At 35.8% G+C, this 72,089-nt stretch overlaps 3 protein-coding genes across 3 annotated transcripts in view; 1 reads left to right on the top strand and 2 right to left on the bottom strand.

The window, feature by feature from the left end:
• LOC149804754 (ras-related protein Rab-1A) overlaps positions 1-11,062 on the bottom strand; it is a 25,256-nt gene extending 14,194 nt beyond the window's left edge. Inside the window, exons 1-4 of the mRNA XM_089943991.1 lie at positions 10,888-11,062; positions 7,450-7,522; positions 1,178-1,225; positions 666-713 (exon numbers count right to left, since the gene is read on the bottom strand). Coding sequence (XP_089800117.1) covers positions 666-713; positions 1,178-1,225; positions 7,450-7,522; positions 10,888-10,901 — 183 coding nt within the window. The 5' untranslated portion in view covers positions 10,902-11,062. The remainder of the gene's footprint in view (positions 1-665; positions 714-1,177; positions 1,226-7,449; positions 7,523-10,887) is intronic.
• A 15,560-nt stretch (positions 11,063-26,622) lies between these two features.
• LOC149804753 (uncharacterized) lies at positions 26,623-58,667 on the top strand. The gene is made up of 9 exons (XM_089943956.1): positions 26,623-26,721; positions 31,324-31,462; positions 31,867-31,948; positions 34,744-34,875; positions 35,379-35,484; positions 38,618-38,675; positions 39,625-39,800; positions 45,571-45,710; positions 56,857-58,667. Exons 2-9 carry the CDS (start codon positions 31,326-31,328, stop codon positions 57,664-57,666), a joined length of 1,641 nt encoding a protein of 546 aa, XP_089800082.1. The 5' UTR covers positions 26,623-26,721; positions 31,324-31,325; the 3' UTR covers positions 57,667-58,667.
• A 2,467-nt stretch (positions 58,668-61,134) lies between these two features.
• Positions 61,135-70,477, bottom strand: LOC149804752 (ADP-ribosylation factor-like protein 11). Its single transcript, XM_089943967.1, has 4 exons — positions 70,298-70,477; positions 66,632-66,814; positions 66,151-66,285; positions 61,135-64,580 (listed from the first exon to the last, which is right to left on the bottom strand). The coding sequence occupies exons 1-4, from the start codon at positions 70,374-70,376 to the stop codon at positions 64,408-64,410; spliced, it is 570 nt and encodes a 189-aa protein (XP_089800093.1). The 5' UTR covers positions 70,377-70,477; the 3' UTR covers positions 61,135-64,407.
• Positions 70,478-72,089: the final 1,612 nt, after the last annotated feature.

Genomic DNA, 72,089 nt, shown 5'->3' with positions numbered 1-72,089 from the left:
AACTTCAAAAACTCTTTAGTGCTGTGGCCCAAATATTAAATTCAAATCTTAGACCGTGCAGAGTTTTTGGAAGTTGCAGACAAGAAGACTACTTTTCAGATGAAGATATTCGATCCTTTAAGTGGTGCCAAATATGTGACTAACTTGTATCTGAACTATCAACGTTTTACAGTATGTAGTCCATGGTTATTGATCTCATTCATTTTCAGTCACAAAATTTCAAATCCACACAAAATACATTGTTTTAGAACTTAAATTACATGCACCATTTGGAGAGAGATTCAAAAGACGATTTTGTTCAGAGATGCCTACTTTGAACACAGACAGAAAAGATATGAAACAAAATGCAACAAGAAAAACCCATTGATAATTTTAACTCTCTGTGAAAATTCAAATGTACATGATCTAAGCACTAAGAAGTCAATAGTGCCAAGTAATATTCATATTGCAATAAAAAAAATGGGGGGGGGAGTTGGTCTCTTTAGAATTTATAAGTATTAAGATTGGTTCCATGCTAAGAGATCAAATAAGCCAAATTTCTCCCAAATATGCCAAGTACAAAAGAAGTATGCATGTGAAACTTTCTCAAAAGCAACCTCAACTAGTTTATGACATTTACATTTTTTTTATATGATAACAACATAATTTTAAAGAAATATACTTACTATCTGTAGTTTTATTGTTTTCCCATCTAGTTCTATTGTTCTTATTTTCTGAAAAGGAAGAATGTTGTACATATTCTTGTGAAAATATAAGAATAACATCTATAAAGTTTAACAGTGGTTGTAATTTTAGCGCAAACCATATTTCTCACTCATGCCCAAAAAGTTGTATCCATTTTGTATCTGACATGAAAACATTTTAATACTGATAACAAAGCCACCACCACAGTCACTGTGACACCAATGTATCTCCTTTCTTTACACAGGTGAGACAATTAGGATTTAAAACAATGAAATCAATACTTAAATATTATCATTTCAAAATTAACTGTCAAAGAGTGGTTGATAATTCATTTTGGGGTTAAATTTGTGTTATCATTTTTTAAAACAAACTGACTGTAAAAGGTCATGTTAGCAACATCTGAAGACACTATTCTATAACTAAGAAATTAAATTATAAATACAAGTAAAAACATTCATGACTTGGCATCAGTTTTCCATTATCAGATACTTACAAAATCTACACCAATAGTACTGATATAGCTTTCTGTATAGGTGTCATCCTGAAAAGGAGAAAATAAAGCATAAACTTCTAGAAACTTGGAACATTTCTTTTTCCAATACTTCCAAACATAGTATAATCAAAACAAAGAAAAAGAAACCCAAGCAGGCATGGTATTACTCGTCTAATATAATTGAACAGCTGACCACTTGACAAAGCAGACTTATTTAGTATTCTAAGAACATATACCTATGCAAAACTATCCCCATGCTTTATATTGCATCATGTAGATCATACCCATTTTACTAAAGTCTAATAAAAGAAAGTCGGAAGATAAAGGCACAATTAATATGCAGTCTAGAACCCATGCAAGATTTTATAACATAAACCTAGTTGCCATGTTTCATCAAGATTGGATGACAAGCATAGTCTCTAATCCTGATATTAGCATGCCCATCCAATCAGCTGTAGAATCATCTCATTAATACAAGCAGATATCACTTATTATAGAACCAGTCAAAGACAATGGAGACGTAAACTTGCTTATCACAGTGAACAGAATCTAACTGAAAGTCTCCAGCATGGTAACAAGCTTAACCAATCAGATACAAGATTACCTCATAAAATGACACAAATTTTCTTCATAATCAAATTCATCCTGTATCTTTACAATCAAAAGCAGGAACATATCATTAATACTAATGAATTTCGCTCTATTTATGATATAAACATACATACTATGTTTTGTAAAAAGTTCATAATGCAAGTCCCTTAACTCTTTACCTTCTGCTGACATATGCAACCATAAAAATAACCTTGTAACCACAGAGACGCATAACAAGCTGCTAATAATATTCTCTCCGTCCCAGCTGGCTCATATATGCGTTTCCGGCCAAGGGTTGGGAAACCACAGATACGCATATACACATTTCATATAAAAGCTTTGTATTGGAGAAATTACAAACAGCCGTTCTTTTTTAAAACACTTAGCCAATGAAAATAGTCCTTACAAAAAATGATGAACATATTTTATTAGCAGTTTTACAGCATATAATCAGGAAATTCTATTGAAAACAATGAATTCAAAATAAGTCATATAAACATTCTGACAAAGGCTGATGCTACAGCCATACTGGATGTGCGAGCTGTACCATTTTTATTTAGGATCAAGTCTGCATATAAAAGGAGGTCTTCTGGTAAAAATCCCATATCAATTAGACTTTTCATTCAGGAGAATAGCCATAACAAACTATTCAAGATAGCTTTTGTGGCAGCTTTTTGGACATCAGATCAGCACCATTTTCCTTTATGATCAACTAGACTCCACAGCCTTTGTCAGAATCTTTATATCACTTCTTTTGAATTCATAGCAGTATCAACATGGACTTCTTTTACTGAAAGACTTGCACTATTTACTTCACCCTCAGTGAAAATGGTTATGTTTAGAAATCCGTTATGGCTGCCACAATGGCTATCTTGAAAATCTTGTCACTACTTTTAGATGACAGGCTATATTGACAATGTGTTTGCACCAAGGACAACCAAAATGGCTTCTCCCAAGTTCTTGAAAAGTCAGCATGAATTAGAGATGAGTATTGCCAGGAAGAAAAAAAAAGCACACTGCAAAATATTGCAATACAGCAGGTTTGTGTTGCAAAACTTATCAATACACATTAGTTACTGACAGCATCTATGCTTCTAATGTTAATTCTGCTTATTTATAACTGTAATAATGAATAATTTATTGCAGGTAATATAATCTGAACAAAAAAATAAAATGTTGCTTTCTATTTTATCAAAACACTTAATAAATATAATAACTAGATAAATGATTTTGAAAATTTGTAGAGGAGTTGCAGTATTCTTTTGCTTATTCAAAAAGGTCTTTTGGTCAACAAACATGATTAAAAGTTACATATACTGTAATCCAATCAAGACAAGCAACAAAAAAGTATGTAAAAAAACATGTAATCAGATTTTCTCATCGACAAACGTTTTGCTTCAATTTGAAAATGAACAAATAATACAGGAGATTAGTAATATCATTAATTCCAAACCAATGTTGGTTCAACCCATGAGACTAACAACTGTTGGTTGTTAATGTAACTTTACTAGCATGATTTTATGTCCTCTCTGACTTAAATACATATCTGGGATAATTTTCTTGGAGAACTTTTCAAGATGATACATCTCACTGATCAAGCACAAATCCAACGTTTAAAATTCCCTTTTCTTGACACAACAATGTCTGGACAGAAGCCATAAATAATGAAACTGGCAATGTTATAAGTGGTAACTGTGACTCTTTGTGATGAATATTTATATTCAGTCTGTGTGACGAAGATTTGTGTTTAGTCTGTGCATCTAACATACCTGCAATTGTTTTTTTGCGAACCTGAAACGTTCTTTATTGGACCATTCACCGGTTGTGTCTGGAATTGTCTCATGTTGTAGCATACTAATGATGGACTGTAAATGAATTTTGAGGTTTGTCTTCCATCTACGTTTGATTCTGGTTTTGACGTATTAAGCACAGTGAGTTTTGTAAACTGTAATAGTACCAAACTCTTTTTTTTAGGAAAAAATTATTGAATGTTTGCTTTTGGGTTCTACATAAACTCATATTCTGATGCTGCCATGTTGGTAATGGTGCTATGCCTAATGGAGGACAATGGTCTGCTCTCTCTAAGTTAGTTCTGGATGGTCTAGTGTAGGTGAACAACAAAAATAGGGTACACGGGTATTTCTATACTCGTATCTTGATATATTGTATTAGGCATTTTGTACTGCAATTTACCAGTATATATATTACACCCTTAGCCTGAATTAGTGTAAAGTATGCTATCTTAAGCTGTTATTTAAAGTACACTATCTTTAGCTGTTATTAAAATAGGGAAAACAAATTTTGCCAGACTATAATCTGAATAAACCTCCCCGTTCATATGTACAATCAAAAAGCACAAATGAGACAAAAGATGCACAGAACTTAGTTCATTTATTGATTTATCATTTCAAACCTGATTATGCCCAGGTGTGACCTTAACACAGTTATCCTCTGCGCATTTCAGTCCAAACGGAAGTTTCAGTGTAAAAGACGACATTTTTTGCCAGTCATTTCCAGTTCTTGGAAAAGTCTATTTTCAATGAAGGGGTATATGCATGACTACACATGTAGGTACATAGAAAGAAAATACTATGTAATCTGCTTCCGATATTAACAATGTGGAATTGAGCATAGGAAAATAAAGACAACTACAAATTCGCCTTTCACGTGGATTTAACAAGCAGCGTAATTTCTATGTATATGTGCAAAGAGATATAGCTCTAAACTCTCCCATAGTGTACACAACATGGTGCAGAATTAGTATGGAAAATCTGTTAAGCATGAAAGGAGCAGAGAATACCAATGTTAGGGTGCTTCAGAGACCCCCAGATTTTTTATTTCACCCCCAGTTTTGATATCAAAGTTTGTTTTTTTACTCATTCTCAACACCACAGGGAATTTTGACCCCCAGCCTTGCACTCCTAGGGGATACACTGGCATAAGAAATACAAGGACTTTGGTAAATAGCCATTATAACCAGTGAGGAAAACCTTGTGTGTCATCTTGGTGAAAATACAATAATGAGATCACCATCCACTATGGAGATGTCGCAATAACAAGATTTTCAAGATAGCCAAGCTGCTGTTGTTGTTATAGGATTTAACGCCATTTTTCAGCACACGATAGGCTATATATGGCGGCCAGTATTAATGGTGAAGGAAGAACCCGGGAAAACCCCAGAAAGAACCACCGACCCACGAGAAGCTACTCCGAGCTGCTGTGGTGGCCATATTGGGCACCAGATTAGCACCATTTTTATAGAAGATGAAAAAAATCATAAAAAGTCTTCCAATGAAAACCAGATGACAATATTACTTTCTGTTGAGAGGTAGCAATATGCATCTGAGCAGCACCATTTTCATTCCAAGCCAACTACATCATGGGCGGAATGTGCATATAAAGCTTCAAAGCAATCCTCAAAATAGTTTCTTTTCTCTACTACTGATATATTTATCCACTGCACACGTTCCTTGGCTCTGCAGTGACCAATAAATCCGCTTGTAAATAAGCACAGCTATCCGCTTGCCTGTTATGTGCTTTAGACCTCAACGATGGATAGATCCACTGTGTATGTTCATTTTACAAATGATGCAATTCATCAACAATTGGCAGTAAAAGAACATTCATCCAATCAAAATGTACAAATGATGTTCTTGCTGAGTAAGTCTTCATACTAAATATGGCTGTTGACATGGGAAATGGGTTTTTGTTAAGGAATCTAAATAGTAATTTTTAGGTTTCAGAGGACAAGATTCATATTATTGACTAAAGAGGCTCTAGCAGTGACATATAATTATCATCTCTGTCCAGTCTGTTGGAAATCAAGACAAAATCAGACAATAAAAACAATGAATGGTGGATAAGAGGAAAACAATGAAAGACTTGTTTTATTTAAATATTTTGCCCTGGTATTAAATCCAAGATCATGGATGACACCACAAGCTAATGAGCAAAATGTAAGAAGAAGCATGACAAGGAGATTTGAAAATAAATATGCATGGTGTCTATAATGTGCAACCAGTGTGATGTTTGTGTTTGTGTACAACAAAACTGCTTTTACAAAAAATATCACCAACAGCAAATTAAGAACTAATAGAAAACAATGACCATTTAAACAATTGTAAATAATTATGTGTACGGATCTCGCACATCACTGTATAAAATGATGACAGGCAAATTATAGTGTAACAAATAGTTATGTTCAATGCTCAATTGATGGAGTTTTTTCATCAATCTTGTGGAAGTCAGTGGGATAAGTGTGTTGTGGATTTTTAGTGTAGCTTTAACAATTTTTCAGTCATATCACTTCAATGTCTGCAGTGTGGCAGTTTATAGTGATGTCTAGCACTGAGGCATCATGCTGCAGCCATGTAGCACGAGTCCCAGTCAGTCACATCCTGACACCAGGCCAACCAGTCCTAACATCTTAATGCTACGCACCTAGCGAGGCAGCTGTTAGTACCATTTTTACAAGTCTTTGTATGACTCGGTCAGGGTTTGAACCAGTTCCCTCCCACATTCGAGGTGGATGCTCTAACCACTATGCCACCAGATCGGTCATTGGGACAAAAGAATCACAAGACAAAAAAGTGGTTATAGCTTTTATGTATGCATGGTTTTAGTATATGAAAGTCAATTATAAATAAAATAACTACAAACATTTGGCCCATATCACCAAATTATCAACTGAAAGCTATCATTTGGCTGCAGCAGCATCAGGTTCTGGTAGTCAGCCCCCAAATGAGCTACAGTAGTGACCTCAGCAGCCAGGATGAGCAGTGAGCCACTACAGCAGCACTCGTAGTTAAAAGAGTTGAGAGTAATGATAACAAACTTGTGCGAACAGCCAGTTGAAGAAGAAAAAGGTTATCCCATACGCTTCTGGAAAATATCCAGTATAGCTAAAAATTACCAAGCTAAAATATTATTTCAGAATAAACAAAGATAAAGTTAATGTTAAACATGATATGCACCAAGTACTGTAGGCCTATTTGAAGCCCTATATATCCACATTAAGAAAACAACAAAAAATTGAGTGTTTCCAATTGGCTGTCCATCCCCATTTCTCACTGTGGAAATCTGCACCCTCATCCCCCCCACATATCCATCTCTCTCTCTCTCTCTCTGTATATATATATATATATATATATATATATATATATATATATATATATATATATATATATGTATGTTATATATGTGTGTGTGTGTGTGTGTTTAAATTTCTTAAATGACCACTTTATGCTGACTTCTCACTCTCTCCCCACCTCAAAGCTCTATTCTGGTAAATAGGTCAGATATAATTTTGTGATATTAATTAGGGCTGCTCCCCGTTGCTCCAAAATTTAAATATTAAAATATCCCAATCAAAAATTTCTAAATCTTGTTTGCCAGAACCCTTCCTTCATTCCATTCCTATCCATTACATGTGATAGGAATGGAAGCCATACTTTTACCTTTTTTCTTCAGCAGAAGTCATCTTTGCCATACAAGATTGCTAAATGCATTTAATCATAATCAAGTCATGGTCCAAGCTTGAACTGTCTAAACTGTCACAATGAGGATAATACAAAATTGCAGGTGACATCCTTCTTCCTTTGAAGTGTACTTTAGTACACATATACCATGAGCAGCCATACTCAACACCTATATGAAACGTATCAATCCAACATTCAACTTACTGCAAACCGTAGGAGTAAACATGACTTTCCAACGCCTGAGTCACCAATCAGCAACAACTTGAACAAATAATCACTGAAAATAGAAAATAAGAATTAAGATGTTGAACTTGTTAACTCTTCAGTACACGAATCATACACTAATCTGAGAGGAACTCATCAGCATGATGCTCACTACAGCTGTGGTATACTGTACATCATCTGATTGAAATTAAAACATTATTTCTTTGACATATTTCAATCACCTTAGATCAGTAAAATATGTTATCCCTTTTATACAGGATGTGATTACAGTCATACTTTACCTTTTAATACAGGATACAATTTCAGTCCAATTTTCATTATAATCCATCTACCATTTCACAGAAGAATGCATTAAACTATGTCATTATTTTATGTGTTCTGTTTTGAAAAGGAGAAAATAAAGGTAAACGGTACACAAATGCTATATTATATGCAGTGCCAATGCAAATTTAAAAATAAAAATAAAATAAGAACTGACAAAAACTCGATTTAAAAACATAGTTTTAACATGCGGATATCAGAATGATCGACAGTATTCAAGACCTGAGTGATGTCAGTGTATGCCAAATTAGTAAAAATAAAATATAAACAATTTCATGTGGAAAACTGTCATTTTAAGCAGTGGGGATTGTTATCTTTACTTCATCAAACTGAACTACCCTTACGACAAGTTGTTACTGAAAGTTTAATTTCAAACATGAGTTTTAACATGCAGGGATGTCTCTGAGGCGCAATTATGGGTAAAGGGAAATTCTGGAGATCTATTAATGTATGCTAACTTGAAATTATTATTCATAATACAAGATGGTCCTTTAAGTTAATGTTAATTTATTTTAAATGATATTAAATGATCTGAGATTACATATAGCATTCTTACTACATAAACGTTCAGATACTTCTCTCAAATATAATCATCCTCTGAACCACACCACACCTCATATAAGGTCACTTTATGGTGCCAAATGGGTGGACTCATAATATGTGGACTAGTGTATGGTAGAAATAACTGACCCTAAATGTTCTATTCCAAAAGACAGATCAGAGTTTTAAATAGATTTCAAAACTTAAAGTCATTTGACCCTTGACACCCAAATCTCATGAGTCAAAAATGGAATCACAAAAGTAATTGCTTTTGGTCATGATCTTGTAACTGGGATTATTTGTTATTCATGGAGAAAACTCATTTCTTCTCTAATGTTCAATAAAGGGTACATTTGAACAGTATTCTGTTACTGTTAATTAAGATTTCGTACAACTTCAGATTTATTCTCCTTCTCCTCACAATTCTGATATGTACTCATCTTTTTGTCTCGGAGTATAAGGGTCAGAATGTTCATTGACGACAGGTCATTCCCTGACAAAGACAGGAATGAATATATACTTCTTGAGCCAACGTGATTACTTAATAACAAGCCAGAACATGACAATTTAATGAAGAAGGAAAAGATGAATCATGTTAGATCCCTTTATTAGAAACAGAAGTGGCTTCCATTTGATTTTAGCAGCTGCAGTGAGATCTTGACTGGATCATTATACACAGAGTTTCATCTGACCCTTGTCACCACATTTTTGATATCTGGACATTTATGTTGGGGTGTAGGGTCAGAGTCCATTCCTAATCGAAAAGTTGGAATTCACCGACAACATATGGTGTCAGCATGGGGTAGCTGTTATTAGCAGGCCCAGCAAACTTTAACAATCTTTCATCGAGATATACCTGCATAAAAGCTGTAGCAATGATTTATTTTCCCTAATATCGTGAACATAGCATTTGTCATGTCTTTAATCCACTGACAGACGAGATGAAAGTACATCGTTGCTGAAATTTGACCTGGATCTGGCCATTTGCATACAGAGTCACATAACTATACAAATCTTGCAAGCTATATGTGAATGACATCAGAGGTCATATAGTCATGTGATATCAACAACAAACAAATTTCCAAAGTTGTTATACATAGAATTTGGACATATTAAATAGAAGTTACTTAATGTTTGCAAAAAAATATAATGCACACTTAATTCTCAACATATTTATTCTAAGAACAATGACCAGAAACCTGTCAGTATCACAGCAGGGTGGAGAAAACCATTTTCAAGAAGTATCGAGCATGTGTCAGTGATGTTTTTGTTGGTGTCACATGAATACCACACTGACATGTGCTCCGTGTATTGACTCTGGTTTTCTTCAAAATGCTTCAACAATTACAGATTTTCTGTTGTTGTTTTCACAATAAATATTCTGAACAGTTTGTTTTTTCATTTTTCAATAAATATTAAGTGACTATCATTTATATGTTTGATTTGTTCTCCTACAGCAACATCAGAAAAGGTTTATTGTTGATATCACGTGACTGTATGACCTCTGATGTCACTGACATGTAGGTTGCGAGAGTTGTGTAGTCACATGACTAGGAATGCAAATGGCCAGCACCAGGTCAAATTTCAGCAACGATGTACTTTCATCTTGCCTGTCAGAGGATTACAGATGTAACGAATGCTATGATCGCAATTTCTGAGAAAATAATTCATATCTCCTATTGATTTGATGCAGGCATATCTCGATGAGTGTGTGAGATTTAGATTTTTAACATAGTTTTAACTCTTTTTCAGTCCTATCTCGATGAAAGGTCATTTGCTGGGCCAGCTAGTAAGCGGCTACCTTATGACAAAAACCAAATGGTGTCAGCAAATTCCAACTTTTTTTATAGGGAACAGACACCCTAACAAAAATGTCCAAATATCATAAATGGGTGGCAATGGTCAGAGAAAACTTGGACTACAGCATACACTGTAATATGGTTATCCTTTGGGTCAGTGAAAACAAAAATAAAAAAATTTCAAGCTCTGAAAATCTAGTTATCATAGATGGGTTATTACCTCATCCATACATGTGACGTGGATTGTTGAAAATAAGATCTGAGATGCCAAGCTTATTATTGATTTGGTTCATGATAACACTGGATCAAGTGCTTGTGTTGTAAATGGGGAGGAGTCGGACAAGGTAACAAAAATACTCTACTGCATCACGATTATACACATTGTTAAATGTGCACGCATTATGCTTTATTTCATTTTCTCACATTGGCGAAATTTAATTCCATGAAGTGCTCTATCAGGCTGCCAGGTGGCAGCTTCCTGACAATTCGCTTTCTTGTTATGATTGACGACACCTCCCCTTTCTGATGTCGCTTTACGCGACACCCTTGGCCCATTATATGAAACATACAAACTTTCAACGTTGATCAATTTCATTGCTGAATTTTCAAAATCTATCAAGAATCCATGTAAACGAAACTTAACAATATCTATATATACTCGTATGATTCGCCAGCTGATTGGTACAGATCATTGTACAATGATCCAATGATGACGTTGTCAACAACTTCTTTTCACAAATAAACCCTTCATACTTACTATTCTGGATTCATCCTTGGTTAAGTCTCTGTATATACAAAATATGTCTATACCGGAATATAAGTTTAAATATTTGTCTTTGATTAAGTTAGTCAATCCCACAGACGTAGTTAGTGCCTTAGCACTCCAAGATGGCTTCCTTCTTCCGATTTTCAATCACTAGTAGAGGGGTATGTTAATTTAGGCGAATGACGTCATTCACAACGTGGCATCACGCGATCGGGATTTCCGATTCCGGTACATATGGCGTATGTTGCAGACGATATTATAAATAATTTGGCCATTTTCAAAATTAAAATATTTCATTGTTAAATTAAAAACATAAACGATACGTAAAATATGATGGCACCTTATTTTGCTTAGTTAAAGCAAATGAAATATTTATTACAAATTTATCGAATTTGCATATAATAAATAAGCAACAATCCAGAGGGGTCAGTAGACACGTGCAGACGATCCGTTTTGTTGAACGTCCACTAACTCGTGACAAATCAACAAACAGCACAATAAGGAACAGCATTTTTTCTTCTGATTCTATGGGGGTTTTGGGGAGGTGAGGAGTCTGTGTGGGCAGTGATGTAACTTTTTATTAAGTTTTACTTTTTCCTTTAAGCAAGACAGACGTAGCCATTGACAAATTTTATTCGAAGTCGGAGTTACGACACATGATAAGAAACTGCTCGCTGGAGTTATTTTACCTACTAAACAATAATATAATAATTAGTTCAACAATTAGTCATATAGTACTGACGATTATAAGTTTGTTTGGGGTTTGTTTTGTTTTTAAAAGTGTTAAAATACACCTGCATTTTGACAGACCAAAAACACACTTAAGTTCTTCCCATCCCCCAAATTGATAATTTCTGCTTAAGAATTCAATGCAAGGACGCCGATTTACATGAATATAATATACTTTACGCTTAGATGAAGGTTTAAAATATTATGGTTAAAAAATTTCTTTTCAATAACATCCTTAAGATCTCATTTACATGCATGCCTTAATAAATATACGTTTTGTTTGCTAATTTTGGGTTTAACACCAATTTATCAGCGCAAGATAGGCTATACATGGTAGACAGTATAACTGGTGGAGGAAAAACCCGGGAAGGCTCCGATAAGAACCACCGATTCGCGAGAAGCTACTGGCTGCTTTTTCGCATACCCACACTGGCCGAGCCCGGGATTCGAACCCTCACGAACAGAGGTAAGATAGCAATGCTCGGTAAAGATGATAGCTTTAGACCACTTTGCCATCCGGGGCCCCTTCAAATATACAAGGACAAAGACTATGCAAAACATACCAAGTACACATATACGATATAAAATATATGTATAACTATGTGTCAGGAGCACAAGCCAGAACTGTGGCAATCACTAGCGACCATCATATTTACAACTTTCAGGGAAATCAGAGCGCTACAAGCGTTATGAAAAAAGTAAAAATCTAAATTGGGAACCATGCGACCGATTTAGGTAGTAGCGGGAACTTATTTGCTTGTGTTTAGATATGGAGAATTTACACAATAGGATCAGATAATTGACCTTCGCGAAGGATTTAAAACTGTTAAGGTCTGAGGGTGTTCGAAAATTATTAGGGAAATAATTCAATAATTTGCTACTGCATACCTAAAAGATTGTAGCCCATACCATGATGTTCTTAAGTTTGGGATCTCCATCAGTGGTTGCATATCTAAATGAGTAAGATTGTTTTTAAACAGTACCAGATCATCTAAGTTCGCCGGACAATTCTTGTTTAAAAATTTAAATACATCAATTTTAATGATCTTCACTCTTCGGATGAGGAGAGTTGATACATTTGCCAAATGCAAGAGTTCCGAGTAGGGTTTCTTGAAATCACTGAATACAAATCTCAGGGCTCTTTCAGAGTTTTTCAAGCATTTTCATGCTAGTGAGGCTGAGGAAATGCCAGGGGACAGAAGTTCAGGTTTACCATGATGAAAGAATGGTACACAGCCTATCTTCCTTCGGTTGTATGGTAGTTCTCCTGTTCGTTTGAGCATATCTAGTTGTCAGAAGCTTTCTTACAAATTTCATTGAATTGCTTAAGTCCAAAGCGACCGAGAAATTTTACCGAATCTTCGCAATATATGTTAGTCTCGTTGGAGGAGAAAGTCTCAAATTGTTCGTTGTTGTTCTTTCCATGTGTAATAGTTTGGAACTTATTAGGGTTTACTTTCATTTCATTGTTGGTAAACCACCTAATCTAAATATTGCACTCGTTTCCACAGTAGATTTCATACTATTAAAGTCATGGAGAGCGCAGGCAAGTGTGTTTTCATCTGCATAATTGTAAGAATCGGAATTATTTATATAAAAAAAGATGTTATTAATAAAGATATTAAAAAGTATGGAACTAAGAATTGACCCTGGGGTACTTTTTATAGATATTTTCCCATGAACTAGTTGAATTTCTTATTCTGTCACAATATCTTCTGTCTGAAAGGTAATCTGCCATAGTATTTAGAGCCGAATCTGAAAGTCCATATCCTGCCAATTTCCGGAGATCTTGATGGGGTAAACAGTCGAATGTTTTTGATAATCCAGCATAATAGCTGTATCATCCTTGTTTTGATATAGGGCTAGTCGCAAGTCTTCTAGCAGTCGCATTAGCGTTGTTTGACAGCTGAAACCCATTCTGAAAGCAGAAAGGTATGGGTGTAAGATATCGTCAAAGTAATTAGCGATCTGGTCACAGATGTCTCGTTCAAAGATTTGCGATATCGTATGAAGAGTACCGACAGGACGATAATTTCGTTTATCAAAATAATCGTTTTTCGTAAAGATGGGGACCACCTGGGCTGTCTTGAATCTTGCTGGGAAATATTTTTTTGCTATATTTTATGAGTTTGACTATAGGTCCTGTCAATGATTGAGTTCTAAGGCTTAATAGTTTTCGTGAAATAAAATCTAGCCTAGTTCCTTTTCTGACACTGATGTTTGTTATGGATTTTAGCTGTAGAGTCATCAGTGACGTGATAGTTTTCATATTTCGTGGACATATAAGTTCTTTTTGATATCCTGTATGCTTGGGTGATCGTCGTATGTTTGGTGGTTCTTGTGTTTGTCCTTAGCAACATTAATGAAACAATGATTGAGGAACTCTGCTACGCCGGCCTGATCAGAAATAATCTCATTTTGCTGGAGTATAATTGAGTTCAGTGATAAAACACCTATGTTTATCAGGAAGGGCCTAATGGTTGGACAGAAATCCTTACTTTTTGTGCCGCAAGAGCACAAAGAAAAAGAAGAATTGTATGACTTCATGTCTGAATCTGGTCACCAGATTCCTTTGTTGTTTAAATTTTTTGATGTTCTAGATATCTGGTATTCATGGAGTAGTTGATCTTTCCTGTGTGTTGTTTTTCTAAGGTTGAGATCGATAAAAGGAGCTGATTACTTTTGTTCTTTTCGTTTGTTTGCTTAAGAGGAACTTAGTCATCAATCATGTTAGCAGTTGCTCAAAGAACCAATATCTTCCTCATTCAAATCATTACAATTGAGGTAAGTTAGTTGACTGCTGGATATTGTTGGTTCTATTACTTTGGTCATTGTGATAATCATAGTATGAAAGTCACTGATATCGGTGTTAACATTTCCAGAATTGCATAGATACTGTTTTTTAATTACTAAAATGAAATGTTAATGTGAGGGTTTGTACTCAAGATAATTTATTTGTTTCAAATAATATAATTGATATATTCTTTTATTTTTTTTTTAAAATATAAATCAGTATAAGGCTATTTTTTTTAAAGCTATGGAGGGCCTGGTTTTCGGGGGGGGGGGTGTCTTAGAAAAACATTCTCTTACCCCAAATGAAAATGAAATTGGCAGTCTCATGTACTTATATCTGGATCCTTTTTTTATTAAAAAAAAAATAAATACACACACAGACATACACACACTTAAAATTAATGAATGGATTTGGTCTTTGAATATCATATGAGGTGACTTATTTTTATTTATCAAATATAAATAGCCCAACCAAAACAGAAATGGGTCTCAACGAAGTGCTATGACTCTAGGTTTTAGGTTAAGTAACAGAAAGTGAGAAAAAAAACTTAAGTAAAATCAACAAACAATTTATTTATACCTTGCTACAAAGTGAAAATTTAAAAGACACTTACAGTATTGTGAATTAAATCGCAAATAATCCTTATTAACTCCAGTAGTCTTGAATGTCCTGATGTGCCACAATGATGCAATATAGAATGTCTTTCGATGAGTTCACAATAATTACAAAATAATGTGTTAATCCAAAGGCAAATGAAAACTTTGTAATTTTAGTGAAGTCCTTGAATATGTAATTCCTATCTAATCACCATACAGTTGATAAAGCATTCCAACAGACAGATCTTAAAACAAGAATGAAACATTTCTTTATCAAGTCCTTATTTATACACATTGTCACTTGACTTAGGCGTGAGTTATTCCAATTTGAACATTCCAGTCTGTCTGTTTCTAGAGTATTCTGAACTTAAAAGCTATGTCAACATCTTCTTTACAACTTACACTCAAGAACAAAAGTTACATTTGCAACGACTATGAATTTAAACTATGAAACAGAAAGAAGCAAACAAAACAAGATTTTGTAAAATTTAACAAATATGTTATTTTCCTAAAATATAAAGTAAAAATTTAGAGAGGAACTTACAGTAAAATCTCAATAATCCAAAAAGTTCTATCACAAGTCGGAAAGAATAGTGTTCCAAATTAATTCCAATCTTGAATATGCTCATATGCAAATAGCCTCGAATGCGTTGATGTACCACCATTCTTGATGTATCACAATGACATAATCCATAATGTCTTTGAATGAATAAATCATAAACCAGCAGGTCCCTGAGTGCTTTGTAATTCCAATGAACAATTCAAATTATAACTGAACACAGCTATAAATGATCCCAGAGTGATATTAAAAAATGGAATAAATAATTTCTTGACAAAGATCTTTTTTATACAATCTCTTTTGACCTATGTCGCAACTGAATTCTGTGAAGAAAAAAAATCTCAATCATCTAACTGGAAAATTATACCAAAATGTAAGCAAGTTCTCTTCCAGAACATTCTAAGCTCATATTCAAGCTAGGTTTTAAACTCAAATTCAAGTAAACATCTTTATTAAAAAAAAGAGAATTAGTCAGATAGGCCAGAATTAAATAACCTCATTTAGGGACAAATGTCAAGCACACAATACAAATTAAATATGCATAACAGTTATGTAAAAATGTTCTTTACAAATGGCTTTTATCTAATAAAAGTACAATCTACAACCATGGCCAAAAGTTAAGCACACAATAGTTGTACATAACATAAGATTAAAAAAATAACAGTGACCGAAGCAAAGCTATCAATAATAGTAGCTATGCAATACAGAGCTGCGTTGAAGAATAATACAAGCTGGAATAAAAATTAGTATCGCACATAGATCAGACAAGGAAAGAACCGGAAAACTTTTAACGGATGAGGAATTGAAAAAATATTTAGAAAACAAATTAAGGAAAACATACGAAAATGTTGCGAGTGCTAGATCAGCTAACATATCAAAGTCATTGTCAGATGTGGTAATATTAGGAGTAACATATTTGGCTTGTAAAATTCTTTCAACTGACAATGTAAGCAAAGTACAGACATACTTAGAAAAAGAATACATACCAAAAAATAGAATAAGATATTTCATTGGGTTTACCTTCCAGCATCGGGTGTACGTTTACTAAGATTGAAACGGGTCAACGACAGCAAGTTCGTGAATGCAAAACAACCCAAACAGATGAAAAATATATCATCCAAGCGCGTCAGCTACAACAAGTTTGTGAAAACATATATAAAAAAAAACACAACGAAAACAATCTCACAGAAAATGAAAAGTAAAAGTGTACGGCTTGCTATGTAATCGATGCATTTTTTACTGTAGCAATTCCTATGAAAACTGTAGATATAAGTCTTATATATGTTTCCACTTTGTTCAGGTTTAGAAAAAGGATTAAAACATACTAAGTAATTAATTATTCTATTAGTATTTTCAAACGCTTCTACCTTTCTCTTGCGTTATCCTGTTTGCATTTGTCATGGCATGGTATAATTTATAGATCTGTTTTCAATAGTTCTTATATAGCTTGTGTTTGACCAAAGATTAATTTTCTTCGGCTATTCTGGATCAAAAAATTTAAAACATGAGCAAGAAATAACATGATCTACGTCTAGATTTGCTCATATCAACATATTCAGGTTTTGTAAACTTTAACCAACGTTGGTAAATTTCAATTAATAGAACACAAGACATTGCTTAATTGCAAGAAGATGGCGAAACAACAACTTACTCTGAAGCTACACTATCGTCTCCCGTAGACGGACGGATGCCAAGAACATATATATATATATATATATATATATATATATATATATATATATATATATATATATATATATATATGGATTTAGTCGTGATACATTTATATCATTAATTCAAGTATATTGTTGTTATTATTTCTTATACAATCGCTTGCAATTGCAATTTTTTAAATTCCTGTAATGACCTGTTCGTGTTGCATTTTGGACGTAACTTGGATTTCATCTACTTTAGTATACTGTTTTCACTTGACTTATTCTGCTTCTGAACTTGTTCCACTTTTACATTTTAACATGTTCTTACGTTAAGTTGAAACAGGTTAATTTAAACAATGGCCGTGAATAACTTAAACCTAGTCCTAATAATAACATTTACGTTCGTTGTTAAACTTGCAAGAATAAAAATGGGGACATTTCTAAAGTGTAGAATAAGCAGGAAAGGTAACTTTAGAAAGAAGAAAAATCCACTTAGAGTTAAAGTTGGAAGAAGAAAAAAACAACTTGGAAAACGTTCGCATAAATAAAAACAACACAGATGTTAAAACAATACCGAGATAAATCCAAGATAACTCAACATGAAACAGCTCATTCAAAGAAAATGACTTACTTGATATGTGGTGTAGTTGTTGCCTTATGTTTGAACTGATGTAGTCAAAAAAAAAATACTGTTTTAAATGCAGGTGTATATGATAAGCAATTTGACAGCAGTGGTCGGAACCCATTTAAAAAGAGAGAGAAAAAGAGAAGAAAAAAATCCAACAGAATAATTCTTCACAAGAATTGACAAATCATCTCTGAATGTTTCGTCAAATAAATGACATGCGAGAAAAATGTCATTCTTAAAACTACTTACCATCAGCATTAATCTGAACTCTTACATTTGGTTATGATATACTTTTGAAACTGTAGACCGCGATATACTATCTGGACCGCCGCAAAAACATACTTGTGCAATGGTTTTGGACAATTTCACCGATCACAAGAAGCTAACAAATTAGTGACATAACTGAAATTGTCATTTGAAATAACTGAAATCGGCAAGTGAAAATTCGTTTTAATTGCTTGACATACTCTCTTTAATTTTGTTTTCCGCTTAAATATAATGCACATTAATAACCTCGCAGAGAGAGGAGGGGGATTTTACCTTGACACTGCATTTTACAAATATTTACATATATATTTTAAAGCTATATATTTAATGTTTTCAATAACTTAATAAACTTAAGGATGCTTGGATTCTGCCAGCAATGAAACATCTATAATCTACAAGAATTGACTGAATCAGAAAAAGCAATAACAGAAATAAACAAAAAGACAAAAGAACCTTACATAACTCTTGTCTTTACGAGCTCTATCATAAGTCTTATCTATCTACTTCTTACGTCTAATTAGAAGAGAAAATACCACGTGCACCACCATTGTATCTAATATTGCCACCTTAAGTCACCGGAATAAATTTTAGGTTAGAAAAGAAATCGACGAAAGTAAAAGTGTTTTGATAACAGAGAAGTTTAAAGTAAGTGTCAACAACTCTCTTACCTGGGTATACATTGACAAGGCAGCAGCTACAGGTGGGATGGGTACAGCAACTGCGAGTTTAGGAATTTCAGGAATAGCAACATGATTTATGATACCTCTAGCTTTTAGTGGCTTTGGTGTAACGATGAATTTAATATGATAGGTAGATAGTATTACAGGTAAAAAGAGATAAATAATTTACGTCAGGACAAAAAGTAGGCACGTATAAACACCAAGGAATATAAAATATAAATTAGAAGAAGAAAAGAAAAGAAAAGTAAAAGTGATTTTGGAAAGGTTTAAAGACAAGAGTAAATCTATTATAATAACTGAGATAATGCTGTAAGTGGAAAGCCTATTAAAGGGGACGAAGTATATGAAAATACTTAAACTATCGGTTGTTTGAATATTAATTTGCTTTTATTTTCATTTTCGCTGATCAGTTCTATTACCAACAGTAGATTTTGTCGTCTGCAATTGCAATATTTCAAACTAACTCAAAAACAATAGACGATTATGTTTGGTGATTTTTGTCAACTTATAAGATGCAAGGAAGAAAACAAACTTGCATATATAAGTGTTCTGTTCTGAGTCAGCGGAAAGTATAAGTCTGATATGGCGTATGGATAAGTCGATGCAATCAGGCCGGTAAGTGTTTATATGCTATATCAAACGAGTTCTTTCCCTCGACTCAGTACAAAAGAATAACGTGGGTTTGTTTTCACCAATACCCTCTTTTTACGCTTTCTAAATATATAATTCGCTCTACTATATGAATGAAATTCAAAACTAACTGAAATTCATACAACTTTGACTCAATGCGTCTAAACATATTTTTGTGAAGACGTCAAAGATGGCACCTAAGTAGTTAGAATCTGGGTGTGCGATAAGACAATACGGAGTTAACACCCGAATTAAGCGCCATGTGAAGCATGTAAGATTAAATGGATATGTAATAATAAAAAAAACATGACTGTAAAGGTGTTTTTTTATGATTCGGCGGAACGAACCAGTTTGATATGGGGTAGGGGTTCGTCGAGGCCGTCAGGCTGAGATGCATACATAAATCATAACAAACGAGCACTTTTTTTCCGACGACTTAGAACAAAATACGAATGCGATTTTGTATTTATTAGGCAAAAAGGTTACATAATAAAGTTTTAAACGGAACAAAAGAAACAAGTTTCATAGTTGTCTTAAACCTCCTCCATTACACTACACGATGGTATAATAACCACACTGAATTGTGATTATGTTATCCACTAAATGTCTATTGCCATCGTATGCAGACAATTCAGCCGTTGTTTACCATCATGTTGTATAATATCGCAATCCATATTTGCCCTACTGTTGTAAAATATCACAACCCTTATTTACCATAATTTTGTATAATATCAGCATATGATCATCTCTAATTTTTTTAATTAAACATATCTTAATGTTGGGATTTTGAACCAAGACAAGGAAATTCCAGTCAAGGGGTTATATTATTTGTCTCTCCGCGAGGCTATGAATTGTGTAGGCCTAGTCTATGTGCATGGATCAGTGTTTTCTGTCATAGTTCATTCCACACAGCATTGAGAATTGTATACTATCTATAGCACAATCAATTTTCAGGTCATTGTCATTAAATGTAGCTAACATTATATAATTTATTTCACACAAAGTATTTAAATTTAGTTATGTGGCTTTAACTACATTTAATGACGCTGGCCTGAAAATGTAACAGAGTTAGGCCTGCATATAGGATAAAATTTACCATGCTGTGTAAAACTAACTAGCAAAATACCAGATGGCTCGACATCATGTGCGTGTGTGTGTCTCTCTCTCGAAATGTTTTGCATGGTGTGTTCTCATAGATGGATTAACCTCTTGTTACTATGTTTTTTGTTATATATGTGTTGTTCGTGTTGTTTGTTTTTAGAACAACTACGCCAGGCACAGCAGAAGACAACAACGTTTTCTTTTTTTTAAAATTAGTTATGAGCGCATAGACATCTTGACTAAGACGACTGGTTTGAGATGACTAGACTGAGATTAGTAAAGCAAGTTAACAAAACAGCTAGATTTCTCTGTCGCATGGGTAAGAAATAGCAAATCTTAGCCTGTCTCTCCTCAAATACATAGCAAATCATAATCTATTTCTACGCCAATACATAGCAAATCTTATCCTGTCTCTACGCTAATACATAGCAAATCTAAATCTGTCTCTACGCCAATACACAGCAAATCTCAATCCACATATACGCCAGTACATAACAAATCTCAATCTCTCTCTACGCCAATACATAGGAAATCTCAATCTGTCTCTACGCCAATACATAACAAATATTAGCCTGTCTCTATGCTAGTACATAGCAAATCTTAATCTGTCTCTACGCTAATACATAGCAAATCTTAGCCTGCCTCTACGCTAATACATAGGAAATCTCAATCTGTCTCTACGACAATGCATCACAAATCTCGATCTGTCTCTCCGCCAATACATAGCAAATATTGATCTTTATATACACCAATACATAATAAATCTTAACATGTTTCGACGCAATCATACAGGAAATCTCAATCTGTCTCTACGCCAAGACATAGCAACTCATTGCCTGTCTCTACGCTAATACAGAGCAAGTCTCAATCTATCTCTACGCCAATACATAACAAATCTTGAATTCTACCCAAATACATAACAAATCTCAATCTATGTCCACGCCAGTACATAGCAAATCTCGATCAAATCTACGCCACTACATAGTAAATCTCGATCTATACGCCAATACATAACAAATCTCAATCTGTCTCGATTCCAATACATAGCAAATCGTAGCCTGTCTCTACGCTAATACATATCAAATCTCAAGCTTTCTCTACGCCAATCCATAGCAAATCTCGATCTCTACGCTAATACATAGCAAATCTCAATCTATCTCTACGCTAATACATAGCAAATCTCAGTCTATCTCTGCGCTAATACATAGAAAATCTCAATCTAACTCTACGCCAAAACAAAACAAAAAGATGTGGGCACCAACAATATTATTACGGTATATGCTTGATGTAAAAATACTATTATTGTTAATTCTGAGAATTAAATCGCAAATGATCTTGGCAGAAAAATATTCGGTAAATTCACCCAAAGAGGATCATATGATCATGAACGACATTGTACAATACTGATTATAGATGATGATGAGCTAGATTTTATAATTGCTGATACAACAAATAGAAATACGTTTATAAGTCGAAGTAATATTAATTTATCAGACTGAACTAAATTAGGTACAGTTGTGGGTTATATTTATGGTGAGTCACCGCAGTTTACTCATTTAAGATCTTCAATGCTGCGTACGTTTCGATAACTCTATTATTATCAATGATAAACAGAGTTTCTGAGTTTGCTGTCAGAGTCGTTACGGATTCATTTTATAGCAATAATAAAAATACAGGATTGCTAGAACAACTACATATCTGCACTTATGCATCACTGGGCGAATGGAGAATAAAACAGGAAAATATACTTAATGATTCTGAATCCGCCGACGTTGAAATTAGGGATATTTATTGCCCAAAAAATCAAATATCAAAATGTCATCTGCACCATCTGTATTTGATACTGTAGCTAGACACAAAACAGTTTATCTCAATGGACCGGGAGGTGGTGCTAAAACAAATTGTGATCGAATTATTCTTGAACAGTTGTTCAGAAATAGTTGTATCAACACCTACACATAGACTCGCAAGAGAAATGAAAGAAAGAAATATTAAATCATGCACTTATCATAAATTCTTTTGATGGAAAGGGAGATAAATGGACTCCTGAACGAATGGGAGAGAAATATATTCCAAGGATTATCGTTTGGGATTAAATATGCACTGTTTCATTAGAAGCGTTACAAATATTTCTTGACTGGTTATTGAAAAAAATACTGCTGTAATAATGTGTGGCGATCATGGTCAACCACCACCTTTTGTTGGATTGTCTCCACATGGATGGCTGAAAAAACGTGTAATTTTGAAGAAATAACTAATGATCATAGAGCACTTGATCCAGAATTAAGAGAAGTTAAGAAATTAATCAGACTTCAACCGAATTAAATTCAGTGTGAAATAATGCGTGAAATAATTTCAGAAACTCCTATAAACAATTTTTGGAATTTATGGAGACCAGCTGATTTGATAGTTGCAAGTAGAAAGATAGTTCGTGATACACTTCAACAACAATTATATATGTTACATAAAGAAAGGTTTTCAAATCTACCCGTACCATTGTGTTATCGACCGGTAGATTCGCGACGACAGATATACCAGGATCGTCAGAAAAACAAAATCTTGTATTAAATGATATTGTTTTAGTCCCCTGTCGGTGTTGTTGAGAGCGCGTTATATATGGACAAAACTCCATGGACACTAGGATATGCAATGACAATTCATTCATCGCAAGGATTAACCATCTCTGATACAAATGTTTGGATCGTCGATGATTATATCGAACGGTCAAATTTAGTTTATCTCGCAGTGTCTCGAGTCAGAAGAATATCTCATTTGTGGAGAATTGTCATAGACTTCACAGAAACTACTGGCAATAGCGATGTTATTGACAATGATATAGTAAGAAGCAAATTAGTTATAAATAGTGTGATAAAAAAATAAAATAAACGCGACTTTGATCTCGTTGCTGAATTTATCATGACATTGAAAGAACAGCAAAATGATCATTGTGCGAGCTGTAACACAGCAATGTTATTGGCAGTATTCAAATAATATTCCAAATAATATTCCAAATAATATTCCAAGACAATTTACCGTAGATATAATTAATAGTAATTTGGGTCATACACGCGAAAATGTAATGCTGACCTGTCGAATGTAATCGACGTCGAGGTGCTAGTTTACAAAAGTGAATGCGGTGGTAATTGTGTGTCTTCGTGAATTATTTGTAACTGTTCACGTACAAATCCACGTTGAGGAGCAGTTGAATCTGGTCTGTATATTGCAGTTCTACCCGTGGATCTTACCATGCTAGAAATTGTATGTGTCGTGATATTCCAAATAGGATTAGTCGCTCTTTTTTTTACCGCCTTCAAGTTCACCGGGTTCGTATGAATACCTGACAGTAACATTACCTAATACTATATTAAGATATGCCGCACGAGTTTCGATCCACAAAACATGCCACCCACCTGGAAAATTATCCAACAAAGTAATATGCCTTTCATTAAAAAACTGAAACCACATCCACCCGGTGCAAAAAAAATAAAATAATCATGACCTGACTAAAGATCGTATCCTACCAACTCTACAAGCTGAACAATGCAGTTACCCCGACCCAACACCATGGACAGGAGGTAATCCTAACTGTAACATAATAGCTTTTACTTATGGCAACAAACAAGACCAGGTACATGATACAAGGGCAAAACTATTAGCCGAACTAGAAGAAAAATACATAGGGTACACCAAGATATACACCGATGGCTCAAACATTACAAAACCGTACAAAACTGCTGCGGCAATAGTAATCCCTGAAACCAACACATAATTTGGAGCTAGATTACCCGACACCTGCTCCATTTACACAGCCGAATTATGGGCCATTATTGAAGCCCTAAAATGGATCCAACTAACAAACACTAGACAAGCAGTTATCATTACCGACTCCCTTAGTGTCATCAACTCGATTAAATCAAGCCACTCTATTACAAGAAGCAACTTCCTGAAGGAAGCTAACCACTTAATTAAACAACTGCTAAATAACAAACATATAATAGAGTTCATGTGGGTGCCCTCCCATATCGGACTAGCAGGTAACGATAAAGCAGACCAAGTAAATAAGCAATATCTCCATGAACCTGACTCCACAGCATTATACTACAGCGTCCACTAATTGTATAGCATCATCAGAATTAAAATCGACAATAAGTGGCAACAACAATGGGATAGCAGCAGAAAGGGACGCAAGCTATACTCCATACTATATAAGGTCGCAAGACATACCAACCCACCACAACTCATTAGAGGTCAAGATCAAACACGTATCACTAGGATGCTAACAGGCAAAACTAAATTAGCCAACAGCTTTGGGAAATATTTGACAATCAACATAAACTCAAATGGCAAATGCCCACACTGTGTACTTCTAGAAGATTTAGAACATGTTTTTAATACCTGCCGTAAGTGTGGAATCCAAAGAACTTGGTTTAGAACTAAATAACATAAAATAGGGTCCCGACCGACCTATCCAGATTTCCTTAAAGAATAAAACTTAAATAAGGACAATACTTAGCAAAAATATTATAAACTTCCTCACCGACATTTTTGAAAAAAGGGGGGGGGGATTTAAACAAAAGTGTATGACCCACTAAACAATAAATAAATACCATTCAATTAATTACAACTAGGGGACAGACTAACAAACTAAATGTAAGGAACAACAAGACCAGATGTCTTTGACATGTCTTAGCGACCCGAGTATTCGGCAAAGATATCTGTCTTATCAAACTAGATTTAGCCTGAAAATAACATCACATAAATAACTCTATCCACAAGCTATGATACTAATCAAAACAAAATAAGTCCAAGCCTACTAAAACTAGTAGACAGGCGAACAAAACTTAAAATTAGGGAATAAATAAATAGACTGTCTTTGAAAAGTCTTAGCGACCCGAGTATTCGGCAAAGATATGTCTTATCAAAATAGATTTAGCCTGAAAATAAAATAACATCACATAAATAAATAAAAATAGGAACAATTAGCATAACTAGTAGACAGGCTAATAAACTTAAAATTGGGCGGGGGGGGGGGAATGATCAGATGTCTTTGACATGTCTTAGCGACCCAAGTATTTGGCAAAGATATGTCTTAATCAAACAGACTTAGCCTGAAAATAAAATAACAACATAATAAAAGCTTCATCCAAAAAAATAGGAAAATAAATCAAACATAAAGATAGATTAGCAAGTACTTATTCCAACCCTAAAACCACACATATAGAAACAAATAAACTGCAATAACCCTTAATCTAAATTTTAAAAAATTCTTTTCTTGTATTTGTTTTTCTTTCTTTAAAAAAAATATTATTTTTCTAAGGCACCACAATGATACAACATGAAATTAAGGACACTAACATCTTTTCTACCGCAAGGTGACTGCAGATTATCTGTAGTACGACAAACGTAACTGCGCTACGGCACAGCCTCTCCTCGAGGCACTAAAAACAATTAGAACACCTAGATAAGACCCCAAGAACTAGAATATATAAGGTGTTCTAAAAAGCCCAAGATCATCAGGCCCCACTGCACAAGGCGGCAAAGTCTATCAAGATAGGAAAACTTACTTTGACCCCAAAACTAGTACCTATAAGGTGGTCCATTCCCCAAGGACCATCAGGCCCAGCTGTGCAAAGAGGAGCACCATTAAGCCTAGGAAAGTTTAAATAACCATACACAAAAGGTATTCTTGCAACCCATTCGCGGGATCTCATATTTTTCTGAATTATTTCCTTTGCATATTGATATCTAAATAACCGATCAGCAAGTGTTCGATTAAATCGTTCAACAATTGCCTGATCACGATGAAGTGCAGTATGTCCTCGTCTTATTTTGACGTTATGTTTTTTCATCAATGACGTTCTAGCAAAAGGTCTGTTCACCCTCTCTACTACTATAGCCGTGAGGAGAAAAAAATCACTTTACATTACAGTACTCCGTGCACAAAGAAATATTGTTATTTCACTTTACTTGAAGAGACGGCCAACAGATTTATTATCTCTTTTGATCTTCTTCTTCTTCGTACAAATTGTTAATAAAGGGAAATTACTCTTGAATTGGTTCCCAGCGTGGATGTTAGGCAGTGGTTCTAGCCGTGGACTTCCGGTTCTTCTTACGTATGTGAACTGCAAGATACTGTTTTTCGTTTTACGCTTTGGATCTAGTTAAAGGCTGATTAGTGTATTTCAGGTAGGTTGGAATAATAATAACACTATTATAAGATGTAAAACGGATTTATAAATATACTACAAGTGAACTCTTCAGCCCTTCAATAGAATCTTCACCGATGTTGGCGACAACGCCAGACTTGACTATTATGACACATGTTTTCGAGCCAGGACAATCGCAGGTCGCTGACGGAGGCTAAATGTTGAAAGAAAAAGAAAAAAAAGACAAACATCCGACGTGAAAACGAATCACAGAAGTAATGTGGTGAACTTTTTTAAGTTGGTATGATTTTGTTCTCTTTCAGGCTATTTATTGTTTTCAACATTTTTGCTTGCGTCTGTCACCTGTAAGGACAAGCAGTGTGTAAAATACAATGCGATTAGTATTGTTTTGTTTTTCATTCCTGAGTATGTAGATATTCAGTAGGGTCATATTTTCAGAGCAAACTCTTCTTTCATGCCCACCTTCTAAGGATCTTATGAGAATGCCCGTATAACGTCAAAATTATAGATGTCACACAGGTCATGTAACCGTTGAACACCGATAATTTCAGTCATCGGTGACAGTTTGTTGGAATTTGATTCTACATACCTTTAAGTGGCAAGTATTCACTTCATTTGGATTTTCATACATCCACATGCCTTTATAATGTCATTATTTAGACACTGAGAAGGGCTAGTCCTAAAATGTAAGACAGCACAGTTTGTTTTAGTGCTATGTCTTGCTACCCAAATAACGGCCTTCAGAGGTCTCAGAAACACTTAATCACACATATTTGGATTCCAGTGTTTTATTTTGGATGGCAAAAATCATTTAGGCGGGTGTCCTCCATATGCATGAACTAGGTGGGCGGCAAAATTCAAAAACTTGCCCGTCCTGCTTCAGCCACCTGCTTAGTGGGAAAATGTGTTGATTAATTAGCTGTGCTGATTTTTACAATGACTGAATTTAGTGGCTGAAAGACCCATTGATGTACATGTTACCATTTTAAGAGTGTGTCAAAGAATGTTGCAATAGCTGGGCAGCTGGTTCAAAGGCTATGACTGGTGGCTGGGTGGGACAGTATATTGATATTTGCTGTGATTGAATTCAGAGGCAGAGATGTACATGTGGTCATTTATAAGAGTACATCAAAAAAAGCAAATTTAGATTTTATTATTGTGTTAATTTCTGAGCATAGCAGAATAAGCAGTGTATGTGATCCCGGAGTCAAGACATGTTGAATCTTAGACAAAATGCCATTCGCAAATTTAATAAGTATTTTGGAGTTAAGCGACAAACTGATGAAGACAAATGAGATTCAGAAGAGTACTCAAGTTGCTAGAACTGATAGTTCTTATGGGACAGTAGCTGAGTGTAAGAAAGTGTGTGATGCCTAGCTTAGTGCTTGGAATAAGACATTCTTTGGACTGAAAAAATTTAGTGTCACTCTGATGGACAAACAAGAGCTATGTTGGTGGTATAAAGAATGTAGAAATTAAACTCACTGGCAACCAATAGTTCCTCTAATTTCCATAGCTTTTTTTTGGAGGAGACTGCAACATCTGCTGGTGGGACTCCTGTTTTTACCAAAATGGGAGTTCTGGACTCATAATTTTAAAATCCTAGTGAGACCTCTGGCCTTGTACAGCATGTTCCGATGTCAGAATGAGTAGTCAAAGTTTCAGGAATATCTCACACACTTGGCTGCCGATATTGACACTCTTCCACTAATTTATGTGTAATTAATATAGTTACTGTGCTGTCTTTATCGTGGCAGAATGAAATATGACACTAGCAAATGGATGCATTTTCATGTTCCATTGACATACATTTGAATTTGTTGCAATGCTACGGTAGTCAAGGTATGATGAAGTAGGTTCATGTGGGGGATATGTTTCTTGAACGAAATGAAATGATGCTTACAGTTCCAATAGACATAATACATTTTATTTTTATTTTGTTAAAGAATAATATTTCAACTTAACCCGATTTCGGCATTCCTGGCTTTCATCGCTTTCCAGCCAACTTAAATATAGACCAAAGAAACTTGAAAACAGGTCCATTTCTTTTGTGAGTATTTGAATTTATTAGAGAAAAACATCAGGGTCAGTAAAGTCTGGCAAAAACATTTCAACTTTACTTTGTCAAAAAGCATTGTTATTGGTTGCCAGTTGTGTGTGATATTCCTGAAAATTTGACTTTCGTTGCACTGTTAATCAACATCAACACACGCTACACAGCGCAGTTAGTTAGGCAGTAAGACCCATCACTCCCAGAACAAAAAATATCAGGTGATGTGACTTATGTTGTAGGACTACAACAACTGTCTATTGCAAATTCAGTGTTATAATACACAGACATTTTTGGATGAAATGAACCTAAAGATGTGATCCAGTACAATCCAGATTGATTGTTGCACACTGTGATGTCACAATAAAAGGTACACATGTTGATTTACAAATTTGTACTATCATATATTGTGATGATTCCATTCGACATGCTTTTTACTTGATACCATTGTAAAACACCATACAGATCAATAATTTTTGTCTGGAAGTTACTTGGTGACAGTTAAGGTGCAGAGCAGTCAGTTATCAGGATTGAATAGATATTGTTTAACCCTTAAAGTGATATATTGTTTTGCAGTACAAGATCCCTCAGTGCTGAATTTTGAGAGAAAAAAAGAAAACTGCACAGTTTTTAAATTGCATGTGTTTCAATAAATATACACAATAGATACACAAACCCTATATGAAAAATGATGGTGGATGTCTAAACTTTAAGATTAGCATCAAGGCACATGTGTAAGTTTAAGAAAATTAGTGTTAAATTTTTAAAGAACAATTTATATTTAAAATGAGTAGATGCACGTGCACAGAGGTTGCGTTAGGATTTTAAAACTAGGAGTCCAGGACTCCTATTTTGTAAAAAAGCAGGAGTCCCACCAGCAAAAGTTGCAGACCCGTATCAGAAGCATATTGGGCATACCCGAAGTGGCAAAATTTCCATATGGGTAGAACCAGTGGTTGCCACTGAGTTTAATTTTCTAACTTCTTTACACCACTGGCATATAACTCTTGTTTGTCCATTAAAGTGAGAGTGAATCATGTCAGGCCAAGGAAACGTCTTACTCCATATGCTAAGCTAAGCATCACACATAGTGTTCCATGTGAAATAACAGTTCTAGCAACTTCTAGCATTCTGTTGAATCTCATTACAATCTTCACCAATTTGCCCCAAAATACTTTTCCAAATTTGCAAACAGCATTTTGTCTAACTCTCAATGTGTCTTGATTTCAAGGTCACGTGCACTGCTTATTTGGCTACCCTTGAAAATGAACACAGTAATGAAATGTGTCTTTCTGTTTCACACATAGTAAAATGTAGTTATTATTATTGTGGCATATTGATGATTTGACAATATTGTCCAAATCTGACTCAGAGAAAGCTATGATTACATTCATGATCTATATTTGTGGCATTGCCTGTTTAATTTAAACACCCTTGCAACAAAATATGGCATTGCTTATTTGACAATCAATTGGAAGTTCTTACGTACACATTCAGTAGAACATGGTTTCTTTGAAGTATGTCAGAGTGGTATACAATATAGTCCATACAGTGGCTGTGCAAGACAGCACAAGTAAGATTTGTTATTTTTCATATGATCTTTGAATAGTACAAAAAGTAAAAGGAAACATTTTTCATACCATTTTGAATGGAAATTAACTGTTTTGATTGCTGCAAGATTTTTCTTGTAAATCGCAACAATAGAAGTATGTATTTCATGTCAGTAGCCATAGGCAAACTACTTGAAAATTGTATTGTTGCCATTTCAAACTTCGTTCAGATGACTAAAAGTGCTAGGCTTAGTTAAGAGAAATTAATGAGTAATTACAGAAAAGGCATAAGGTTATTTTAAATAATATAAACAGATATGTCTGACCAAACTGGCAACAGTTGTCACCTGCTAGGCCAGACATTTGGCACACTCAAAACCATCGCTCTACATAGTGTCTGACCACAAATTCACAGAAAAAGTGCCCTAACATTCATTTTCTTCTGATGACAGTTTCTATTAATAAAGCCTTAGTCATACATGTATCTCACTTTATGGTAATTTGACTGGTGGATAAATTACCCATATTTGTCTTCCTGTCCCCATGCCATTAACTTAGGTTTATTGCACAAGACAGGCGTTTGACTGGTCAATTTAAGCCAGATTGATTGCATGTCAAGATGGCAACTGAATGTTGGATCAAGAAGTCTCATAATCAAAATGGGATGTTGTTGTCATCAGCAAACTGTTTCTAGTGTAAAATGTGGTAAAATTTGAGATTATAGAGTATCAGTGTTATTATCTACTTGCTGTATTAAGGTTCTGAAGCCATTGTTGCCAGAGGGCGTACAGTTGTTGCCAGAAGACATCGAGGTGGCCATTTTTACTTACCAGTTCTAAATATTTAATTGCAAATGTTACCATTTTGATTGCAACCTGGAGTTATGAATCATAAAATGGTTTTTGGCAGTGTTTGTTTAAGATCCAGAGAAGCACAACATCAGATTTTATTTCTTTAAAAATAAATTTAAAAAATTTCCTGTGCAAAGGAACAAACTCAAAATTCTTATATCATTTTTCAGTGATGCCTTGTTGGTATTATGAGAAAAAGGAGATAAAGAACAGCCCTTCATTTCAAGATGGGATTGATAGTGGAACAGAAGCTAGGTATAGACGAGATGGAGCAAGATTTATCATCGATGCTGGCACCAAGATGGGGTTGTATCCTTGTTTTGATCAATTGTATTTAATTTTCAGAAATTTAATTAGAACTTTATTTATTGTATACAATATTCTGGAATTTAATTAGAACTTTATTCATTGGGACTGGTGAGAGAACTTTTTGGACTATTTGTGATCTAGTTTACAGTACTGAAAGTGCTTTTTAAAGTTTGACTTTATATTTTAGGGAAATAAATTATTTGTTGAACTTTACACAACTTATAGATTTTTGCTCTTTCCTGTTACTTATTTAAGACCTTGAAGTCATAATTGATGTATGTACAGATGGAGAGTATCAGAATATCCCAGGGAATGTGTGAATAGGAAGAAACGTTCAGAGGTAGGTCACACTTTTGCTTGAAAATATATGTACATATCATGCATCATTCCTTAACTTATCCCAGACGTAATGACACCTGTGGTACTGGTGTTGTATACTTCCACAGATTCTACATGTTCCATTCCTTCAGGGAATTTCCAAGATTTGTAAGTTATTAGTCAGAGATATATGTTTTTCTATTTTGTGAGTGAAATAGGTCTTCCTGTTTAAAAAGTAGTTGTTCTATAATGATGCTTGATGATCTAAATGAATGTTAAAAACATTTCTTCTTACATGTTCATTTTGGCTTGAAACAGCATCTTAATACATTAAATCTGTCCCAATGGACATCATTTTGTTAGATTTTATTTTAAGTTTAACAGGGCATCGGTGTTTTCTTATAATCTGCAGGTACTTATATAAAGTTATATTCAGACTATATAGCCTGTTTTAGCATGCAAAACACAATTCCTATTACAATGCAAGTATGTTGATAGATACATTTTCATTAATTTTTAGTACAGTTATTTGTGTCATGTATTTCTTTATAAGGCAACCTCACTGCTCCGATGGCCTAGTGGTTAGTGCAACCGCCTCGGATGCGGGAGGTCGTATGTTCGATCCCTGGCAGAGTCAAACCAAAGACTTACAAAAATGGTACTAACAGCTGCCTCCCTTGGTGCTCAGCATTAAGAGGTTAGTGTTAGGACTGGTCAGCCAGGTGTCAGGATAATGTGACTGGGTGGGACATCATGCTACATGTCTGCAGAATGTTGCCCCAGTGCTAAACATCACTGTAAACTGTTACACTGCAGACATCATATCAATATGACTGAAACATTGTTAAAGCCACATTAAAAATCCAAATCACACACAAATAAGGCAACCTCACTATAATGCAGTACATGCTTTCTTTCTGTGTATTGCCTTGTAAAATTGATATTTTAAAAATAAAAAAAAAAACCTTCGTGATAGCACATAAATAAGTTAGTTTAATACACTGTTTGAGGTATAGAAAGTGATTTAGCTTTCCGATGAATGTTTTTCCTAATTATAATATATGGAAATAAGCTCTGCTACCTCTCAAATACAGCAATCCCAGGAAGACTCTAATTAGGTCTTTCCCCACCTTCATAGCACAAAGGGGAGAAACTCTTATCTATTGCCTGCCCATGTCATTGCTTGGTAACTATCTACAAATCAGCTGTTTATCATTTTAAACTTTTCACTGTGGTATTATCACCATTGTCATACAGTGACTCTTCAAATCTTTCAAGATCATTTTTATTTCAATCCATCGATCAGTAAGTGTGGTATAATATTGTTTTTGAAGTTTTGCACAAAGGACTGTTAACTGTATTTGTGATTTAAGTGGATAGTTTTTCATATTTTTCTAAGTTGACTTGGTTAGTCATACAGCATCAGTACCATACATGCAAGCTGTAATTTGTACTGCAAATACTCACTGAATTTTTTCATGTGTTATTATAAGTGATGTTATTCACTTGTTGAAATTTTTGTTGTTTATTGTCTTTCCAAAATATAGTGGTGACAAGATGCTCTAAATGCAAGAAATTTAAGGTCAGTGATGGCAATCAAGCAAAATACAGTCCAAATTCAACAAATGTGTTGCAGTGAGTTTTTTATCCAAAGTCCTTATTTCCCACTAGATTCATCAATATCACAGAATGTTATCAACAAAAGAAAAACATAGAATTTTTTCATGTTTTATTCAATATTTTCATATTTGGGAGAGAAAAAATAAAACTTCCAACATTGATGGATCTTAAATATCAAAGCTGGAATAAGGCAGTGTGTGTGTGTGTGAAGTGCAAAATGGGAACATGAGTGAGCATGCACACCATTCATATCAGGCTCACCTTGTAGGTTGTTGTTGTGGGGTTTAACACCATTTTTCAGCACACGATAGGCTATGCATGGCGGCCAGTATTAATGGTGGAGGAAGAACCCATGAAAACCCCGGAAAGAACCACCGACCCACGAGAAGCTACTGGCAAGCTTTCTCACATACCAACATTTGCCAGATCCTAGACTTGTACCCACACAGACAGAGGTGAGATGGCAGTGATCCGTAACGGAGAGTGCTTTAGACCACTCGGCCACTCTGGGCTTCTTCACTTTGTAAGCAAGGGCCTTTTTAGCATCCACGAGTATTATTTTTGGATAATTTCATATAATGAGCATGAAGGCCCTTTGAAGGCATGTTGGAGGAAGTGGACGAGTTAAGGGATTGGTGCAAAGACACCAGCATCATCCCTTTGAATGCTTAAATCTCGACTAACTTTCTCTGGTTTTTCATATTGAGGCATCATGGCAGAGCAAATGCAGACCAGGACAATCAATAAGTGGTCATCAACTCTCTTCTCCAGCAGTGCATAGAGAGGGGTCTGAGACCAGCTTATAATGAAGTATATAATACAGTACTTGCTCATTAGAAAATTGTCCTTGGGAGCTGTAGGGTATACCATCGTCCAGTGAGACCTGCTTATAATGAAGTACAATACTTGGTCCCCATAATTTTGCTAGTGATGAATCAAGTGGGATCCATAACAATGCCTGCCTTGTAACAGGAATTGTGTTATAATTATGGGCTTTATAGTGAGAGAGTGCTGTAGTTAAAATTAACTTAATATTTTTTAAATGCATTACCGTTAAGTTGACCTGTTTGTAGAAGTATATCATTAACATGAACGTTTTAAAAAAAACATGTCTATTCATACTCATAGCTGTTTAGTTATCATAGGCCAAACTTTTTAAAATCAAAATCACTAAGCACTGCAAATCTGTCATCTAGTCATATAATTGTTAGCTACAAAATTCATTTAATGTTGTACTGTATTGAAGCCATGTATATAAAATTGAACAGCTTTTAAATCCTTTTATTTTCCAAAGCACAATGTAACCGTAAAAGAGTATAGATCCTGTCATCCTTGTTTCCTAGGTGACAGCTGCATGCTGTTTGTTTCTGGCAGGCAAAGTTGAGGAGACACCAAAGAAATGCAAAGACATAATCAAGATATCCCAACAGCTCCTGACACCTGCCCATTTTGCCACTTTTGGTGATGACCCCAAGGTAATTTTTTCCATGCCACTTTTTAAGACACTGAATTGATTCTGTAGCATGAGCAATTTTTTTTATTTTCAAATGTTTCATTTAGACAAAAAAAGCTCAAGATCAGTCAGGCTTTGTTTAACCAGTTGTTGTTTGGTTCCTAATTGAAATTTGAAACCCATGAAATTATCCACTTAAGTTTGCACTCAGGCAAAACAGTACTGTCTTTATTTGTACACAGCACCTGAACAATGGAACCATTGAAATGCAGATGGATGGCAAAATTAACTAACTAATGCAAGGTAGTGGATTCAGATGATCAGTAATGATAGCACACCCAGACCTGCCAGAACATTATGCAGCTGGACATCTGGGTTTGACCTTTTTGCCTTTGATCATGTGTTACACACAGTATATGGCAGGTTCAGAGACAGTTTTTAATTTGTTATTTCCATCTAACATTTTTTTATCCAGAATACTTTTTTCACTAAATGAGTAATTTACTAGTATTCTTTATTTTGCAGGAGGAGGTGATGACTTTAGAACGAATTTTGTTGCAGACCATAAAGTTTGATTTACAGGTGGAACACCCCTATTCATATTTATTGAAGTTTGCTAAAGGCATCAAAGGTATACATCATTTAATGGGTAAAGCGAGGTGTGAGTAATTTCCAGTCTCGTGGTAGAAAATGCAACCAATGAATTTTTTTCACCAGAGTCACAGATTCAGAGCAATAATTTGCTAAATGAAATTATACTTTGAGCTGGGTAAATAAATCACTTGGAACTAGGTAAACACAGTCACTAGGAGCTAGGTAAATGGGTTCATAAGCACAGGCACATGCAGGAATTTTATTTCCATTTTTCATTGATGTGTGCAAATGGTGCACATCTGTTGTATAATTCATTATTTTCCTGCACTGTGAACTATTTGCATACTGCATACAATGAAACATTGATTTTAAGAGACCCGTGTGATTGGTTTATGTATTTTTATTTTCAAGTTAGAATTAATTTTCATTACATTTTTCATACATTTATTGCTGAAAGTCATTAATTTCTTTTCTTTGTATCATGATTTTTGCTCTTGATACAACAAATGTATCATTAATGTGTATATTGATAGTATCAGTACAGTTAATAAATTCAGACACCTGTAGCTGTGACCTATCAGCAATACATAATCAGAAGCTATGGTTACATAAATCACATTCTGAAATCACACCACAAATTGATACAGTTACAGATTTTCAAGAACTATGGCTGTTTAGCAGTTAAGAGTTTTATAGCTTTTGTCGGTTTGTCGGCATTTTGAACACATTATTGGCTATATTATGCTGAGAAATGGGAACCAAGTGAGGACAAATGTGACAGTGTTTTAGTGCTTGATGCTAATTATAGTGTTGACTATGCCTTTCACAATAGCTCTTTTATCCTAAACCTCAGGATGGGAAATGGTACAGTTCTATAAATAAATTGAGGCAATTACAAACAGTTTGTGTGCACATGACAGGAATAAAAAAAATTGGAAGCAAATGTTTCTGATATTGAGGGGGAAAAAGTGTGGGTACAAAGCTGAAAATAAAGACCAAACACTGCTGTTGCTAGTGGAAAATACCAGGAAACCAGCCAGCCCAGCAATAAAGATCAGTCAGGCAGGGTTCATGTCCCAGTTACAGTTAATTCTCACATGTCCTGAAATGAAAGTTTACTACTTTGTGTTGCTTAAAATAATTATGATAATAATGTGATTTTTCAGTGAGAGTTAGATCCAATGGGAAAGATATAAAAGCAACTATTTATTTCAACATTGTGCAACTGAGAATATTTTTAATCTTGAAGGAATTCCTTCAGTTTTCTGGAGACTTAAAACAAGACTGTTATATGTTAAATGTATGATATTACTTAAATTCTTTGATATCTTTAAATTCAGAATGCAAATGTTATTGTACAGGTAATAAAAGTATTAGAAAACCTAAATTTGATGCAAACAAAAAAATGGAGATGTTATGCTGTTCAGTGACAGTGGTCAGATTTAGAGGTCACCAAATTGTTTCATCAAATCATGATTGAAACAAACAAATAGTACAGAAATAAACGAATAAATGAAATAATTACATGAATGAAAATTGATATGTAGGGTCAGGGCTATTCCGTTTAAACACATGGTACCCAGGGAAAGCACTTTAAAAAAAATATATTCTAGGGTACTCGGATTACCCAAAGAGTTAATAAATTCTAAATTTCATCTATGGATGGTTATTCTACATTAAAAGTGCCTTCCCTGGGTCCCATGTATATTTTACTAGAACACCCCTCAATAGTTCATTGTAAATGGTCTTTGGTTTGATATAAAATATAGTACATCAATAATGAAATTACAATAGTTTTGAAAATTCAAAACCTGGCATCGGTAGTACATAGTTTTCTTACTTGAAGTATTCTGACAGTGACACAGTTTGTTTGTATCTTGATAGGATTCTGATGTTAATCAGTAAATAATATATATATACATATATATATATATATATATATATATATATATATATATATATATATATATATATATATATGTATGTATATGTATATATGTATGTATATGTATAGGTCTTTCATATACCATTTCTTGCAGATGGAGATTTTTTTCCATTCTTTCAGGTTTTCATAATTTGTGTCCAGTCATAATTGGTCATGTATTTAGTCATGTTGGACTTATGGAGGTTTTATTTATATAAAAAACCCACCGTTTTTATATATTTTGGGGTAGTTTTTTCATGCTTATATTGAGCCAGTACTAAAGCTACACATAGACCTTATAATTTCCATAGTGCATAAAGAGACTGACTGGCGATTCATGTTAAATCATTTTAACTTTGTGGCAAATTCCAATGCTATTATGTATGTTGCAAAACTGAGGATCAGAGAATACCTGGCATGTACAACAGAACATTAAAATGATAGATATGATCATAATACATATTAATGGAATTCAGAATGTTAAAACAATATTAACCTATCTACCCATTCAAGCTAAGAGTCCATCTAGGGTGGGCCAGTAAATGATTGTCCTTTGGGTGTAGATTGAGAAAAACGTATTAATTTAAATTTATGTCTACGGGAGTAGGGGCCATCTTTTTTACATTTCAGATAAGTGCAGAAGAGTATGTCACGTGTCTGAGAATCAGCGTCTTTTGATTAATGACCCTATAACCACAAACTGGCATGAAAAGGCAAATGTATATGTACAGTGACTTAGCAACAGGGTCATAACCTTGAATTTATTATGATCTCCATGCTCTAACTCAGCCTATTCTAAGACACTTGATTGCAGGATTCACACTTATTTGTAACAAAATTGCACTAAGAAATCAACTGCATGCATGAAAATTATGCAAATTATATTATTATAAAATTATATTTTCTGGTCATACATTTATTTCTCTGACAAATTTCCCTCACCCCAATTTTCTTTGTTACATGTAGGGATGAATTTCCACTTTAAAACATCTGAGTTTAAGAACAGAATCTTTAACCATATTCACACTTACTGGGCATGACAAGACAAATGCACATACCAGCTGACATTTGCCTCTAGCAGGTGTCCTTACCCTCAGGAACCTACACATGAAGTTCAAACTTCATTGTGGAGGTCTTAACAGGGAAGTGTGAGGATGTGTGTTTTACAAGCACATAATTCTTTTTCTAACAATAAATAACAAAACATATCCTGGTAAAGTCTTGTCAGTTGCATGTCTCATTTCAGCGGACAAGGAGAAAGTTCAGAAGTTGGTGCAGATGGCTTGGACGTTTATCAATGACAGGTATATCAAGCTTTAATGCTTATCACAGTACATTAAAAATGTAATGCACCCTGAGAAGTTATTTTTGTTTTATATCTCTTTGTAGCAAAATGTAATGCACCCTGAGAAGGTATTTATGTTTTATATCTCTTTGAAAATGGAAGACTGCTTATGTCATTAACAAGTTTCAACTTTTGTCTCCCACTATGTAAGCATGGTGTGGCACAGATGTCACTTTTCCAGTGGCATCAACCTTTGAGTTTTGTGTTAAGGTTTTTTACAAGTCAGATATGGGAAGAGGGGAAGTTACATAAGCAAACAGATGTAGGTATGGCACCAGGTTGCATAAGCAAATGTGAACATGAGACACCAGGTTACATAAGCAAGCAGAAGCAGGTAAGGCACCAGGTTTCATAAGCAAATAGAGGCAAGTGAGGCACCAGGTTACATAAGCAAACAGATGCTGGTGAAGCACCAGGTTACATAAGCAAACAGATGCAGGTGAAGCATCAAGTTCATAAGCAAAGAGAGGCAGGTGAGGCACCAGGTTACATAAGCAAACAGAAGCAGGTAAGGCACCAGGTTTCATAAGCAAATAGAGGCAAGTGAGGCACCAGGTTACATAAGCAAACAGATGCTGGTGAAGCACCAGGTTACATAAGCAAACAGATGCAGGTGAGGTTCCAGGATCTGTAGTACACTTTTGTTTATGTTTAGATCAGTTCGTTCATAAGTGCTGTTAACATTAGGAAACTTGATATATGAACATAAACTATGGATAACTCCATTATACCAAACAAATAAATGCAGTCAAACTGCATCGTATTTAAAGTAGTAATTGGGATAATTAGGCTAAAGTTAATTGAAAAATTTTAATCATAGAAAAAACTGGTACAGCTATATGTTTAAATCGCTTCCAGTTGGCGTTGATTTATGTATCATGTTCTAAGCACTTTCACAAACTTTCCAGTTTGTGTACCACGCTGAGTCTGCAGTGGGAGCCTGAGATTATCGCTGTGTCCATGATGTATTTAGGAACACGCTTAAACAAACTTGACGTTACAGACTGGACAGGCAGAATTCCAGGCAGCAAGCAAAAGTGGTGGGAAACCTTCATTGAAGATCTTTCAGTGGAGCTCATGGAAGGTATTGAATTTGTCTATAATAAATCACAATTTGTAATACTTAGAGCAGAATGAATTATATATGGGGACATTTGCCGATACACATTTTTAGTTCATCTGGCCATAAATGAGTTTATGCTATGATCTTGCATTTGTCACGTGTCTTGCATTGTCCATCTATCAGCAGTTGCAAGCCTGCCAACTCTTAAGATTTTGCCACAAGTCTTATGAAGATGACTCTTAAAATATGAACTTATGGCATAAAAGTCAAATCTACAGAAAAATATGATTGCCGAAAAATCGGGATAATTGGTTCATCCATGTTTTATTTGGATCCAGGTTTCATCCTAGAATTAGTCAAATTAGTCAGAGAACCAGACTAACTTTACAGCAGCACCCCAGATGCTTTAAACTGCACCTATTTGTTCATGCAAAGCATTTGCATGATCAAACTGTTGATTATGGAATTTTTAAAAATGGCATTCAGAAAGCAATGCATGTTTAAGACGTAAGGGAAAATGAGCTTCTAGAAAAGTGTTAATAATCAATACAGAAGAATAAAAAGAAGTATTCAGATTCTTGTGAATAAAAGCTGGAAAGGACACAATTACGTTTATTGGACATCATGTGCCAATTTGAGTATGTCTTGCGGCGGGAGATATGATTGCCGTCATGTAAAATGGAAAAGAATTTCCAAGAATTATGTCAAGTTGAGAGATAGCTACAAGCCATTGAGCTGCATATGGTTTGTAACTAGAGTTTGTGCAACTGTACTAGTAAATAAAGTCTACGCGTACTTTACAAACTGTTCAATTGAACATAATGTATATCATCGATGCGTCAAACTTTTAATTATGTTTTCCAGCTTTACAAAAGCGGTTATTGATATTTTGTTAAACCTTACTGAAAACTGGTCAATTGTACAGAGAAAAAAAAATCAACTGCCATACTGAGATGGACTTGTCAGTGTTGGCAGGTCTGCAGTTGCTTGTTATCACTTCAGAGTCTATATTTCTGATCTGTTTTCAGTCCTACTTGGAATAATGAGTCTGTATGATCAAAATCTCAGATAATTTCAATAATGACTGAGATAAATTCAGTAATGACTGAGATAAATTCAGTAATGACTGACATCATTCTATCAATAAGAAGAGATCTTGCATCAACTCAAAAGGCCACATTTCTGTTCCACTTTTTATCAGACATGGTATATATGCTGGACAATAAGTGAGATCCATGCATACTAATGAGGTGATCTTGAATCTGATTGGCTTAGCTTGTTACTACTCTGGAGGCTGTTTATCAGATCCAATTTCAATCAGACATGGAAGATATGCTTTTATGATCATGGTCTTGGACCACTTTGATAATTAGTGAAAATCACACACATTATTAAGATAATCTTGCATCTAATCTGATTGACTGAGCTTGGTACCACTTGGGAGGCCATATTTGTGATCTGATTTTGAATATGTGCTTATGTCATCGAGATTTGATGTGGGTTTTTTATTTTTGGCAAGAATTTGTGCATGTTGATGAGATAAAAGTATGTATGTTTGACTGAGCTTCTTACCACTTGAGAGACTAGAGTATTTATGATCAGGGTTTAATCAAACCTGGTAATAGGGTAATATTTTCTCGTTGTTGGATGATTTTTATTATGACCAAGACCAGTGCATTTTTTGCAACTAATATGGAAATTTTTTACCACTCAAGAGACCAATTTTGTTTATAGTATTTTGATTGGAATACAGAAGTGCATTCTTCCTCCTCTCCCTCTGGATCCTTTGGATCTCAGAGTGCACCTTCTAATGCCAGAATCAAGTGCATCCCCTGAATAAAAGGGGAAGGAAACTGCTTCATTGAAGCTTAACCCATTACTGACTATTACACATTTTGATGCTAACCCCATTGCTGCATAATGAGACATTTTGACACTAACCCCGTTGCTGCATTATGACATATTTTGACGCTAACCCCATTATTGGATAATGATGCCTTTTGACACCAATCCCTTTATTGCATAAGGATAACTTTTGACACCAATCCTTTCACTCCATAAGAATGCCTTGTGACACCAATCCCATTAATGCTTAACACATTAACCCCTGGTGACGAGTTTACGTGGCAGGAGGTATTAGCCTACTGCCGAGCTCTGTAGCATCAAGGTCGTGTATGATACACTAAAGTGGGTGGTATTATAGAAATGTAGACAGATGTAGCTCTAGAATGATACCAAATAATCTGGAATTTCGTGTTGCACTACAAGATACAGAGGGAAAACCCTCATCTTTTTAACTCCATTTTCTCCCCTAAATTCGTCCGTGGTCGGAATCTGATTTTGTGTCAGTATTTTAAACTTTTTGGTCTCAGATTTAAGGCAGACCGGTATGAACTGCAAACAGACAGCTGAACCTTCACAAAAAGTAGGATAAGATGGGCATTTTGGAATAAAGAGTGGTCTCGATGCGAAAATAATGGGTCCGTTTAGCAACAAAAAGAAAAGAAAACAACTCCAACTTTTACCCTTTCTGCTCATGCGCGAGCCAAATAGCCAAGAAAAACGATATTTCTAACACAACTGGGCAGTATGTTATTGGAAGATCACATGGAAGTTGGTGTTTTAGGATGTATTCAGAAATAGCTTTCAGATGTATTTCATACTCGAATTTCAGACAAAAACGACAAAAACCTCCAGGGGTTAATGTGATAAGGATGCCTTTTGACACCAATCTCTTTACTACATAAAGATTCCTTTAAACACCAACCTCTTTACTGCATAAGGATGCCTTTTGACACCAACCTCTTTACTGCATAAGGATGCCTTTTGACACCAACCCCTTTGCTGCATAAGGATGCCTTTTCACACCAACCCCTTTACTACATAAGGATGCTTTTTGACACCAACCCCTTTGCTGCATAAGGATGCCTTTTAACACCAACCCCTTTACTGCATAAGGATGCCTTTTGACACCAACCCCATTGATGCATAAATGCCTTTTGACACCAACCCCTTTACTGCATAAGGATGCCTTTTGACACCAACCCCTTTACTGCATAAGGATGCCATTCATGACAGATCCAATTAAGATATCCGGTACTACCAAAATTAAATCTTTGGATTCATACTATGCGGCTTTGATTGTTGAAAATAAATAATGAAGCAATTGCCTGTAAAGTGTTTCCATTTGTAAACATGCTCTGCATCCCCCAGTTATGATGTGAAGTCATTTGAAAATATGAATAGTGCAGTTTAAAGCTTTTTTGAGAACATACATGGTAATATGCTACTCTTTGAACCAGTCCAGATAATTATCATAGTTTCACCAAAACAGGAAGATTGAAGCATAACTTCAGTCTTTGGAATGAGGACATGTGCTAAATATATTTTGTTTTCACAGCATCAGAGCATATCCATCATTTCAGGAAGAGGATATTATCAAGAATCACCATTTTGTCAAAAGTACAGATTGTAATTATATTTATAAAACATTTTCTTGCTAATTATAATACAAATAAGCACAAACAATATACTTATTCAGTTGAATATTTATCCATTTTTAGATACAAGGAAAAATCATTTGTCACATAACAGGGCAAATTCTGCTTATCTCTATCAATGGAAAGTGCATGTTGATCATGGTAAAATTTAGTATTGGTCCTTATAGAAATGTGCTTCAGTGTTACAAATCAATTTTAAATAATTTTAGTTCATCATGGTTTGCACAGCCTTGAAAAGTCCTTGAATTTAACTGGTAACCTATAAAAGTAATTACAATTTTTAAAAAAATCAGCCATAACTTGAACACTCGTTGAATTTGGACAAAATGTCTTTTGACTTTACCATTATCAGAGATTCCTTCCACAAAAAGAATTATGTTTGAAATGGTTTAAATTTTATAAAATGTATGAATTTTTGGTCTGAAATAAAGATTAACATACACTGGTAGTCAAAATGCTCAAAGTACTAGCACTGCATGGTTACCATAATAAGTGGATCTCATATGTATCAGTTGTTGTTGCTTTTACTTTTTCTAAGCAGCAGGTTGATGTTCTTGTCGAGAGGGAAAAAAGCCATTTCTGATGTGATGGAATGTATGATTTTAACATGAACAATACAAATGTTCTGATTGGTTGAGGAATATTTAAAAAAGTCTTAAATGAGATTTTCCTTGGCTGACTGAGATACGCCTCACGCAATGGTTTTTAATCAATCTGAAGCTTTCAATGTAATTTTTGCTTTAATAATTGCAAAAGTCATGTCCAGAAAATTTAAAGACAGAAAGCGGCGTCTTTCAAATCTTATTTTCGTATACTGAAGCACAACACATTGGTAAGAGACCAGTCAAGCATTTTAACAGACTTGCAGTGAAAGAATAATGACTTTCAAAACCAAGTCTGAGAATATTCAGTATACCAAAGGTTTTGTTCTGAAAATAAGCTAATAGGGATTTGAATAAGAGTGCAAGAATCTAGCTGAATAAGACTATCTTTGAGAATTATTGATAAACAGCACAATGTATTGGGGAGTGGGTACAAGGTATTTTAATACTTAGCTGTCACTATTGCCTTCCTTACCTTCAAGGAAACTAAATTAAATTGTCTGAGCTCACAATTCCAACCTCGTATTATATGGAATGTTCTGTAAAAAATTATTTTAGTCTAGAACAGAGAGAATCCAGCTATAATTTTCTGGAGCTATAATCTTTTGCAATGAGCAAGCAATTTAAAGTGCTTCAGAACATTTACCTTCATCTCAGTAGCACAGTGAACAAAAGCAACACATCAAATTGTCAGTTGATGAAGTGTCGCTTTCCTAAGATTTGGAAAAACCTCAATCTCATATTACAAGTAAACCTTTCATTGTTTTATGAGACCATTTTTGGGCAAAAATCTAAAATCTGTATGAAATTCTGGTTGAGGGAGATTAGAGAATACGCCGTCTATACTTAACCTATCAGTCAGGTGCAGTGGGAAACAACATAGATCCATAATGTAATGTGCCAGCAGATCTGGATCTGTGTTGTTTCTTCTACTGAATGGCATGTACACACATCTGCTGGCACATGATGTGATGATAGGTCTGGGTATATGCAGTTTGCACTTGGATCTGCCTTTTAAGCAACTATATATGGTATGGTATTTACAGACAGATGAATTACCAGAAAGGCAGATGCAAAGTGTCACAGTATCTCTTAGTTTTTTATAAAAATGCACTCGGTACAGGGTCCTATTTTGGCAACTATTACAGGGAATCTGTGGACATTAGTTGAGCAGTTCGTCAACCTTAATTGTGCTAAATTGACAACATTTCTGTATTGTAACTGAACTTTCTTTACCTATGGTTATGACAATATGGCAAGATGGTGGTATAGGTTAACAAGAATGATCCATTCATTTTAACGTTTGAAAAGAATACATATTAGGGCCTAGTCCACTTGACAAAAAGCTTTATTGGTTTGCATGCATTGTGCATAACTAATAGTACACAAAGTCCTCCAGATCATGCAAGCAATGTGCTGACGTACTAATACCAAATTTGTTAGTGGACAAGACCTTCATTAATATTCCACAGAATGATCAGACGGACAGTTTGTTCTTGTTGAATGACACAAGCTTAAAGAATTGTTTACAAAAAAGAAATTTTGCCATTAAACACATAACGTATAATTGTCATCTGCTCATACATTGATTTTCCCCAGCCTGCAGTATTTTAACTACTTTGATTTTCTTTTGTATGGAGTAGTCGCTTTTTGTTAGCGACTAATAAACTTTTTTTTTCTGTTACCTAGATATCTGCCATCAAGTTCTGGATTTGTACTCCTCGCAGCAGAGCAAGACCAGAGATGAGTCCCCCCCACCCCCACCCCCACCTAGTCAGAAACCAGCATCATATTCTCCTGCCAATTCAGGTCCAAAAAGAAGTGCACCAGTAAGTTGCTACCATATATATATCAGTATATGTGTACAACACTTTAAGGTGTAAACAAAGATGGGCTGTTGTATTGGGCACTAGTGGATTGGGATCAGTATATAGTGTACAACACTTTAAGGTGTGGACAAAGATGGGCTGTTTTATTGGGCACTAGTGGATTGGGATCAGTGTATAGTGTACAACACTTCAAGGTGTAGACAAAGATGGGCTGTCTTATTGGGCACTAGTGGATTGGGATCAGTACTGTTGGCTTGAACTGATAGAAAAAATGGAGAGTGTAGTTGACTCAGATCTTTTATCTTATGGGGCATTAGTAGATGTAGGTCAGCACTGTTTACTTTAACTGATGGAAGGAACAAAGAGTGTAGACTCTTATCTGCATTCCTGTGGTGTACCGGTAGATTAGGCTGTATACATTTAGTTGAACTGTAGAAAGAATGAAGTGTGTTGACTCAGATCTGCTGCCACATGGTTCACTGGTAGGGGTTATGGGTGACTAAGTGGTCTGAAGCACTCACCTTTACTGATTACTGCAGTATCACCTTTGTCCATGTGGGTTAGAGTCTTGAGCATGGTCAGTGTGGGTATGTGAGAAAGCTTGCCTGTAGGTACATGGTTGTTAATGGGGTTTTCCCATGTTTTTCCTCCATCAGCTATACTGGCTGCTATATATAACCTATCATGCACTGAAAAATGGCATTAAACCGTCAACAAAAACAACTCTGCCCATTTAATTGAACCAATAGAAAGAATGAAGATTGCAGAGTTGTATCTGTAGTCATATGGTACACTAGTAAATTAGGCTCTGCTTAGAAAGAAGTGTGTTGACTTAGATATGCTGTCATGTGTTGCACAGGTGGTTTAGGGTCTCACATTCACTTGAACTGGTAGAGAGTGTAGAGGGGATAAACCTTTACCCATTACCTTCCCTGCTACGTGGCAGTTTTTATTTACACAGTTTATGCTTTCACTGGGTATGATGCCTCTTAGAATGCAAGAAAAATATTAATGTTTTTCAATCATCTATGGGGGGCCCCAAGTAGCCGAGTGGTCTAAAGCGCTGTCCGTTATGGATCACTGCCATCTCACTTATGTCTGTGTGGGTTCGAGTCTCGGATTCGACCAATGTGGGTATGTGAGAAAGCTTGCCAGTAGCTTCCCGTGGGTCGGTGGTTCTTTCCAAGGTTTTCCCGGATTCTTCCTCCACCATTAATACTGGCCGCCATGTATAGCCTAGCATGTGCTGAAAAATGGCGTTAAACCCTACAGCAACAACAATCATCTATGGATTAAGTATAGTATTGAGTGTAAATGTAGCCATCTTGAAAATTTTGTTGTTCTTCCAAAATTGAAAGTCATATCAGCATGGGGATTTCATCAGAAGATCTTTTGATGCTTCTAGTTGGTCATAATTGGTCATGAATAAAAATGTTACCAATCAGAAATCTAATGTTCCTACAGTGGCTATCTTGAGAATCTTATAGCTTACAATGTCTAGTACCTAATAAATAAAAAATAGTACCAATCTGACATCCATCATGGCCACCTTGGCATCACCTTGAAAATCTTTTTTATTGCTGTTTCACCTGAATGGAAAGTCATTCATGTTGTTTACATCACAAAACTAATTATATGATCTGCTTTGTCTTGATTGAAAATAGTTCTGATTTGACCTCAAATCTAGCTGCCACAATGAACATACTGAAATCTTGTCACTAATTCTTGGAATGGATGGTCCTGTCAACATGGGGTTTCCACCAGAAGTCTTTTAATGGCAGCTAGTTTGTCCTAATTGAAAATGGTGCCAATCTTCCATCCAGTATTCCTTGTTTCAGTGACTTTGTTTCAATTTTAAGTTTAAAGATTATTTGTTGGGAGCTGTTTATGCCAGAGACCTGATAACTTGATGCATCTCTGTTAGTACTGCACCTTTACAATCAAAGAAAGTCACTGTGACCTATATAGCTTGCTTAACTTACATCGGTTAAGTTTTTAATTAGCTGATTGCCCCAAACCTTTTTCCAAGAGGCCCCAGGTGGCCGAGTTGTCTGAATGACTGCCTTTTCTATTCATTACCATCTCACCTCTGTCCACGTGGGTTCGAGTCTCGGGCTTAGCCAATATGGGTGTGTGAGATAGCTGCCAGTAGCTACTGTTGAGTCAGTGGTTCTTTCCCTGGTTTTCCTGGATTCTTCCTCCACCATTTATACTGTCTGCCATGTATGGCATCAAACCCAATACAATTACAACAACATCTTTCTATGTCATATAGCCAGGAATACACACAAAGTCCATTCTAACCAGTGCAGTTGGAAGTAGATATAAATATATTTAGCAGTAAAGGATCCATTATATTGACTATAAATTGTATATTGTGATATGTCATCCCTAGTAGGGCAACTGTATTGTACATGTAAATCAGTATGAATTAAATGAATCCACTGCATAATTACGGATATGCCATCCATTCTGGCTTTCACTCAAAGCTTGCAGCATCCCACCTGATGAACTCTTACATGTGGGGATAATAGCTTCTGAATCGGATTTTATGAACAATATATTTAAGATAAAAGAAAACCAAATTACTGTTCTATATCAATTCATTATAGTCCCACAACTTTTTGATCATGGAAAAGAATATTCTACTTTCATATTTTTATATCTTTTATACCCTGTCACATGGGTGAACATTTTAAAGGCCAAGATCACTTTATATCTGCATGAAATCACCTTGAATTTCAAAATGTTGGTTTTATCTCTGAAATGTCATTGAATCTATTGAAAACTTCATGAATTATACCAAGATATACTTGAATTGGTGAGAAAATTAAAAAAACATTTTTTAAGGTCAAACTCTTTCTTATTTACATATTGTCCAAACTTAATTAGTAATTACCAAACAGAGTAGCATCCCATTGCTGTAGATCACAGCTGTGCTTGCTTTTACTTTTTTGCCTGTTTGGATAGTGATAAACTAAGTAATTTACAGAGAAAGTTCAGTTTATGTATAGAAAAAATACTTCAGAACTGTAAGAAGTCCTTGAAAACTTCTTGAAAAACTCCCTGAAGCTGTATTAATTTTGAAATTGCTTCCAATGAGTTTTGTTTTGTTTTGTTTAGTTAAATGCCATGTTTCAGCACGTGATAGGTTATACATTGCAGCCAGTATATTTGGTGGAAGAAGAACCTGGGAAGAACTGCTGACCCGCAGGAAGTTACTGACAAGCTTTCTTACATACCCAATTTGGTGAAGCCAAAACTCGAACTCAGGTGATCTGTAAAGTCAAGTGTGTTCGACTACTTAGCTACACAGGCCCTCTGATGTGAGACCACCTCACTTGATACATCAGATACTCAATGCACAGGTTAAAATTATGTAGAGAATTGACATCCAGTGAGAAATCTCCTATCTTAGGAAACCATACTTTCTTGAAAGAAGGTGTGATCTCCCAAAATAGGTACAGCTGTGTGTGCTTATCTATACCCTTTCAAAAGGTCAGAAGTGTTCAGCCTAGGGTTTTGAATCATAACAAGTATATACAAAATGTGTGTATTGCTAATAGATAATTGCTGGTTGCTCATTAAATTTTAAAAAGAAATGGTACTTGACACATCAGACAAATTATATGGAGCTCTACTCTGTGCAACCGAAATCACTTTATTCGAATTTATCTAATCTGAGAGCAGATAAACAATGGAAATAACATCTATTGCTGTTTGCTTCTAAGCATTTACATTAGTAATGAGTCTCTGTCAGACAGATGCATACTAATAAAGTATTAAAACTAAATCATTTGATGTCATTTAACATAAATTAGATGTACATAAGCATCCCATACACCACAAACACTCCATTTCCTAAATGTATAAGTTTATTTAATTTAATAACCAGTTGCCAACGACTTTGAATTTTGTGCAGTTCATTCAGAACTCAAGTGAAGGTACTAGATAAAATGGACTGGTGCAAAGTGATTATTTCTGTTGGTTGCAATTTTTGTGTACAGTGGTAGAGATATATCAAGAGATGCGTCACTTATAATCGTCTGAACAGTAGTCATGTTGGACATTCACATGAATTTGGTGGTGGGCAGGAAAAAGAAAGATGAAAAGCATGCAGAGAAAAGAAAATTACAGTATGATTCTTGAAGCATAAGAGGAATGTTAATTAGCCATGGCTTGCTGAATTTGATTAGATGGAGTATAATAAAGAGTCAAGTATGCTATATTATCAGTTTTGTTCCTAATATCTATTGAATTCAGACTTGAAATCATCCTTAATTATAAGCTTAAAAAGGGTGCATTTAGAAAGAATCATTGAATTTCTTCTTCAAATACCGAATCATAATAACTTAGTAGTACTACCAATACCTTGCAAATCCAGCCCTCCCAGATACCACTTTTAGCTAAAGGGAGCTAAACAACAAGATCAGAAACTGCCCCGGCACTTAAGTCACCTCCTCCAGACCTATTGTTATGGGCAGTTCTCAGTTGGAGCAACGAGGGAAAGAGCTTATCCAACAGCCATTACTTGCCTCTCTATCTTCAGACATACGGGCAGGTTACATGGGTCAAGCATTCCGTAACCTGTCCAATCTTCATAAATCGGATGATACTCCTCCCACACATGGCCTGTTTCCGTTGTGACCTTCCTAGGCCTGTTCAAATGATCAGGAGTGGCAACAACATCCTCATTTTAAGGCTCACTCATACAACAGGTCTTATCCCAGATCTGTGTCAACATACCCAGGAACTGCTCCAACACTTTTTCCTCTGCAGGACTTCCTTCATCATGATGCCTCATTAAGTTCCTCAGACTTCTACAGTCTCCTGACAGCCCGCCTCAAGAAGAGCCTCTATTCTTAGTGACTGTCTGGAGGTTGCAGTTTCTAATTCGAGACATACTAAGAGTATAATGGGTGGCAGATCTCGCTACTCTTCAGGCTCACCAAAGTACCATGATGCTTGTTCTCAAGGAATGCTATGAAGATTCAGGCTTCCGAGCCTCTGTTGAGGAAGTATTCCGCCTTTTACCCCTGGAGTTTTGCCCACCTCCCACTAAACCAACACCAAACTGGACTAGAGTCCCAGCTTCTGTTGATCTTATGACAAAAAAGAAGGAGCCTGCCTTCAAGTTAATACCACAAACAGGGAGAGTTACATTCTGAACTGTCTTTGCCACCATTTGCAGGATCCCAGCATTAACAGACTTTTCTTTACTCAGAAATGCCTTCCATCTCACTTTGGGGATGTCCAAACCACACTCCATATGTATGGACAGAGTGGCCTTAGTGCGCAACATCGTTGCTATGGGCTCCCTACTGGACTTTGTTTCCATGGCAATTTTCCTCCCACTTCAATATCTACAGGGCAAGCATGGGAGTCGGTATCACACATGGCTCGTGTTTTAAATAGAGTGGCACAATACACCTTGGCCAATGCCATCACTGCCATTACCACTTATCAGTTGGCTGAACAGGACTCTGTACTCGCAACCTCCACCTTCCTAAAGGACCTCTATAAAGCTAGACTGTGCACACGTTCTTTATTGTCCAACCTTTTGTTTAATGGCCAGATTGAAGAGGTTCGTAAACAGGCCACCAAAGAAACAAATTTCCCTCATCTGCCACCACAGTGCTGTTATTGGGATAATATGGGAAATCAGGACAGGGATCCAAGAGCCTCTGAAAGGACACAAACCTACAGAAAATGGTCCTACTGGAGATGCACTCAGCATAAGCCACAGCCATTGCAAACCAAAGATAATAAAATAGAGAGGGGAGCCTTTCGTTCGACTCAGTGTTTCTCACCTCAGCAGCCTCCTCCCCACAAAACATGATGCCATTTTCAATCTGCCCTTTCCAGACATCCCAGTAGGAGGAAGACTTCTTTTCTTCGCTGCAGAGTGGGACAAAATTTTACACAATGATACCTGGACTCGGCAAGTGGTTCATGATGGACTATGTATCACGTTTCACACTCCCCCACCTCTGTCCAGAGTTCCGTCATTCACCAGCATCCCATCAAATCCACTCAAAGCCAGCACATTACAGTAGGAAATAGACAACCTCCTTTGTAAATGGGCGGTAGAACTTGTTTAAACACTCTCTCTCCAGGATTCTATTCCAGACATGTTTTTGTTCCAAAGGCAAACGGCACTCAGCGCACCATCTTTGATCTCGGCGCCCTCAATCACTTCATTCACGCTCCTTGGTTCTCAAAGGAAACAATACATCACATTCTGAATGCAATCCAAGTTGGAGACTATGTCATCAATGTGGACTTAGAAGATGCTTACTTCCATGTCCCTATTCGTCTGGCTTCCAGGAAGTGCCTGTGGTTCACCTACAGGAATGTGGTATACCAATTCAGGGCCCTACCTTTCAGTCTCAATGTCAGCCCCTGGGTTTTCACTTGTCTCATGAATCAAGTCATGGCATATATCCAGACCATTTCTACAGCAGCAACATCAAGTTACCTGGGCAAATCATTCAAAAATATCAGGTGAGTTCTATTTCACATCAAGACATGATAACCCAGGGATCGTCCTGGGCTTCGCCTATGTCACAAATTGCGATTGTTTTTCCTTATTGGCGACAAAAATATCCCATCTGGCGATTTTTTTGGCGACAGACTTTTTGGTTATTTAATTTGTACATACAATCATAGATTTGGACTGGATAAATTAAAAGGGAGAACGAAAGGAAGCCACAAACTTGACTAAGCAATGCATTGGAATCAATCTGTTACACAAACAATCCTTTGTTCGTATTGACAACCCCATCTTTACAGTGCATTGTTACATCATAATCTGCTTATGCTGACATCTGGGCTGAGTATGCTGTGATACAGTCAATCATGCTACCGAACTATACCTACAACTGACCGACTTCTGAAGACGCGAATAGAACAGATGCAATTAATTGAATGGCTAAATCTTCTGTTGGTTTTTTTTTTTGGTTTTTTTTTACATATACCAGTACAATAGTTTTGCTGAACCTTCATAGAAAACCGATAACCTTTGAAGTACCGACTACTGTGTATAAATACAAAGCAAATGGAAAAATCTCAATCACAATTATGTCTGTCGCCAGTGCAGCATTTTACTCATTGATCTTTTCCTTTTGCCATCAATCCGTGTTACGGCTGCTGAGACTTAAACTCCGAAACAAGAAATAGCACAAAACAAAAACAACAACCAGTTTTGCATAATCAATAATAATTATTTATTTCTCAAAATACAAGAGTGAAAGAATCTCTAAATTGGGTGTGAATTTATGCTTATATATACGGTCCAATATTGCCAGGTGTTGATTCGTGTAAGTTTCATTCGTGGGAATGTAGATCCTATTTTGTTTGTCGAGAAAATTTATACAGCATTCAGTGATCATTCTTGGGATTTAGGAAGCAGTTCACTACAAGCTTTGTTAAGCTAGCCATGGGGGGGGGGGGCTGCTGATAGACTACTGGTGTCACCTGTCAGTGCTGTGGACTGTGAACGTGGATTCAGTAAGATGAACCTCACTGACATCAGAAATAAACTCTGCATCTCATCTCTCGAGAATTTCATGAGAATCAGCATGTACAGATGTGAAAAATTAGACTTTGAAACTGCATTCAACAAGTGGGCAGCCCTAAAATTGCGACGGATCTTCATGTAACACTTTGTAACATTTTGTTAATGCTTGTTGTAATTAAAGAATTAAGTAACCCATCTTTTGTAATTTTCATTGCCTGTTACATTAATAGACTAAATTAACACTTGGAAAAATGTACACTACTTGTTCTGGCGACACTTTTTGAAAATTGGCGACAAAATATTGAGATTGGCGATTTTTTTGGCGACAGCTTTTTAAAAGCCAGGACCATCCCTGATAACCCTTGTCACATCACTTACCAATCTGGGCTTTATTGTAAACGGGGATAAATCTGACCTAGTGCATCTAGGTATGGAATTCAGCACATGAGAAAACGTGGCTCAGTTCCCTCAGGATCGGGGATTGAAAATTTGCAACATGGCGGCTTCTTTACTAAAGGAGCACCCTATCAACACAGGAATTCCTTTTTCTCCAAGGTTTATTCTTTGCAACAGCAGACCTCCTAGTCCTAGATTGCCTTTTATGCATGCATTACAAATGCTTTTGTCTCAATGGAGACCCAAAGTTTGCCCTCTGGAACAGCCTCTAACCATCTGCGCACAACTGAGGCACCATCTGCAGCTTTAGATCAACCTTTATTGGCTTATGACGAGTATACCCGTGCACTTACTGCCGCCTGAGATTACAGTTTGTACTAATGCCAGCATGGAGGGCTTGGGAGCCTACCTCCTACCATCATTTTGGGATGCCATCGGGTGCATGTTCTCCCCATACTTCTGCACATCAATCTTCTGGAAATGATGGCCATTGCGAAAGCCTTTCACTGGTGGCAGGAGCACCTCTCTGGCAAGGGAATCCTGATTCTGACAACTCTACAGTAGTGAGTTATTTCAAACAACATGGAGGAACCATGTCCCCAAACCTTTGCATGATGGTGCGGGACTTTCTAAACTGGTGTGGTCAACAACAAATCCACATGTTCGTAATATATCAGGATGCCCCAATGTTCTAGCCGACTCATCACGAAACATTCAACTGATTCAGATGGAATGGTCTCTTCATCCCTCAGTTTTCAAACCAGATCTGTATCCGATGGGACCAACCATTTGTGGACCTATTTGCGACAGAGTGGAATACTAAACTCCCAATCGTTGTTTCTCCCATCACAGATCAAAAAGCATGGACAGACGATGTTCTATCCTTGGATCAGAACAACCTGAACAGATATGCTTATCCTCCAAAAGTGATACAGAAAGCAAAGAAGTCAGCCTGTCACCAATGGGAGAAGTTGTGGATCAATGACCTCGTCAATCTTGCTTCAGAAATCCAGCTGAAGATTTGGGTCTTCCCTCATCTACTCAAACAACCACAATGACATTTGTTTCATCCTTGTCTGGAACTCCTAAACCTGCACGTTTGGATCATGTCAAACAGTCCCTCAGACTTAAAAGTTTTCACAACCATTCATGGAGAGAATTGCTCAGGTACGACGGCCCTCCAGTCATAAAGCAAATGAAGGCAAATGGCATATTTTCACCCAGTAGTGTGCAACCTAACATATTTTACCTCTTTAGGCATCAATACCGCAGATAGCTAATTTCTTCCTCTGGCTCTTCAAAGAAAGAAAGTGAGCTCAGAGTACATTCAAAGGCTATCACTCCATGATAGCTGACACCTTTCATCATCATGGGCGCTAAGATATCAGACAAAACAAGGACTTGTCTGATTTACTTGCAAACTTTGAGTATACACAGCCTAAAACTTTAACCCTCTGGACCAAGTGGAATCTATCTTGGGTATTAACCTGGCTGAACAAGACCCCCTTTAACCTAATTGCACGGTAAGCTCTGGCACACCTTTCCAACAAGACCTACTTCCACTTGGCCTTCCACAGACCCCAATTACCTGCAGTTCCGACAAGATGGGTCAGTCTTACTCTTTACGGTTTCCTTGTTCATTGCCAAGAACCTTCTTCTTCCATGGGTAACCAGACTTTTGTCTTGAGACCTCTGTCTCTCCTGGATACATCAACCAAAGGCCACTTACAAGACACAGATCTTTGAAGTGGTACCTTAATCAAACAGAGCCAGTGCATCGAGTAGATCACGCCTTTTTCTACCTCTGAAATTATTACAAAACAATATATCAGCTCAAACTATCTCATCCTGGATCAGGTGGGTTATTGGGCTCAGTGTACAGGGAAATAACCCCAGCTCAAATAATTTTTTTACATATCTCAGCTCACAAGGTTAGGGCAGTTGCCACCAGCCTAGCATTTGAACGAAACTGTTTTCTAATCAACATCATTCAGGCTGTGGGATAGAGATCAGAGTCCACATTCTCTGGATTTTTTCTCCAGGATCTCTCATCTCAAAGGGCCCAATTCAATCTGGTTGGACCTATCTCCACAGCACAACAGGTCACACTTCCAGGTCGATCGACAGCTTCTGACAGATGCGGTTTCTCCACTTCTGCTGGATTTGCGGGGTAAACTTTTTCCCTTTTTTGAAGCCGCATCCTGATAGATGGAGTCTCCTCCAGTCAGGTTACCTAAAAGATGTCTCATTACCTTAGGGGACTGGAGATGGTATCTCCAGGGTAAAGGGCTGTATCTTCCTCCACCTCTTAGCTATTCTCCTATGGTATTATGATTTGGTAATGTATTGAAGGAAGAAACCAACTGTTTATAGTAAAATATGTTTCTTTGAAAATACTTACCCAATCAGAATATACATACACCCTCCCAGCTTCCCTGCAGTTACATCCTTAAAGGGAGCATGCCTTCCACTCCAGTAATAACTGGCATATTCTTACTCAATGCCAGCTAGTCTTATAGGAAAGGGGAGATCACTCTGCCTGACCACATCATGAACTTTTTAGCTCCCTTTAGGCAAAAATAGTCTGGGAGGCCTGGATTTGCAACGTAGTGATAGTACTCCAAAGGTATTATAATTGGGTAAGTATTTCCAAAGAAATATATTTTACAATAAAAAAAAATTGGTTTTCCTGTTAAAAAGGTCTGACAAAAGCCTGAAATTACAAACCTTGCCAAATAAAAAGTATCATAGGTGAACTTTAGCTTTTCAATATTTAGAATTATATACAAGTATAGGATGAGTAAAATGTATGCAGAGCAAGTACAAGTTTTACATCGCTTACTTTGTAGGGCAGGTACAGGTTTTGAGTCAGTTGTCTTGCAAGGCAAGTAGCTAATTGAACAATTTTAAACCCCTGTGAAGATAATGCAATTTTGGATCTCATTTACCACATTTTCTGATTGGTCAGTTTCAAATAAGACTTAAATTTCAGCCAATTGTATCACTGGATTCCAAACTTTTAAGTCAGGAGTTAAGTTCTTTTGCTGAAATCCAGGCTGGGATAGAGTAACAGATTGTTTTTGGATTTGGAATTTCATTTTTGTGCCCAAGTTTCAAGAACACAGGTCCAGGAGTTCTGATGTTATGGTTATCATAGATGATACTTGAGATATTGGTAAGAATCATTATAGCATGATGGTATGTTTTCTTAATTTTTTTTTTCATTTGTAGAGCACACCTTCAGAGGCAACCCAGCCAAAGAACATTAAAGCAGTGTCAAGTAGTCAGGAAATATCCAGTTCTGCTTCTCAAAAATCCAAGAAACCAGATCATAAACCAAAAACTCATGCACCATCCCAAACAGTGAACTCAACTGCAGGGACTCAGGCCGGTACAATAGAGACTATACCTGCAGTCAGTTCATACAATACAACCTATACCACAGCCACAGGGACGGACGAATCATATTCTCAGTATAATCCTTATGTGGCCAAAACAATGTATTCCTCGTCATTCCTGTCACAAGAAGGATCACAGTCTTTACAATCCATCATGGGAACAATGCCCAGTGGACCTCCCCCAGCTCCACAGTACACATATGGCCAACCACCTCCAACCATGCCAGGAGCCTTGCCATACCCCCAGGGAGGGCAGTATGCCCAAGCGTCAGGGTATTCTTACATGGCACCAGGGAGTGCCCCTCCCACATCTGCACCTCCACAGTTCTCTTCTAATATGCCCCCACCCCCAAACTACCCACCACCTGCAGGTGGTCCAGCTAATTATCATTCTTCTGCACCACCAGGTTACTCATCCGGATATCAACAGCAATATGGTTCCCAGGGATATCCCCAGGATGGCTCACATGGATATTCTCAGGAGGGCCCATCTCAGGGATATTCTCAAGGAGCATTTCCAGGAGCAGGCAGTTTGGGAAATCCACGTGGTCCCCCTCCCAGCAAAAACAAGAAGAATAAGAATCAGAATGGTAATCCAGTTCAGTCTGGTTTAGCAACAGTGAGGATTACTGGGAGGAGATAATGAAAGAGAGAATCTCATAAAATAGGGATAGTACTAATGGGACATAACTGTGTTCATGGTTAATTTTACATGTAAATGTCTATTTGTATTCATTTTAAAGGGATGACTTGCATCAGTTTATGAAAAGTTATTTTTTTAGTGGAAAATTGAGTTTGAAAACAGACAAGTAAAAATGTATAGTAAAATAAATGGAATATGAAACCTTGTTGTGCAAATGGTAATTGTTGTCACAAGATTTCCAAATCAATAAAACCTTTATTAGCAACTTCTATGGCTTAAAACTTCTGCAGGTTTTTGTTTTCTTAAGAAAAAGCTGTTTTGTTATACTTACTGTTTCTAATTTTGCTGGTTTAATAATAGTCTTATATATTTTTGTTAATATTTTGTGATTTTAATTGTTATGGTTACATTCCGATTGTATAAAATTGGACAACTGCAAGAATTACCAACACATGATTCTGTACAGGAGCATAATTATCATTGTGACAAATTTTTCAATTTTAAATAATAAGTCTTAGATGTAATTTAATGCATAACAATGCAGTAGTTTGTGCAACATTATTTTATAGATTTATTATTCATGCTTTTATTCAATATCAGAATTTCCATCCAAATCAATTTCAGCGATGTAAAATGCAAGTGAAAAAATAATAAGTTTTGTTACCAGGGTCTATGGTAGGGGTGATTCTAGCAGAATGGTCTCCATTGAATCTGTCATTTTACACAAATGCACAACAAGATTGAAGTTTTCTTTTCCTTGCCACAATTTCACAACCCTCAACCCTTTATTTCAATACAGTGCATTAAAAATCAAAATAAGAGAGATTTGTCCATTTTTGTACTAATTTGATGAATAGTTTTTAAAAATATCCTCATTGAACATTAAATATGACTGTGCATATATTAAGGTCCATTAATAAGAATCTAACAGATTATTTTTAATTTTAAAAAATTGTATCCAATATTTTGAAACAATAAACATGAAAAGGTGACGTCTACTATGGAAATAGTTGATGATTTTGTACTGTAACCTACTTTTTAGGTTTCTGTAAACTATATTACACAACTTGAATGAAAGAAGAAAAGTTGTAATATTTTTAAAAGTTTGATTACCTGAGATGAAAATATCCAAAAAACCTGTCTAAAATTACTATTCTAAACATTCTATATTTTGAACTTTCAACACTCACTGCTTTCTATCTTAACTTTTTTTGTGCTGTTCTGGCCTGTGGTTACTATCTTTATAGTCATATTCTTTGGTCTTGTTAGTGCATGTTCTAGTCTGATCTGACTGCTTTAAAATTTCTCATATGTTATTGTAAAATTAATACAGGTACATTTCCAAAGAAAGCATGGCTACCCCAACGCACATAAATTGTGTTGCAGTTCAGCTATACAAGCACACCTTTTGGGACTGGGGTATCATATTAAATATAAGGAAAGTACTGTACAGAAGATGATTGTGTTTCCAGTGGTTAGATGGGTATAAATATACAACGTACAAGAATTTTATGGGGAATGAGATTTTATGAAAAGATTATACTTGTAGTGTTGTATAAATGGAGTTGTTTCCCTGTTATTCAGTATAAAAATGATGCCGAGTCAGCAGTTTAGCTCCTTGCATTTTAGACCCACAGCCTCACATTACATCCCCATATAAGATCCAACCTAGAAATACATGCATCAAATGCTTCATCTAAAAGCTGAATATTATATCAGTCGTTAATGTCCTGTTCATCAACTGTTCATTCAGGTAAGAGAAGTCGATCAAAAGTAAATTTCAAGTAGACCTAAACATTAATTGCCTACCTAAGGGGGTAGGATAGGGTAAAAAGTGGGACCATTACATAAGATACCAGAGTGAACCTAGTGACTGATGCAGCGACGAAAATCTGACTGAATGCACAATGACACAAAAATCCCTTTAACTGAATGCCTAAGCAAAAGTAGAAATGTGGTTACCACTTTAATGAGTCTTAAAAACGTGCAAGAATTATTTCATTATTGTTAATTATTTCCATGGCATTATTGTATCGTATTTGTTTTTAAAATGACATATAATACTAGTGCATCAAAAGTTTTTCTTTGTGGAATATAGAGGTAGTATTAAAAAAAAAGATATAGTTGTACAAAGCAAACTACATTTGTTGTCTTTTGAAGTTGTCAGTCGCTCACTTGACTGTAAGGCTATCTGGGCTTAAAGTACGACTCAGATCATCCATGCTGGGCTTAAGGTATAACTCAATTCATCCATCTTGGGCTTAAGTTTAACTCAAATCATCCATGCTGGGCTTAAAGTATGACTCAAATCATCCATGCTGGGCTTAAAGTATAACTCAAATCATCCATGCTGGGCATAAAGTATGACTCAAATCGTCCATGCTGGGCTTAAAGTATGACTCAAATCATCCATGCTGGGCTTAAAGTGTAACTCAAATCATCCATGCTGGGCTTAAAGTATGACTCAAATCATCCGTGCTGGGCTAAAAAAGTATGACTCAAATCATCTATGCTGGGCTTAAAGTATGACTCAAATCATCCATGCTGGGCTTAAAGTATAACTCAGATCATCCATGCTGGGCTTAAAGTATGACTCAAATCATCCATGCTGGGCTTAAAGTATGACTCAAATCATCCATGCTGGGCTTAAAGTATAACTCAATTCATCCATGCTGGGCTTAAAGTTTAACTCAAATCATCCATGCTGGGCTTAAAATATAACTCGATTCATCCATGTCGGGCTTAAAGTTTAACTCGAATCATCCATGCTGGGCTTAAAGTATGACTCAAATCATCCATGCTGGGCTTAAAGTATGACTCAAATCATCCATGCTGGGCTTAAAGTATAACTCAAATCATCCATGCTGGGCTTAAAGTATGACAAATCATCCATGCTGGGCTTAAAGTATGACTCAAATCATCCATGCTGGGCTTAAAGTATAACTCAGTTCATCCATGGTGGGCTTAAAGTATGACTCAAATCATCCATGCTGGGCTTAAAGTATGACTCAAATCATCCATGCTGGGCTTAAAGTACAACTCAGATCATCGATGCTGGGCTTAAAGTATGACTCAAATCATCATAAGCTATTTTAACTGCTTAATCAATTCAGCTTAAGGACTAAGATCAGCCAGATATGACAGAAATTATACCTGTTCAAAGGCCTTTCATTTGTGCACCAGAAATTTTATTTTATTTTAAACATGGTTGCTTTGACTAAATATATTACAAATCTAATTAAATGCAGCTTGATCAATTTTAACCAAAACTGAAATGGAATAACCCAGCATATATGTACATGTTCTTTGAAATTTGTATCAACTATGCTAATTTACCTTAAGAATTTATGGGAATGACCCAAATTTTAAATTAAGTAACCACATAGAACAGCCTACCATTTATGTGGTGACGGAAGAAACTTGGTATCAGTTAAACTGAATGGAAGCTGGAAGAATTAAAAAATTCAGTTTTGGCCTGATTGTTGTTTATTACAATTAAACAGCAGCGTGCATGCCCATTACATTGCATTAGTTTTGACCATACAGTTCAAATCAAGCTCTGCATATTGTGTACACCAAGGAACAAGCAAGAAACAAGTACCATGTATATTCACAAGTCCGATTCAGTCTGATTAAAATCAGATCTCTACTGTCATGGGAGAAGATCTGACCACTGAGGGGTCATGTTCTGGTGACCTTTGAGTTAGCCAGTGAAAATGCAGCTTTCAGAAATTTGAAAGTGAATCAAATCGATTGGTACACATTGATGCTCTTCAGCTATACTGCTCAGTTTCACAAAAGCAAAGATATAAGAATTCATCTGATTGGCTGATAAAATTAGTAATTATGGTATACCTGTTTAAAGACTTTTGAAATCTGTACAAAACAATATCAAATTAAAATACTGTTATCATAAGTAGATTTCTCAATAGGAGAGAGTGATATACATAATAATTAAGTTTATATATTGCATGTGATAGCATTATATTTTGATTTTTTACAGTTTGGATGCTAATGGCAACTAATCTTTTTAAATTTCATATATTTTATATTTTTGTGTTAACATGATTTACATTTCATATTTTAAAAAAACTACACAATAACTTTTAAATGGAAATGACACATAGGTAGTACACTGTTTGAAAATAAAAGACATAATGCAGATTCATTATGCCATTTGAGATATTTAATTGATTCATTCATGATTTAACAAACATGTAGATGCAAACAAATAAAAGTAACAGCAAATGAAAAGTAAATAGATTAATCTTTTTAAAAAAAACATTTAAAATCATTACTAATATATAAATACTAAAAATGAAATTAGTCTGTGATATCATCCTGAAATATTTATGACAATATCCTGCCATACTTTTTCAAAATCAAACACAATAGTGTTTTCTGAAAATCTTGTTATATATATATATATATATATATATATATATATATATATATATATATATATATATATATGGTTTTTAAGTGTCAGTACAAATCAATTAAGTATACAGATACTGTTGGTATATCAAATTGTGATCTGCCAATGGCACATTTATACACACACACACACACACATATATTGTTTCAACAGTAGGCAGTTATATACTCTAGATCAGTGATGAATTTCTACTGGTTAATCATTAATGACACAAGAAAATAATGAGAAAAATATTAATAAAATCCATTTTTAAATGAATTAAACATGGTACACAATTTTAGCTATATCCCTTCTGCTCTATCTCATGCACAAGGGACAAAATGCATGCAAATCTGTGGAGTGAGAGAGAAAAAGAATTTGAGCTTGATGAAAACCATGACACTGAACTTACATCATGTGTGCTGCAAGAACCTTGGTTTGTCATAATAGTATGTGTACAAATTCATTGGGATTTTTCTACAGTGTTCATGATACCATTGACCGTTCTGGTGTCCTAGAGCATCTGCCTCAGATGCGGGAAGTCGTGTGTTTGGTTCCCGGCCAAGTCATATCAAAGACTTACAAAAATGGTACTAATAGCTGCCTTGCTTGGCACTCAGCATTAAGTGATTAGTGTTAGGACTGGTCAGCCTGGTGTCAGGATAATGTGATGGGGTGGGGCATCATGCCACATGTCTGTGACATGATGCCCCACCGATAGGCATCACTGTAAAATGCCACACTGCAGACATCGTAGCGATATAACTGAAAAATTGTTAAAGCTACATTAAAAATCCAAATCACACACACACAGAAACAATACCACTGATAAACAGTTGCAAAAGCCTGTTGACACTTTGTGGTAAATGTTTTGGTTAGAAGGCACATACATACTGTAATCTACTTAATGCTTTTGCTTTTTTGTTTTTGAAAACCTACAATAAGGTTCTACAGTTTAATTTTATATATTACAAGCCCAAAGGTTGCTCTCCCCCTGTCGTCTCTCATTTTCTCTCAATGTGTTGTTGGGCGAGGCAGCAGTCTAATCTACCAACAGAAAATCAGAGGGATGGATAATAAATAAAATAACTGTATGGTAAGTCTCCCCAAACCCCACCACCACCACCACCAATCAGTCTCTCTCTCTCTCTCTCACTGGACCATCATAGAAAGATATGGACTAAAATCTGTGAATAAAGCAGTGTAAGAGATTTTTGCCAGTGTCATAAGAAAATGTCTCTACACCTTTAAATGATGGTAAAAACTAACCAACAGAAAAGGGAAAGAGAAATGGAGGATAATGACAATCTTATGGTTGGTAGCAAATTTAATTAAAGTATACTAAGGACTTAGATGAACTGTAAATACATTTCAGTTTTGAATTAACTCTTGTTGGTTCATCATTTAGCTTAGTTGATATTCCACAATGTTTAGATGTACTTCCAGTAAAAGACTGGCTGCATGTACAGTGTTCATTTAAACCATATTTTCATGTATAAATCATAAATGTGTCTTAAAGTAATCAATATGAATGAAATTAGAAGCTCGTAAAAAGAAAAGGAGCAACTTATCAATTTGCAAGGAGGATTGTGAATTGCAGCAAAAGGTACAGAACTACATTTTGTTGTGGACACGATGGGCAGCGATGTGAAGAGTTCACTAACACCGTCAATACACAGTTGCCTTTAGTCAATCATAACTTGGTTGGAAATGCTAATATATATATTTGTATTTTATCTATGTGAAGTATATGTATAGTATGTATACTGTATCACAGATATACCACTCGTTGGCTACATTTTTCATTAAAAGCAAACTTGTTTCCTTTTAATGAAACATTTATACCTCTTGTGGTATTGTGGTATGTCAGTGATACAGTATATATGTACCTGTGTGTGTGTGTGTGTGTATATATATATATATATATATATATATATATATATATATATATATATATATATATATATATATATTAAGGAGACAGTATTCCATTTCATTTTGCTACTAAGGACTGATATTTATACATTTATACTGCTCACAATCAACACAATTTAAAGTTAAATACTGTAGTCACATGACTAGGATTGGAAAACAATTTACAGAATCCAATGTTGTGGTTTTCTGTTGCTTGCTTTATAATTTGGATATAACCAGAAACACCAAGGCATGTTTTGGCAGACCATTTTGCAAGAAATTGTGAAAACAAAAATAAAAGGATCCCTTTTTTCTTTTAAGCCTTGAAGCCTTCTTATGAGATAATATATAATCACATATTGTTTTACAAGTAAATCACATATCTTTGGTAAAATGATAAAATTCCAATGCTAATGTTGTGGAGATGCAACCCATGTGGATTTCAAGAGATTCTGTAGTTTTTCTAGTGATGTGTCCACCTCTTTCTGGTCAAAGGCTGCTATGGTCACTGTGTCCCATCTCCTTTCTCTTACAACACTTTTTAACTTTAATTCCTTTTTCAACCTGGAGTCATCAAGTGAACCTGCAAGAATACAAGACTTTTTTTTCTGACGTAAACAGTTGTGGGCATTCAAGCATGGGAACACATTTTTTTAACAGTTTCATGCACACTGGAGGTATTTCTTTCCAAAGTCCCTTTTCCATCAATGAAATTGGATGGGGGCCAACGAGCACTAAGTTTTAGTTACATGTATTAGTAGTTGGGGGGTTGGGTTAATCCAGACTATTCTAAGTGTTTTATGGCAACTGGTCTAATTAAAATATGGGTTGTGGGGTCTTTGAAAAAGATGCTTCCCACCCCCAACTATTTCTGAATTTTATCTTAACCATCTACAATGGAACCTTGTGAAAATCAATTCATTTGTACAAACTGGTGTAAATCATACTTCACAGATCATTTATTTTCCTGAATCCATAGACCATAGACCTGGATTTGCCTTCTGATTTTGCAATGACGCATTTGTTCTACTGATTACCCCTAACAAACTGCACAAATCCACGTCTGCCAGCACATTATATTAAGGATAGTCTGGGTCAGTGCAGTTTACAGTTGGCCTTGACTTATAAGCAGGTATATATGATATGTAATGATGATGCAAAGCTCACCAATAATGTGGACCACCATCCAATTCCAGAACCCCATCCAGACTCAAGTACTGTTACAAAACCAGTGGAGGCTAATAATTCCATGCTTCTTAACAATTAAAACAATAAATTTTATGTCAGTCATGAAATAATGATTAAGAAGGTGATTTTTTTTTTTTTAAATCTTACTTTTCTATACATTTTTCTATAAATTCAAGCAGGTCTAGCATACTTGTAAACAACAAAGATGGATGTTAAATTATAGGATACCATTTGTCATGGAGGATGGTAATGAACATGTACAACAGGTGTGAGTGATGGGCCAATGTCTTCATATGAACTGCTATTTATTTAACAAGATAGTTACTAATATATAATTCAAAGTAGGTCACGATAACTCAAGCTGATGCATAATTTACCCAAGATGCAGCTACATCTGAAGTTTTATAAGTGTTGATCCCACAGTGTTGGCAATATGGACATAAATATATTTGGTTTGGTTTGTTGGTTTTAATGGCACTTTTACCACATATTATTTGCTATATAATGCAGAGGAAATTGGAGCTAAGTGCCAATCCACAAAGATGCACCAGGGTTAGCCTGGGCAGGTATCGAACATGTGACCTTTGGACTACAAGTCCAATGCATTGACAGCTGCCATGGCCACAACTGATGCATGTTCTGAGTTACAAGCAATAATTGTTACCAAAGTGTACAATGTGGATCAGAGTGAACTAATTTTGCACTGTTGCATGTGACTTGTAACCATGAATGCAGATCTGGGATTGTACAGCTTGTCAGAAATGATCTAAAGAACAAACAGCATAGACCCTGATTGGCAGGCACATTATGCTATGGCAGATCAGGGTCTTTGTTGTTTGCAGTTTGACTGCTTAAAAGCAGGTAAAGACAGTAGCTAAAACACAATAGAGGTTCCTGGATAAGGTTTGTGTTTTATAGCACTTGATATAATTTGTACATAAGAAAGAAATACAGCAGCAGCTTACCTTGGTTGCTTCGAGTGTTGGCTATGAGAAGTACAGGAACCTTAAGCAGATCTCTGTCTCTCAGTATTGTCACAAGGTCTTCCCTTGCCTCCTGTATCAAAGCTGGGTCAGAAGTGTCCATTATATACACAATACCTAGAAGAGAGTGATGAGATTGTCCTTTTTTTTGCAGATTATATTGCAACTGATAATCTCCCATTTACAGATTTCCTGAAAGTTTTCACACCTCTGAAAAAAGTCAAACACATGTAGGTCACTTTACAACTCCTTTTAAAATCATTATAACCATACTTTTGTTCATAAAGATTCATAAAAAAATTTGTTTTCATAGTTATATATGGGACATATTATTGTAATAAAAAAATTACCCCCCAAATTAAGGAGAAAATAATTTGATCTCACACTACAAAAAGTTTCTGGACATTTGCATACTACTCTGGCAAATTCATTACTCCACCTTGGATAGTAACAAGGTTGATACCTTCTGTTCCATGGAAAAATTGACGTCTTTTGGTTCTGTAGCTGGGATCACCGCTAATATCCCACACTAGCAGACTTATTCCATCAGGGGTCTGGATTGGTTCAACATTGAAGCTTTCAGTTGGAATGGTGTCCACTACTGAACTGACCCCTAACAGCCAGGAGTACAACAATCTTGTCTTGCCTAGAATGATGCAAACAAGACATACATCCATTAACAAATGTCTTGAACTACTTAATTATTTATTCCTACAAAGACTTTGCCAAACAATGTTTTATATGTGCTCCATCACAAAACCTCCAGATTTTGAGAACTAAATATAAAATTCCATAGCGTTTGAAATCTTGGGCTAGCAAGAAGATTTTCTTTTAACCCATCCCATTTTTTTTCTTCTACTGCTTTGACAAGCTCACTGCAAATCCTCTGAATAAAAGGTTACTGATATGTGGTTGACTGCTGCAATAACTTGAAATGTAACTATACTGTTAATGTAAGAATGAATACAATCATACAGTAATATGCTTATCTGATCAATTTTAAGTTTTCTGTCATCTGAACTGAATCAGGCAACAGTCGTATGTCCCTTGCTTCTGAGTTCCAGCCACGTAAATAGTACAGAGATGATACGTCTAAAGGATCTGTTTTCACAACAGTGGCACAGCACTTTCTTAAAATTATGGTGCCTTCCATGGCTTCCTGATTTATCCATGGTGACCTGTTGTAAATATTGAAATAACCACATCCCATGAATGCATGATAAAGGATGGAGAATGGCAGGTGGACTGGGATGCTCCACACCAATTGACAGATGGAAACAAAACAGTGCAAGTATACCTATGAGTGTTACTCTTCCTTGATTCTTTACAGAATCTTTTTTAGTTGCAAATATATTATTCCTTACATTAAGTGCTATATTTACTTTCTTTGTTAGTTACAAATTTACTACACTGAGTCATGAATGAGTAGCAACAGTGTACTAACTGGTTCTATGCAGTAATTAATTCAGTCCCTAACAGAGACTTGCCCAAGTTACCTTTGACCTTTCTTATCCCATTTTAGATATTTAAACAGTTTATCTGGATGTCCAAATATACAAAATAGATGGGGAAAGGTCCAAGGAAATTCAGAGACTAATGCAGGGATCTTCCAGACACACCAGTGTATGGTGGAAAAACAAAATAAGTATGAACCACATCAGGAAACTCCTTGAATGACTTAATCATGCCCAATAAAAATATTTACTCATCATCAAGTGCCTCCTCATACACAAGTATAACTGCACTGTAGTAGAAGTTACACCATGTGTGATGCACAGGCTGTTCATTTCATACAATGTAAAAAGCTAATTTTGTACAATTTGAACAACGATTTAAAAACTGACACAGTATCTCTGTCATGGAACAGCTGACAACACCTTGACATAACATCTCCAGAGTTTCAATCTGTACAAGGGTCTGGGGCAGCTCATTCCATAGTCTATCTGTGCTTGGTGGGAAAAGATGCACTGGTATGCTTGGATTCTGGTATGTGGTTGGAGGAACTTGAGGTTCTGTCTTCTAGAGTGGCATCCTGAGGGAATCAAGAACTAGCTTGTTGTTATATCGACTAGATTGTTAACAATGTGATGGAGAATCACAGCTTTAAATCTAACTTGAATGGTGCACAGCTCTTCCCATTTTAGTCTCTGTAACACAGGTCACACTACTGATTTGGCAGAAAATGTAATGAACCTGGTGACCCTTCTCTGTACTCCTTCTACAGCTTCAATACTGCAGAGTGTATAAGGATTCCAGACTGCTGAGGTAAAGTCCAAGAATGAATAAACAGTGGTCATGTAATCTTGATCTTTGACCTATGGTGGACACATACAGCTATCCTGATACCAGAAGGCAAAAGCTGAGTTAGCCTTTTTCATGAAACTAGTTAAATGTGAATTCCAAGATGGCTTTGTTATTGATGGTGATTCCAAATGTTTGGTATCATTAACTCCACCTAAAGTAAAACCATATTTGTTTCTTATTTTCTGTAACAGGACTATGCAAGAGATGGTGTAACATCTAGAACTCTGGAGTAATTAACTAGAGAAAGAAGAGAAGAATAAAGCCAGAGAACAGAATATTTTGGAACAGGAAGGAAATAGGTTGATATGATTGAAGATATCTTGACTGCCAGCTAGACTTACAAGTCATTCTCCACCTCTTTTTTTTTATTTGAGTGTTTAAAACTACCAAAATTCATTTTGTGCATAAATGATTTCAACACCTTTTGCATCAACATACATAGTAACACCATTCCTTTGATACATGATGAAAAAAAAAGAGTGGTATGTCTACAGGGGCTGCACATACCAATGGATACAATACTTCTTGGGATCCAGAACTCGGCAAGCCATTCTTGATGGAACAGCCTCAGGAACAGCGCCCATAGAGTCAAGAGTTCCTCAAGGAAGTATTCTTGGACCCCTGCTATTCCTACTGTTCATTAACAACTTACTCAAATCCATATCCAAACAATCCAATGCACGCCTCTTTGCTGATAACTGTAATCTGTACAGAAAGATTAAGTCAGTAGTGGAAGCTGAAGCTCTACAATCTGACCTGGAAGACTAAAGAACTGTGAAAGTTTGGATGATGGAGTTTTGTCCGCAGGATTGTCAAATCCTCCACATTACCAACAGGAGGAAGATCATTGATATGCCATATACCATCCATAGCCAGACACTAGATACTGAAGGTACCACAAAATGACTCGGAGTCAACAGCTGTAATACATCAATGTCATTGCTAATTCCACCCTTGTTTTCATATGGAGAAGCATCTACCAATGTCCAGCCAAGATTAAAGAGCTATGCTATAAGACACTAGTCTGGACCATCAACAAACTGGAGATGGACTAGTGCAGAGTGGCAGTCGTTCATCACTGAAGATCAACACAGAAATAGCAGTGTTCATCTATGCTACAACAGCTACAGTTGCCTACCCTCCATGAGAGAAGATCTCAAGCTGGAGTGGTAATGATGTTCTGGATTGTCAACCAACTTGTTGATGGGTCACTAGGATTCCTAATACCAACACAACCGACGTGTGTGCTACAACCAGAAATACTTGACTGAATTTGCGAGGTCAAAGATATACAAATGCTCCTTTTTCACTGAGGGTATTTGAATCAGGAACTCTCTGCCACAGACAGCAGTTAATTGTGCCTCCCTTAATATCTTCAAATCGCAGGTGCAGGTAATCCAACTATGCTAGGCATTCAAGTACTGTTGTTAGCTTCACTGTAGATAGATTCTCTTAATTGGTAACATAATCTTGTTCTATTCACACAATTTTACTCTGTGCCGAAATACACTAAAGCATGGTTCTGTACCTTATAAGTTATTGGAATAAGAAGAATCAGCCATGTTGGTCAAGGAATTCAATACTTGTCTTTTTAAAAAAAAAATAAAAAATTTTAATATATTTTTTTATGGGCCAACAGGACTAGGCCTAAAAGGTTAAGGGTGCCGTCTCGTTTACACGTAAGAAAATATCGCCTATTCATTAGACAGATCATATCCTAAACAGACATCAAGAAAAATAACTAAAATAGTTAATTAAATTCTGTATGAAGTAAACGACATCGGGCATGTTGACTCAATCTGTACAAAAAATAAGGAGTTACTACCTGAGCCTTTTGCACCCAGAATAATCAATTTGGTAGCTGAAACGGATATGGCAGCCTTACTGCTACAGGTTCCCCCCATTCTGGTAGGGTGCTGAGCACCCCATTTCCTCAAATGTGAAGATGATTTAAGGTCTAATCTTTGTTGTTATTAATGCTACCAGGGTAGCTGTAGAAGAGTTACTTGGGGGCATACACTCTTTTAAGTGACATAAAAATATAGTTATTTCCCTTGGACCATGAGTAACACTGAAAAACAGAATAAGAAACAATAGCTCTAAGTACAAACAATGCAGACGAATTTCAGGCGCTTGATACTTTACTACATACTTAGCATCATCTTTTTGATGAAATCAATTTCTTCTTTTTTTCCATCATCATCATCATCATCATCAATTAAAGTCATGTATGGCTATTCGGCATTGTACAACTGCTCCCCAAATATGTTTGCTTATTTGCCAACTGTGAGTGCACACTATTTGAAAATACAAAACATTTCATATTTAAGAACACAGGGATATAAAAACGAGTGGAAATTAGATGGAATCAAGAAAAGAATATTTATCATCATCAATATCATCATCCACTTATTGTCTTGTGGTGTGGTCTTGTGGTCAAACTGAATGTTGAAGTCCAACGAGATCTTTTACTGTTATTTTTATCAGTTAATTATCTTCTCCAGCCCTTTAAGGAAAGTACATTTTTTTTACATCAACACTTGGAATATCTGGGCCTATTTGGTACTGCTGTTTGGCATAACTTTCTGGCCGGCAAGCTATCTTTTTGTGAATTCATTTTTTTTGCAGCACATAATGCCAGGTACGAGTCGTGAGACTGAAATTTCCCAGGTATTGATGATTTAAGTTTCTTGCAGCTGTCTAGTTTTGCACCTTGGGATCTCGGCTTAAATTATTCATGTTTCAGTTTTTTAAAAATCCTTGACATTTTGTAACTTTCAACCTCCAATTTATTTATGTCTGTCGTTGTTATATAGAATCTATATTTGGGTTTGGGCAGGGACTAGGAAATCCCGGTCAAGGGGTTATATTATTTGTCTCTCCACGAAGCTTGCTGGTAAGTGCATTTTTTGTCATTAAATATTGTAGGTATATTTTTGATTAAGCCGGGGCACAAATGAGATGCTTAACAAAATTAGAATAAAGCATGTTTTATATAACACTTTTCTGGTTGTTACTGTTACTAAGAGGTCTATAGTCTATGTGCATGGATCATTGTTTTCTGTCATAGTTCATTTCACACAGCATTGAGAATTTTATCCTATCTATAGCAGTCATTTTTTCAGGTTAGCGTCATTAAATGTAGCTAACAGTATATAATTTGTTTCACAAGAAGTATTTAAAACTAGTTAGGTAGCTTTAGCTACATTAATGACGCTGACCTGAAAATGTACTGAGCTAGGCCTGTATATAGAAAAAATTCACCATGCTGTTTGAAACGAACTAGCATAATACCAAAGAGCTCGACATCGTATACGTTTGTGTTTTTGTCTTTCTCGAAATATTTTTGCATGGTGTGTTCTCAAAGATGGATTTACCTTAAGTTACTATGTTTTTGTTCTATATTTGTACTGCTGTTGTTGTTGTTTGATTTTAGTACAACTACGTCAGGCACATCAGAAGACAAGGGTTTCTTTTTTTAAAAGTAGTTCGGAGCGCGTGGACACATTGACTGAGACGACTGGTCTGAGATGACTAGACTGAGATAAGAAAAGTAAGGTTAGCAAAACAGCTAGATTTCTCTGTCGTATGGGTGAGGAAAGTGAGTTCAGTGCTCC

Source organism: Sinohyriopsis cumingii, chromosome 2 (assembly GCF_028554795.1).
Source record: "Sinohyriopsis cumingii isolate HCF-2022 chromosome 2, ASM2855479v2, whole genome shotgun sequence".
In the NCBI taxonomy this organism is placed as follows: Eukaryota; Metazoa; Mollusca; class Bivalvia; order Unionida; family Unionidae; genus Sinohyriopsis; species Sinohyriopsis cumingii.
Note: the sequence above shows the minus strand (reverse complement) of the source record. Positions and strands in the feature narration are given on the sequence as shown.

Coding starts and splice junctions, on each gene's coding strand:
- LOC149804753 (XM_089943956.1), top strand. CDS start 31,326: ATGCCTTGTTGGTATTATGAGAAAAAGGAGATAAAGAACAGCCCTTCA. Junction 31,949..34,743: donor TCAGGGAATTTCCAAGATTT/GTAAGTTATTAG, acceptor CTTGTTTCCTAG/GTGACAGCTGCATGCTGTTT. Junction 34,876..35,378: donor CTTTTGGTGATGACCCCAAG/GTAATTTTTTCC, acceptor TTTATTTTGCAG/GAGGAGGTGATGACTTTAGA.
- LOC149804752 (XM_089943967.1), bottom strand. CDS start 70,376: ATGGGGGGAACCTGTAGCAGTAAGGCTGCCATATCCGTTTCAGCTACC. Junction 66,286..66,631: donor ATTTTTCCATGGAACAGAAG/GTATCAACCTTG, acceptor ACTCTCTTCTAG/GTATTGTGTATATAATGGAC. Junction 64,581..66,150: donor CAACACTCGAAGCAACCAAG/GTAAGCTGCTGC, acceptor GTATTCTTGCAG/GTTCACTTGATGACTCCAGG.